Below are 72089 nucleotides of genomic sequence, written 5' to 3'. Positions count from 1 at the left end.
GTTCTTTGCTGTCATCTGTTACAAGTACCGAACTGATTGTGTTAGTAGAAATTGAAAGAAATAGGTGCAAGGGCTTACCTTGTTCTGGCTTTCTCAATATTGGCGGTGATCCCAAGGTGTTTTTGAATTTGGTGAAAGCTTCTTCGCATTCTTTCGTCCAGACAAATTCGTCCGACTTCTTTAAGGTGTTAAAGAAGTGGTATGACTTTTCCACTGCTGCTGGCAAGAACCGAGAAAGAGCTGCCAGCCGACCTGTGAGTTGCTGGAATTCCTTTTTGTTTCTAGGAGATTGCATGTTAATTACGGCTGAACATTTGTCGGGGTTCGCCTCTATACCTCTGTTTGTCAGCAAGAAGCCAAGGAATTTGCCCCCCTTGACTCCGAATGCGCATTTTTCTGGATTTAGTCTCATATTGTATTTTCTGAGCTGTGCAAATACTTCGTCCAGGTCGTGTTTGTGCTGTTCTTTCGAAGTTGATTTTACCACCATGTCATCCACATATATCTCAATGTTTCTACCAATCTTATCTTTGAAGACTTTGTCCATAAGCCGCTGATATGTTGCCCCCACATTCTTTAGCCCAAAGGGCATGACCTTGTAGCAAAAATTTCCTTCGTCTGTGATAAATGCTATTTTTTCTTCGTCTTCCGGGTGCATGAGAATTTGGTTATAGCCGGAATAGGCATCCATGAAACTGAGCACTGGAAATCCCGAGGTGTCGTCTACTAATCTGTCTATGTTGGGAGGGGTAACCATCCTTAGGGCATGCTTTGTTTAAATCGGTGAAGTCCATGCACATGCGCCACTTTCCCGAGCTTTTTCGTACCATTACGACGTTTGCTAGCCATGCTGAGAATCGAAGTTCCCGGATAAACCTTGCCTCCAGGAGCTTTTTGGTCTCTGCTTCTGCCGCTTTCTTCCTTTCGTCTCCCAAGTTTCTTTTCTTTTGTCGTATAGGTCGGACATTAGGATTGACGGCCAGCTTGTGGCAAATGAAGTTAGGGTCGATACCGGGCATGTCTGCTGGCGTCCATGCAAACAGGTCGGCGTTGTTTCGCAATATTGTGATAAGGTCGGCCTTCTGTCCTGCAATGAATGCCGATCCTATGTTAGTAAATTTCTCATCATGACCTATTTTTACCTGTTCAAGGTCGTCTGTTGGTGTTGGACGGCTGTTGTCATTTCTGGGGTCTAGCTCGGCCAGCGTTGGTATGTGTTCCGAGTTATAGACAGTGTGAATTCGAGGTGTTTCCTCCTTCTTTACGGTTTTGAGGCTTGCGTTGTAGCATTGCCTTGCCTCCTTATGGTCGGCGTAAACCGTCCCCACCGTGTTATTCTGCAAGGGAAATTTCACACAAAGATGAACAGTTGAAACAATGGCACCAAAAGCATTTAATGATGGACGTCCTAGAATGATGTTATAAGGGCTAGGGCAATCGACCACTAGAAATTGGATATCTAGTGTTTTGGTATGTGGAGGTTCTCCAATTGTTGTTCTCAGCCAAATGTACCCGGATACCGATACATTTTCCCCAGAGAACCCTACCAATTCTCCGGGCGACGGTTGTAGTGCGTTGTCGCTGAAATGCATCTTTTTGAAGGTGGAGTAGAATAAGACGTCGGCGCTACTCCCTGGGTCAAGCAAGACCTTTTTTACTGTTAGTTCCCCCATGTGAATTGAGAAGACAACTGGGTCATCAAGGTTCGGATAGGTTGTCTTAAGGTCGGCCGTGCTGAAGTCGATGCGTGAGGTCGGACTTGATGCTTGTCGTTCCAGGCGAGATCCTTCCATTGTCATCATTGCTCGGTAACTTCTTTTCCTTGCCGAGGTGGTGGTCCCACCTCCAGCAAAGCCTCCTGAGATGTAGTTAATGATCCCCTTGGATGGGGGTGTTTCGACCTGTTTATGTCTGCTATCCCTTTCTGCTTCTCTTTCTGTATCTCGCTGCTTTCTTGACGAGATATATTTGTCTAAGAGCCCTTGCCTGGCTAATCTCTCCAGTAGGTCTTTTGCCACGATGCACTCGTCTGTGGTATGGCCGAACTTTTGGTGAAAAGCACAGTGTTTGCTTTTATCCACGTACTTCTGATCTTGGTATGATCCTGCTCGGACTGGTGGTTTGATCAACTTGTTGTGCAGGATCTCTTTGATTATATCCTCCCTTTTTGTGTTGAATTTTGTGTACGTGTCGAATTTTGGCGCTAGTTTGAATGGTTTTCTAGAGTCTTTGCTTATGGGCCGATGAGGCCTCTCTTCTTCCTTCTTCATCGGCTTTTCGCTCCTCCGTGCCTCCCTGAGTTCTTCGATTTTGATCTGGCCCGGGGCTTTTTCTCGAAATTCCTCTAGTGTCTTTGGTTTTGCCACTGCGATTGCTTCCTGGAATTTCCCGAGGCGAAGGCCGCTTTTGATGGCATGCAATTGCACTTCAGGGTTAAGGTCGGGGATCTGCATTGCTGCTTCTGTGAACCGCATCATGTATTCCTTCAAACTTTCGTGTTGTCCTTGTTTGATCGTGCTGAGGTAGTCTGAGTCCCGCACATAAATTTTAGAAGCTGCAAAATGATTAATAAATAATTTGGCAAATTCATCAAAGCTTGTTATTGAACCTGCAGGGAGGTTAGAAAACCATAATAGGGCGGCCCCGTCTAAGAAAGTAGGAAAAGACCGGCACAAGATGGGATCGGAGTCGCTATTAAGAAACATCATTGATTCAAATTTCGTGACATGGATTTTAGGATCTCCGATCCCCTTGTACGGCGTTAGGGTCATTGGAAGTGTAAAACTTTTGGGCATTTTAAAACTCATTATTTCTTCTAAAAAAGGATTCGTTCGTCGTCGTGCCATTTTGGGGATAGTTTCCCCTGTCTTCACGTTAGATTCTGACTGACGTTCTTCATGCTGATCTGTGTGTATTTTCTTATTGGCCTTCTATTCGTCATTTTTCTGCATCTCTGCCAATTGCTCGGCCATCCGCTGGTTTTCCGCAAGCAGGGCGGCGTTCGCAGCTAGGAGGTCGGCATTGGTCGGATTGGTAGAAAGCGTCACTGAGTGGTCCGTCATGGCTTGGTCCCTGAAGAAAAAGTAGAAAGCAGGGTGTTACGTCGTTAGCCTCAGAAACTTAAAGAGCGAGGTGGGGTTCGAGCCCCACGGTGGGCGCCAAATGTTCGTGCAAGGATGCGCGGCTCCGTGCTATACGTCGGCTTCCGTTGGTCGATGAAAGAGACTTTGTTCTGCCGCGGAGAAACGCCAAGCTTGAGCGCGAACCGGGCGGAGAACCTGCAAAAAGGACTCCAACGATCAAGTTAGTGGAGAGTAGTTATAAAACAGAGTATAAGCGTAGGAAGTGTGTACGAGTGTATTCAAGTGTTGCCTTGGCTATTTGAGTTGGTGACTGCCGTTTTATAGAGTTGTAGATTGATTTTATTTAATGGTTTGTTAGAGTGGATTTCGGCTTTAATCGAGATCCTTGGGATTGTTATCACATCGTGATTATCTGATGCTTACTTGTTTAACGTGGCTGACGTGGCCGAGATATAGGGTGGCAGTTCCGAGTTATAAGGTACGGTACATATATATATATATATATATATATATTGAAAGATTAATTGAAATATGTACATTTTTTTTATAAATTAAAAATATAAAATACACACAAATATTTCAATTATATTTAGTTCATAGATTTATTATGATCTCGACTTATCAAGCTGTCATGAGCTAGCTAACTCACTTCTAACTCATGAGTTCTTATTATTAAAACTAATTAAATAGAATTAAACGATAAATATTAATATTTTCAATTAATATGGGAAAAATTTATAACGACCTATAAAAATGTTATTGTATAATGATAGACAAATTAAAATCTCCTAGATTCTATAAATTAAAAACTTAGTTTCAAAATTTTAGAAATTAAAATTGGACCATTTTTGCAAATTTAAATATAATTGTTATTGATATATATAAGGTCATATTTGTCATTCCATGGCAACCAATAATATGTCATGCAATTCACTTTTATATATATATATATTTATTTATTTATTTATTTATTTATATATTCCCTTCCTTTTTTCCCCATTTCATTTTCATTCTCCGTTTCTTGCAAAGCATCATTGCTCATAATCTGTGTGGGTTTGATTCAGCCAAATCAAATCATGCATTCATTTTGCTCGCATCATTCCCCAACCACTTTGATTTTCGAAAAATGTTACAATATAATTTGTAATTAATAAATAAGAGAAAATTTCACTCTCTTTTCTTGAGAAATATTAAAATGATATTTCTCTTCTCATTATTTGTAAAATGTACATTTTTCTCTTTTATAACTTTTAAAAAATTTTTTCTTTAATCTATTTTAAATTTTTTGTGTTAACTTTACCTATTTTTCAAGAAAAAACAAATTATTTTTTTACAAAAATACCATTTAATAAAAAATTTATTTTTTGATTAAATTTTATTTACTAAAATACCCTTTAATAAATTATTTTCTACTGATTAAATTATATTTTTACCAAACTATTCTTTTAAAAATTTTTTAATGATTAAAATATTTTTTTAAGTTACCTTTCAATAATTTTTTAATTATTAAATTATAATTTTGCCAAAATTTTCATTAACAATTATTTTGTAATTTACTATTAATTTTTTTTATTTCATTGTATATTATTTTAACGTTAAATTAAAAAAAATCTTACTACTGTTAATATGTATAAAAATTAATATTAATAAATAATTTATTTTCATAGAACTATTAAAAATTATTAACAACTTCATCAAAACTTAAAAATAAATCGAGCTGGATAAATTCAAATTTAAAAAATTAACATCTCATTCCTTCACATCTTTACAAATCAAGTTCCTTAATAATTAAAAAATTTTTTCAAGGGTATCTTAGAAAAAAATAATTTAATCATTAAAAAAAATTTTAAAAAATATTTTGAAAAAAAATACAATTTAATCAATAGAAATATAATTTGTTAAAGCATTTTATCACAAAAAATAAAATTTTTGTTAAAGAGTATTTTGTAAAAATAATTTTTTTTTTGAAAAATGGATAGTTAATACAAAAAAATTTAAATGGATTAAAGAGGAGGTTTTTTAAAAGTTATAAAGGAAGAGAGTGTACATTTTACAAATAGAGGAGAGGAAAGTGTCATTTTAGCATCTTTCAGAAGAGGAGAGTGAATTTTTTTTTTCTATTTTTTAACTCAACGGTTAAGGATTAATTCGACTTAAGTAGATGAGTAATTTGACCTCTCAATTACTATATGTTGATTTATATATTTTTAAATAAAATAATTAGCCTTTTTCTATATCTAATCGAATGAGGTTTGAATTCTCGGTATTTAGTTAAAGAAGAATAAGTTTCTCCTACTCAGCTACACTTTCGAAGGATTTTTTAATTTAAATTAAATAAATATAAAATTTACAGAAATACATAAAATATAGAATAATTACTTAAATATACAATGCACTCTGGATATTATCACGTCGAAAAATAGGTATTGAGCACTTGAGATGCATTCAAAAGCTGATTAGGGTCTTAGTACCCGAGATACAGTCAAATGCGAAAACTGGGTCATAGCACCCGAGATATAGTAAGAGGCCAATTAAAGTTACAGTACCTGAGATATGTGTATTATGGTTTAAATGTCTCTGCACCTTAGATATCCTACAGAAAAACTCTATATATATTCTCCCATCCTTAGCCATATCCTCACACTTCATTCTTTTTCTCTTCTCTCTCTTTTTATCCTTCAACTTTGTTCGCATAGATAATAATCAGTTCTTTTTTGTTGTAATTTATCCCATGAGATAGTAAGAAACAGTGATGAAAGAGTGATTTTTGAGTCTAATTCAACTGTGATGTTACGCACTAACCGTGTTGATACCCTTCATGCGCTAAAGATGGTCATATTGAGTAACATGGGAAAATAGGTTCTAAGAAGGTTGGGCGGGTTGCATATAGATTTTTGCATGTGCTTCTGAGCTGTAGATTTACTGACAGGTTATTCTGCCTTGAAGGGGATCAACATGTAAAAGAAATGTTTGACATACATGTAAGGCTAATGCCACAATATGTGATGGAGTGGTATGCTTTGCGGTTCGTGACATGGTTGGTGGTGGTGAGTCATCCTCTTCGAATCCTTAAGTAGTTCCGCTGGATGCAAGACCAATCAACTTCGCCCAGCCTCGTGATAGTGACAAAGAAGACGACAACTAGGGCGATTCAGACTATGTTGCCGAATCTGGGTCGTCGAACGAGACTTCTTCCTCTTGCGAGTATGTGCCAGATACTCCCACCAGCGGTGGTGTTCAATTTCTCCTGCCTCCTCCTTTGTCCATTCCTCAATTGTCAGAAGTTTTAAGTCATTATCACACTTTAAATTTGGACACAATGCAACTGGATGATCCTTTTAATACCGGTTAAGTGGAGGGTTACAAGACCGATGGTTAGTTGGAATTCCGGGATGGTCATAAGTTCAGGAACCGTGATGCTGTTCTAATAGCGGTGAAGAACTACAGTATTCGAAGGAATGCAGAGTACAGAGTTCTAGAGTCAGATAGGCTTATATACCATTGTCGTTACAAGCAATTCACCAACAGTTGTCTATGGAATCTGCGTGTGGCACTACCTCAGAATTTGAACTACTGATGAATCCACATTTGATGATAAATTTTGGTTAGAATTGAGTGGATTTCATCATATAAATCTAAATTTATTCCCTTAAAAAGCATGCTTTTGTATTTTCTCCCTAAATTGTGCCTAATTGTGAAAACATGTTCTTTTGTGCTTAATTTAATCAATTTTATTCTATTTGTATCCCATTCGATGCTTTGATATTTTTTATAAGTGATTTCAGGTGTAATAGGAATGGATTGATAAGAATGGAATAGAAGCATGCAAGAGGGAGGAAACATGAAAAAATAAAGGAAAAAAGTATTTCAAAGTGTGCGTACGCACAAACTGAGAATTGGCTAGTGTACATACGCACAAGTACCAGCACGTGACTACATTAAAAAGTCACGTGACTCGCGAATTAAAGACTTTGGAGGCCCAAATCTGATGACCTAGAGCTCATATGGAAGGGGCAAACTAGAAGGAACCATAGGAGATCATTAGAGTAGAATTAGATAGTTTTAGGAAGCTTTAGGTTTAGTTTTCTCTTAGTTTTTTTTTCTCTCAACTTTCTTAAGTTTTTTATTAGGGTTTATATTACAAGTGCAATTTTTTATAAGTGGTTTCAGGTGTAATAGGAATGGATTGATAAGAATGGAATAGAAGCATGCAAGAGGGAGGAAACATGAAGAAATAAAGGAAAAAAGTATTTCAAAGTGTGCGTACGCACAAACTGAGAATTGGCTAGTGTACATACGCACAAGTACCAGCACGTGACTACATTAAAAAGTCACGTGACTCGCGAATTAAAGACTTTGGAGGCCCAAATCTGATGACCTAGAGCTCATATGGAAGGGGCAAACTAGAAGGAACAATAGGAGATCATTAGAGTAGAATTAGATAGTTTTAGGAAGCTTTAGGTTTAGTTTTCTCTTAGTTTTTTTTTCTCTCAACTTTCTTAAGTTTTTTATTAGGGTTTATATTACAAGTGCAATTTTCATTTTGATCTTGGATTCTAATTTACCTCCATTGTAAGTATCTCTTGATTTTCTTTTAATTACTATACTTGAGCTACATTTTCTTATAGTTAAAGATTTTGTTAATATGTACATATTTTTGCATTTTTGACTTCTAGCTGATGAACTAGATGGTTGTTGGTTATTATATGTTTGTTTGAGTTATTAGTGTTGATTTTGATTATTAGTGGTTCATAGTTTTTATCATTTCTCCAATTTTACCATGTTTTGTGACTATGCCCACCAAGTGTTTGTGGAAACTGGAAATGTCAATCTTGATTATGAAGTAAATTTCCACCTCTTGGCTTGGGGTAAATGAGCATATGGGATACTATAATTGTAATATCCGACATTTAGTGAAAATTCTTGGGTTGTTAGTTGTCCTTATTTCCACTAACGCTAGTTTTTTACTAAGTTAATTAGTAAGTTAGCTATGATTTGTGGATTAAGAATAATTATGCTCACTTGACTTACTCTTCGATGTTAAGGGTTGATTAGGTGAAATTAATCCATTATAATTATCATAGTTGTGGTTATGATAAGGAAGGGATTCCCTAACTCATCCCAACCCAAGGTTCTATTTTTGTTTTGAACCACAATCCAATCATTTTGAGCTTTACTTGTTCTTGCTATATTGATAGTTCTTTTACTCCTTTATTAGTTTATTAATTGTAATTTTGATTGTTCTTTTATTCCTTTAATTGTTTGTTTCATCATTGAAACCCCTTGATTTTCACAACCAAATTTATGCACTTGTGGTCACTAGTTCTTAGAGAAGATGACCCAGGATTCTACTTCCAGTTAAATTGGTTTGAATTGTAACACTTTTATTCTAAACTTCGATCACGGGTCGCTTTGTCAATTGGGACTATACATGCAATGCTAAATTCCACTTCCCTTGAGGGAGATATTTTCTAACCGACGATCCGGCTCGCACCAACTACTAGTATATTTTATTTGTTAGTTTTGATGAAATTAAAGGCTATTATGTTAAAAAATATCTCGGGTGATGACTTGGATGTTGTGACCCAATTTTTGCATTTGACCATATCTCGGGTGCTGAGACCCTAATCAATTTTTGAACGCATCTCGAGTGCTCAATACTCGTTTTTCAACGTGAAATGTATCCTGGGTGTATTCAGGATACGTCAGACTTTCGTTATATCATAGCTCAGAATCTCAGTATTCGAAATACGTCAATAATTAAATTCCTTTAGAATACTCAAAATATGGTACATCATGTATTTAAGTAATTATTCTATATTTATTTAATTTAAATAAAAAAATTTCACTTTCGAGTTGTTTGTTATTTTACTTTGATGAATTTAATTTAACTTTTAATGTTAATACAAATAGTAAAGATTGTTCGGAATTATAACGATCATGATGATCATTTCAAGAAATACACAATTTTTAGTTCACACGATAACATTGATCAAGACTAACTATTTTGAAGCATAAAATTTGTAGAATTAAATATCTGTCGTAGCCCAACTAATGAACTCAATATATTTTGATGACATATATTAAAATGAAAAAAATATTCATCAATTTAGATTGTTTTAGTGGTTAATTTATCAATTTACTTAAATAAGTTATAAAATTTTAATCTCGTCTTGTATATATAATAATTCATTGACTAGTAACAAATCTTTAAATAGAATTTTAATTCATAACTAAATAGTCTTTAGTACGTTGAGTTAGAAAATGTTGTAGAAAAAAAAATCTTAAACACCGAATATAGTCATTCACTTTAAACATGGTAGAACAATAAAGCTAGTAATCGTCACTCATTCAAATAACCACATGATGTCCTAACAATTTAAGAGATAAGCCTCAATGTAGTCTCTGAAGTTGCACTCGAGCCTCAAAGTAGTCCCTGAACTTGAAGTTCCTCAGAGTCATCCCCGAACTTGCACTCCGGGACTCAAAGTTATCCTTCCGGCAATTTCTGGACACGTGGCGCAACCAGAAAGCTTAGCTGGCAGCGTTGGTGACAGGTGGGACTCACAACGGCTGGCTGATGTGGCAGAGTAAACTCTTCCGACTCAATTTGGTCCCTCAGGTGAAGTTAAAACCCTAATCCCCAAATTTGAAGGCCATATTGTTCACTCTTCTCTCTTCTCGTCGGTGCTGTGTTCTTCTTTTCTCCCTCTCTGAAGCCCGTCGGTTATGGCTAGCACGAGCAATGCAGCTGGGAGCACGAACAACCCACGATCATTTGGAAGCATCATGAGGAGAATGAACAGAAACAGAGAAGCTCGTTTGCCAGAATGGTGTGCTTGCGGGTCGAGACCGGTGCTACGGTAGTCAGGGACGGATTCTAATCCAGAGAGAGCATTCCTAGTTTGCCCAAACTACAATGTAAGTATTATTGTTGTTGATTGCTGTATTTATGGATATAAATTTTGCTGATTGAATTTTCTTTGATGTGCAGACAGTGGGTAAGAAATGGTGTAGATTGTTTTTATGGGTTGATAAAGTTTTGGAAGATGCCATGCCATGTGATGATAGAACAAGACATTCAGTTGATGATGAAGAATGGAAGATGAAGAATGGAAGATGAAGATGACTTGAAAATTTGGTAAATTAGAAGGTGAAATTAGGGTTCTAAAAATGGGAAAAATTTTGATGTTTGTGTTCATGCTGCTGATTGTAATTGTTGTTCTTGTATTAAAGTTGGATAGACAGCAGGGTCAACTGTATCTAGCAAAAAACAAATGACATGCATGTTATATGCATTCCTTGTTCATGTACTTGTTCCTATCCTTTTGTTTGAAAGAAATGGAAATTAAAGTGTTTGATTATATGCATACTTCTGTTCCTGGACTTCTTTTCAATGAAATAGAAATGGACAGCACTTGAACTACTCTTAAGTTTGTAACAGAGGATAATATATAAACAAAAGGTTGAGAAAACTCAATTGAATAAAATCATAATTCATAATTCATATTGGTAATGTTTGATTCAAAAAAGGCATTATAGAGCCAAAACACCAAGTATATCAAAGTTGTTGACATATTGACCTGATAAAATTCAAATACTAAAATCCCAAACACTGGGACAATATTTTAGGCATTGTAAACAACATCAGCAAAATAGATACAAAAAAAACAGCCTGCTTTCCCTAAATATAATCATCCTAATCTTCATTTTTTGTGTCTGGGTGCCTTGAATCCAGGGTTGGGCACAAACTTCATGAAATTTGCAAGCCTTGTAGCAGTTCTCTGTGTTGCACCTTGCATAGGGTTAAGTGGGGAATTCCTTGATGTATGACTACTTCCTGGTGGGGTAGCAGCAGGTGGGGTGGTTATTGATGGATTGCTACTTCCTGAAGCTGGTTTTTCACAACGCTTGGCTAACTTTCTTTTTAGAGGGAGCTTTGGCGGCCTAACAGGTGAGGGTAGAACCTATCAGCCAAAAAATATAACATAGTTAGTAAACTAGGTAAGGATGTGAGTATGATAAATTTAAAATCATATAAGCTCGTGAACCTGTTGAGAGTCATCAGTTGCTTCCAAGGGTGGTTGACTTTGGTCAAGATTGATTTCGGTTGGGGCTTCTGGGACAGGGGCAGCAGAGTTGGCCTGACCTTCACCACCATTAGCAGCAGTGGGTTGTGCAGCGGCAGCCTCTGCAGCAGCAGCTTCTACAGCTACAGCAGCCTCTTCGGCAGCAGCTCTCTTTGGACAATTCCTTCTGGTGTGTTCTGCTTCGCCACAACAACGACATCGACCTTTTTTATATATTCTTTTCATCTTCGTCTTCAACTTCTTACTCCCACTTGGCTCCTCATCTGCATCTTTTCTTCTTTTTTTCTTAAGTGGTCCGGGCTTGTTTCTAAATTTTGGTGCTTGTGGTCTGTTATATGGTGACTTTTTTCATAGTGCTTGACCTGGAATTGGATTGATATGGAAGGCATATGTGTTATTATATGCTTCCATGGTCAACCACTGATGACAATAGTCCTCCGGTCTCTTACCAGCCCTTGCCAGTGCAACACACGCATGCACACATAGCATCCCTAAACAGCATTCACACAACAACGAAGACAACAATAGTAAGCCTACAACAAAGGTTGATAATGATAATAAGACTAAGACAATGAATTTAAAAAACATTACCACTCAATTGCCAGAAACCACATGTGCAGAGCCTCTTTCCCAAGTCCACAACCATGTTGGTCGGCCAGCCATGTACTTCGAACTTCTCATAATCTGCGTCACCAGACCACATCGGGACCCAATTTTTTTATTCCTTCTGTATCTTTTCTAACCTGCTGCGCTGTATAGGAGGTAGAACTCCAGTGTTCGAATTCAGCTTCACCTTGTTCCTAGCTATTGACCTCATTGCATACATTCTGACTTCTTCCAAGAGTGTGATAATAGGCTTGTTTCTTGTGATAGTCTCGGACGAAGAATACATCCAGTGTATCTGTATCAATATCCGGCAACTCATAAATCCCTCCACCATTGTAAGACATACTCCCATCAGCCTCTGTGATAAACGACCCTCCATGGTGAAATATAATGGTAATTAACGGATCATCCATCTGCCAATTTAAAAAAAATTCATTCATCACACCCATTGTTTGAAATCAGACATCACTACTAGTAATAGATTGGAAATGTGAAAGTATAGAATAATCAATTATTGTCCACTAATAAGAAATGAATAAACATTATTTTTCTCATTTCGGTAATGAATGAGAAAATTCTTCTCATTTATCCATGATTCACCATCGCTAAGTAAAGTAATTAGTGCACATGAAAAAACAACGTAAATGAGAATGCCTTTCCAATTCAAAATGGATTGAGCTAATTCTATCATCATGGTAGCATACAGGGGAAAAGTAGCAAATATGAAAGCAGCGAAAAAAATCCATGGTACTCTTCACCCGATGGAGAAAAGTACCAATTTTAGAATTAATAAATTCCACTATGAATAATTGAATATTGAACTATCAAAACTCAGAAGCATAACTAATATATACAAATGGATCTGCTCATGCTTTTACAATAAAAGACATATTACAAGATGTGTATTAGAAAGTAAAAAGAATAATGAAATTCTCAAACGTACACAAGCCTTCCGACAAATACTTCTAACCTCTATCTATATACCCTACTGTTATTCAATGGACAACCACCAATATGATTCGCAATGTTCTCAGGTCTCTACAATCAAGTGATGAAACCCATTCAGCAAATTGCTTCAAACAATCATTAGTATAAACAATATTATCAATAACGGTTCTTTGGAAATTAAAAGCCTTTCCTGGCTTTGTTATCAAGAAATTAGATCCATCATGATCACACATTCAGAAGAAATAAACCACCAAAACTGTAGACAAAAGGCATCTTATTCTTAAGCATGGAATAAATGAACTAGATCACAGAATATGGTGTTAATTAATGTAACAATCAAACATTAGCAGCTACTCCTACTTGCAAGAATATAATCATAAACAAATTCTAGCTGGAAAAATACACTGGAATCCACCAGAATGTGGATCACACAAATCAAGTAAAATAATGAAAGCATGATCATAACTTTATGGTGTGTGTGATGTACCCTCTACCCCACATGAAAGAAATATGTGCCTTAAATCAAACTGGCAAATAAATCACAAGGACAGGCACCAAACTTCACTCTCCGTGTAGTTCCCCACAAAACCCAAGACCAATACCCTTATTTTTTCTTTTGCAACTGAGAAAAATATATATATACAACTACAACTTACTACCAACAAAAAAAGACACATAGAAATAAAGAAAATCTGCCAAATTTGGAGCTAAAGTAATCACTAACTAGAGAGGTTAAAAAATAATAAAATAATATACAACACTGTAGGTGGAGATGAAACAAGAAAAACTATTTTCATCATCACTCTCACTCTCTCCTTTTTACCTTTATTTCACCTTTACAATTTTTTTGGCCAAACCACTATGAAAGCCAGTAGTGATCAAACCCTAGCACAGAGAACAGAACAGAGGCGTTCATACCCACCAATTACAATCGAAAAAAACGGCCTGAACTTTTGTGAATATTAGGTTAACAACAACATCAAAAAACAGAGGAACCACTTTTTTTTTCATTTTTGGCTTACCTCTTTCAGAGAAACCAGGCTTCCCAACTTTGTGTATGAAGGAGTGGAAAACAGCGATGCTCCAGAGCCAACGTCTTCCACTGAAATCGGTGCGGTTAATGGAGGAGCACATGCGCCATTGGAGATTGAGGGAGGGAGAAGAAGAAACATCACTCTGTGTTGTGTTTGTTTCGTGTTTAGAGTGGAGGGAGATAATACATTATTGAAACGTTGAGGGAGGGACGTAATCAGCGTAAAACGACGTCGTTTCATGTCATTTTGGCGCCACAGCCAAAACGACGTCGTTTCTGTGAGTCCCACGTGTCAACGACGCTGCCAGCTAAGCTTTCCGGTTGCGCCAGCTGTATAGAAATTGCCGGAAAGACAACTTTGAGTCCTGGAGTGCAAGTTCGGGGATGACTCTGAGAAACTTTTAAGTTCAGGGATTACTTTGAAGTTCGAGTGCAACTTCAGGAACTACATTGAGGCTTATCTCAATAATTTAAACATACAAAGTTAAGCAAGTCACATCTTACTATCTAAAGAAATATCAAATACAAAATGTCTTTCAAATGTCATGTTAATCGGTGAACATTGCCAATTAGGAAGAAAACATGACATTTGTGAAGTTCACTTTTACATTGGCCAATGGCCACAACCACCTTTTGACCCTTTGTCAAAAGCTAACCCACTTTTCACATTAAAAAAAATCCAGTGGGAAGGGTCCTCTATATTAATTAATTATAGCATAGCCAATAACTTCAGTGAGTTATATCCATGGTTCATGGCTTCTAAGCTTCCTTCAATCATGCAATAATATAATAATGTACTTCATTTCCGGCTTTAATTTGTTTAATTTTGGACCCTTCACCCGCATATATCTATTTCTCCTATATCATTTATTGAATGCACAGTATGATTTAGGTTTTCAAATATTGGGATTTAGATGAGGTGGGGTCCATAGCTAGAGCAGTAGTGTTGAAAATATTAAATTTATATTAATATTGTATAGTGTTAATAATATGAATGACTTCATGTATTAAGAGCTTGTTATGTATATTATCTGAGAGAAGTGTTTGATTATTCTCTTGTCGTCCAAATGAAAGGAATTTTAGCCCTTTAAGCTACTTATGTTTCCGAATTCGATGAATGAATGATATTTATTAAGTAATTTTTCACTCGACTATAATACATGTCTACTAAAATCAACTATTAAAATTAGTTATTAATATAAAATATATGTTAAAATATAAAAATATATTAAAAATAAATTAAATTATATATATTTATATACAAATATATTAATAATTTATTTTAATATACGAATAATATTTTTATTTTTCACTGCATAAAACGTTTCCAATATTAATTTTAAGTTTAATTTTATTTTTGATTCCATAGAATGATATATTAATTATAAGATCAGGAGTTATAAATATTAATGTAAAATTAAAAATAAAATTTGTTATTTTAATGTTTAGTTTTAATTTAATTAAAATTTATATTATTTTTAATTATTTTATCAAATAAAATAGTTATACAAATAATAAAATTTAGTTACTTTTTTACCAAAATAATATCGTCTTTTTAAGATAAAATCAGTTTTATTTTATCTATTAATTCTAATACAAATTTTAATTCTAAATCAATTTATTTTTTAAAAATATCAAAAATAATAGGGTTAAGTATGATTTTGGTTCCTAACGTAAAGGCTGAAAATTTATTTTGTCCTGGCCTTTTTTCACTATAAAATAGTCTCGAAAATTTCAATTTGTTTTAAAATCGTCATTTGGACGAAAATACCCTTTCCCTTCTTCCCCAAAATCAACCAAAAACAAAAGCAGAACCTGAAGCGGAAGAACAGCAGAAGCAACAACAATGAAACAACAACCAGACAAAGAAGAAGAACAATAACAATGGATCATGTATACAGTTAACCATTAACAGAAATTCAATAACATAATCTAATTCTATCAAATCTAAGCTAATTCAACAACAACAACAACAAATCAGCAGCAACTTTCAGCAATTCAATAACCTAAACTAATTCTATCATAACCACCTAAAATCAACTAACAGAAAATCAAAATCCAGCTAAACTAATCCAAAATCAAATCAAGGAACTAACACTAATCAAAAATAGAAATTAAAAGCAAAATAGTAACCTGGATTATGAAAATAGAAAATAGAAAATAGAAAAGAGGGGACAGGGAGGTAGTGGTGGAGCGCCGGCGGTCTGGGCATGACGGGAAGGGATTGGACGGAGGGAACAACAGCGGTGGCTCTGGTTCCTTCTGCGACAGGGATTGAGAGAGAGAAACGGGCAATGGTAGCTCTGGTTCCTTCTGCGACAAAGATTGAGGGAGGCAGGGGCTCCACGTTGCTGTGCGGTGGTGAAGCAGGGGAGGCTCGCCGGCGATGAGCTCTGGTTCGAGGAGGTCCGAGATAGGGAAGGAGAGAAGGAGGGGAGAAGGTCACGATTGCTCTAGGGTAAGCGCGAAGGGGAGAGGAGCAGCAGCGACGGCGAGGATCAACGACGGTGGCCCTTCCCCTTTCCTTTCCCTTTCCCCCTCTTCTGAACCAACTCCCCCACCCCCTAAAGCGTGCGTGATTCTCTGTCCCCTTATTCAATATTTTGCGTTTTTGTTTTTTTTAGTTAGAGATATTTTTAAAATAAAGATAAAAAATTTGGTAAAAATGATGATTTATGTTAAAATAACTACATTAAAATTGCTATAAAATTTTAGTAACATATACTAAGAAAAGTCTAAAAAGAAAATGCAAGTCAAGCGAATGAGAATAAATTTAAATAAAAATTCTTAAACCATTTCTTTTCATGGAACAGATAAGTTTTCCTTTTTTTTTTTTTTCATATAATGAATTTCTCCCTTTTGAATTAGGTTGATCTTGCACTCAAAAACTATAGCACACTCTGGAATTTTTTTTTTTTTGGGATCTACATTCAGTCAACTTTAGTTTTCTCATTTTCTTTTATTTATCTTGTATGTCGTCTTAAAAAAAATTAATTCCCTAATTGAATCACATAAATAAATAGGAAAATTTCTGCCTCTTGATAATTCTTTTTTATATATATTTTCTATCTTCCCAAAAATGGGACAGTAAAAATAAAATATCAAGACAAAAAATTCGTCTCTATTTGATTTTCTAATACCTCACTTTGTATTTATATTTAAATTAAAGAAAATTTCACTTTTTTCTTTTAAAATATACTAAAATAATCCTCTTCTCTTTTCTATTTGTAAAATATATATTTTTTCTTATAATTTTAAAAAAAATAATTTATTTTAATTTTTTATGTTAATTAAAGTTAATTTTATCCAATTTTTTAAGATAAAATAAATTATTTTTTACAAAAATATTTTTTAACAAAAAATTTATTTTTTTATTAAATTTTATTTATCAAAATATTTTTTAATAAATTATATTTTTAATTATATTATATTTTTACTAAAATATTTTTTTTAAAATTTAATAATTAAATTATTTTTTTAAAATACCGTTCAATAATTTTTTAATTATTAAATTGTGATTCGTTAATAATTATAATTATATTTTTATTACTCTCTCTCTCTCTCTGGATTTCAAAATTTGGTTGCAATTCAGTTTTGTTGGAAAATCTCATTTTTCTATTTTTTTTTTAATCCAAATAGTCTGTGTCTCACTCAAAGCAACTTTATTCATATCCAATAAATATATGATCTTTCCATTAAAATAATACTATCTCCTACTTAAATAGAAGTCTAAAAACAAATTTTAAAAAATATTATATATACACTAAAAATCAGTTATCAAATTAATTATTATATATTTATATATAAATATATATTATTTAAATTTATTTTTAATATATATTATATATTTTATATTACTAGTTAATTTGGTAGCATAATTGAAAAAATTGTTATCCTTTAACCAAATGTAAAATGCTTGATTCTAATTGTCTTAGATAGAGAAACTTTAAAACAATAAACAAAAAATTAGTTAAAGGAAAAAAATCTTCTAATAATAATTTCTTTAATTAATATGCCTTACCGCCGTTGCACTATTACTCATATGAGTTTCAATAAAACAAAATTTTATGGTATGGATAATGGTTCCGTTTGCATATAAACAACCCACATGAAACACGACCACGATGTCTATTTATGAACGTTAATTAATTAATTAGAAACGGAAATATACGACCTATACTATATACATGTATGATACATTTGAATTATTATTATTATCTTTTTAATTATTATGGCAAGCATACCCTTTCTCTTCCAACCTTGGTTTTCTTCGTGCATCAATAATTTCTCACCGAAGAAGCACAAGTTTCTTCATCATCACCATTGTTGTGTTGCATCATCATCATCATCATCATCATCATCATCATCATCATCTTCTAGCTCAGGGAACTTGGGTTGCAAGAATAAGAGAAGTTCCTCCTTTTCCCATAGAAGCAATTCTCAAGTTCCTCTTCTTGAGTTACCTGGGGTATATTATATTATATATATGTCATGTATGGTTAGTGTTAATTAACTAATTGTGTTTATTTGTTCTAGGCTTCATTGTTTGATCAGTATATGGAGGATAAGGGTCGAGTAATCAAATCTATATTTCCAGAAAAATCAACAAGCCGCCAGCTTAATGAGGTACTTTAATTATTTAGTTTAAAAAAAATATATTTAGAATCACCTTTCTCGGTTAATAATTAGTCAATATTTTCTTCTTCTTTTTTTAAACTTTTTTCTATTGTTTTTCTTCAATAAAACATAAGAAATTTATATTTTATACTAAGAAAAAGTATACCAAGTAGTTTATTAAAAGAGTAATGCTAGATAATTAATTTTTTTCAGTTAATATTAGTTAATTTTTTTAAAATTATTTTATTTATTTTAAATTTTATATTTTAAATTATAATATAAGTCCTTAATCTTACCTTTTAGATTGTAAATTCTAAATTTTAAAATTATTTTTTTTATATTTTTTATTAAAAATAGTACCAAATATATTCTCGGTCAATTTAATAGTCTCTTGTTTTTTTTAAACATCCACTTCATCTTATTTTGTAATTAGGGTTAAGTTAAGAATATAAATGATATAAACTTGTATGTAATTATCAATATTAAAAAATTTAATAAATTTGACTTAATTATTATCTAACAATTTTTAACTATAACTTTTATATAAAAACAACTGGATGCATGACGATAGTATTCACCACCATGATTAATATCATTCATCCCGAAATGTTTGGTTAACTTTTTGTCTGATAGGAATTGTGGAGAGTTAACTTGTCTCCCATACAAGTGTTGTTCTTAACATGCCACCCAGTAATAGACATTTCTGCGAGGTGCATATCTAATGGTGAAGATTATCCGCATGAGATTCCTCGCCATGTCACAAAACTTCTTGAGGTTAATATTGTAAGTATACCCATGAAAACTTCGAGCCAAAACTCACCCTTACTCATTCCATTTCATACCTAATTAAATAATTTTAGCTTTTTCATTTTTTCCTACCAAATCTTAAAAATTAAAACATAAATCAGTTTTTCCTCAAAATTAATAGTACTAATACATACTCTAAATTAGTCTCCAAGAATTTTGATTAAAATAAATTAATTAGTTGTCAACAAAAATACTAATTGATTTTGATCTTTTGAAATATTAAACAAATTGATCTCCAATAAAATAACAAACAAATTGGTGTCTTATTTCTTTTTATAATTTCAAACAATTTAATCTATATATACTATATTACTTATTTAAAAAAATACTATTTTTTTTAAACATAATGGAGAATAATTTTGCTTTTATTTTAGTAGAGAGTAATTCGTCTAATATATTTTGGAAAATCAGGAATAAGTTTGTCATTCTTTGGGGTTAAAAACTAATTTAGCTAAAATTTATTAATCATCAATGATGAAATCGTATTATTATGGTTTAATTATTCTGTTGATCCTTATAGTTTATCAAATTTATAATTAAGTCATTATATATATTTTTTTTCAATTGGATCTCTGTCTATGCTTTTAATTTTATAATTAGATCTTTCCTAATATAAAAAAAATATCAAAATTAATTGAATATTTTTCATAAATTAAATATATTTATAATTAATAAAATCTAATTAAATTTTTAACTACTTATATTTTAGGAGAAATATTTTGTTAATTTTAACTTTTTTGACATAAAAATTACCTAATTATAAAATTAAAAACAGTATAAAATGTTAAAAATTAAAATTAAAAAAATATATAAGAATTTAATTAAAAATTTGGTAAAATTATGAAGACTAACAGATTAATTAAACCTCGTATTAAATTGATGTGGTTCCTTTTTGTTTGTAGAAAAGGTGGGAACTTGAAGGTCTTCATAGTGATTACATGCCATGTGATTTGAATCTAAATGGAAAAGGAACACTGTACCTTGAAAACCAAGGAACTCATAGCTTTGTGAAGAAACAGCTACACATTAATTTAGCACTTGTTTTCCCTCCACTACTTGCTTGGGTTCCTCAACATGTTTTGCACAACATTTTACAATCGGTTAGAATCTCTCCAAATCTTCACATTCTTCATTCTTTAAATTTTTGTACTCTCAGTCTCACATGAATTATCTTATTAAAAAGAAAAAGAAAAAGAAAAACTTATATTATAACTTATAAGTCAGATACTCAATTTTTGAAAAACTGAATTCTCCTGTGGGATATATATGTGCCAGAATTCATCTTGTTAAGATTTTACTAGTCGTGCTTGAAAATTTAATTAATCTTACGGTCTTTACAATTAAAAAATTTGTAATTAAGTGTTATATTATATAAAACTTTTAACTAAGTCTTTGTATTTTTGAAATATTTTTAAAATATTTATTTTTGTATTTGATATTAGATAAATTATAAAATATTTTAGAGGTGAATATTTTCAAATTTATTGAGTTTTTTTAGAAGATAACTACTATTAAGAATTTAACTAAAAAATATTTATTTAGTGTAAAATCCTAATTATAAATTTTTATACTATAGTGACTTAATAGAAATCTAGTAAAATTATAAAAAAAACTGGCAGAGTAATTAAAAAAATACATATACATGATTGTATATATAGTGTAAACTTTTTGTAAGAATTTTATTGACTCTATGTCATCTCCTTCTAAATACACACATTATTATAAAAATATAAAATTTATATTAAAAATATATAAAATAATATTATAACTAATTTTTTGTATGCTTAAATATTTTTATTTGCGAATTTATTTATGTGCTGACTACTATATAAACAGATAATCAGAAATTACGTGGAGGATATCAATAAGGGATTTGCTGTCAGATTATTAGCAGATTATAATTCATTCAAGAGAAGCATCACAAAGAAGTACAATAATGCAGTTTAATTAATTGCTCGTATCCCCATTAATATTGTCATTAATTTCACGAGGACGAGAAGTTGATACTATCATATAAATAGATATTTGATCAATTCCCTATTCAAAAGATTCGATCAAATGGTTCTTTAAAAAATATTATCAATAAAATAGATTTTGAATGATTTAAAATATCACAAAAAAATTATATATATATATATATATATATATATATATATATTTTTTATAAATAATAAAAAATTTTATATTTAACAAATGATTTATTGATTAAATTTAAATTTTTGTGACATTTAAATAAATATTTAAAAGATGCACAAAAAATTCATAGCAAAATTTTATTTTTAGATTTTTTATTTTTAAAAAATTATGATAATTCATAATAATTTTTTTAAAAAAAATTACTTCACCAAAAATTACTAAATTTAAAAATAAAAAGATCATATTTTATAATTATGATTGCAAAAATTTGTATCAAAATTTAATCTTTAAAATTATTTTTTAGAATATATATTTAATATTTATTTCTTTTTTTGCGTTTTTAAATCTTTCGTAAGTTTATTTGTTATTAACATTTTTTAAGGTTCGTTTCATGAGTGATACAAATTTTCGAGTATCATTTTGATAGTTTACTCTATTGATATTCTATATTCTATTATTTATATAAGTGTCTTTTTTATTTTTAAATAGACAATTTAATGTTAGTAAAAAAATTAAAAAAAATGTGAAAACAATGGAATAAATCCATACGAGATTGTTAAAATGAAATTGTTTAACTAATATGTGTACTAAAGGGCAGTGACAAATCCAAAAAATTTATGTTGGAGGGTGTTTTACTTAAATTTTTGTTTCATTGTTAACAACAAATAAATCAACAATTTTCGAGTTTTGTTTCACAATCTTAATTTAAGGAGCGGAAACGACTCATTTTGTGGATGTCTCAAAGTCTCAATTGTAGTTTCGAAAATAAAATTAAAGATGAAAAGAAAACATGCAAGGTGCCAGAGGCAAAGTAAAATGCAGAAATTAAAACAAACAGGAAATTAAAAGGAAGATGAAGGAAGAAACATGAACGTAAAAGAGAAAAAGACGTAAAAGTAGATGAATTTTATTAATAAAAACTGAGAAAAAAGCAAAGTACAAGTGTTTGAGTTCAGAGGAATTACTTAAGATTCCCAATTTTACTCTGTGATGCCAAGGAGCTGAGACCGTTTTTTGGGTTTCTAAGTGTTTTCTAAAAAGAACTGAACTGATTACAATGTTTTCCTAAAGCTCTATTTATAGACTAGCCTAATATTAGCTAACAGTTACCATTTGTACACCACTTGCAGAAAATTTGAATTTCTTGTAACTGTTCTCGCACTTCTTGCTTGATGTTAATTTCAAAATTTAAATAAATAACCAACTATCAAATGATCTAATTTAATTTAAAATAGATATAAATATTATATATAGGAACATTACCAAATAACTAATTATTTCTTTTTTATAATTTTCTTATAAAAATTATATTTTTTCTAACATAATGCCCCCCAAAATTTTTTACTTGAAGATATGCAATGATTGAAAGTGAGAAAATTTAGTTGTTTATTGATATTTTTCTTATTTTTTATATTGAGAGTCAATTGACATTTTAGACACATCTGCTTGACAGATTAAATGCCTATTAGTAATAGACTTAACAGAATTTCTAAGTCTATAAAATTTTTTACATTAATAGTTGAACTGTCAATGGGGTATATTCTTTTGTATGAAATTTTTAAGTGTGTCAAATGATATCTGTTCTAATTTCGGCACATTAAATGTGTATCAATTGACCTTTGTTTTGACTTTTAATATTTCAATTAAGAGTTTTTTGACACACACTTTCATTGTTTTAATTGACACAATTTTCCCAACTTCAGAAGTAACAAAATCTTAACTTCATAAAGTCGTTTCTTTCATAAGTTAAACTTCAGGTGTCAATTAAATTTGATAAAATTTCTAATCCTATAAAATCTCCACACTAACATTCTAATAGTTTTGACTCCAAGCGCTAAGAGACTCAACAAAATTTCTAAGTCAATTAGGCTTTTGTATTTATGAAGTACATACCCAAATGTCAATGAGAGATTATTTTTGTCCAAGATTTTAAACTTGATGCATTTTTTTAAATAAAACCATTCATATCTATTTTACACATCTCAATACTTTCAAGATTAAATACCTTGGTGTCAACTGTCAGTGGCTTGACTTTAGGATTATACATCCTGAACTCCACATGCATCTCATCATAGTAACATGTACTATTATCAGCAGGAACTTCTTCCACTCCTCCATCTTCGTTCCAGAAAATCAACTTTTGATATAGAGTGGATGGAATAGCACCCATTCTATAATCCAGTCACGTCCCAAAAGCAAGTTAAAACCAGCTTTAGAAAGAACAACAACAAATAGAGTTGACTTATTGACAGAACCAACCTCAATTGACAGTAGAACCACACCTCTAACAGAAGAAGTCCTTCCATTAAAATCTGTTACCCCAATGCTACTTTTAATCAGCTCTTTTTCAGTCTTTCCAAGCCTTCCCATCATTCTTTCAGGCATGAGATTGACAGCAGCTCCTCCGTCAACTAAAATCTTATTAACTATCCTTCCATCAACACGAGCCTTGATATGCAGTGGACGCAAGTGTTCCTTATCATTTTCAGTAGGCTTCTCAAATAATCCTCCACCACACATATTGTCATCTAGCAATAAGCATTCGCTTCCAGGGAAGACATCATAACAATCATCTTCTAATGACTCTACTTCCTGGACTTGACTATACTCCTCAGGCAGTATTGACACCACAGCTATAGGTTGCTTAACACCAAATATTGCTTCTAAGCTGTCATCAAAACCAGTGTCAAAATTATCAGTAATTAAATCTTCATCCTTTTCTCCCTTGTTTTCAACCATTACCCTCTTTCCAGCAAGATTCTTCTTGATATTTTTATTGCATTTAGGGTGATTAGAAGAATTGCCTGTTTCTACAGACTTGGCCATGGTTGGCAAAGGAGGAAAATCTACTCCATGTCCCTTGTATGGATCTAAAGGAACATACTCAGGTATATTCTTTTTCTACTCAAAAGTTGTAAAAGGAGAATATTTTGGAATATTTTGACAATTTGGGTCAAGGAGAATAATTAGGAACCTGCTGAATGTTAGAATTATAACAAGAATAAATTGGCTTTGAGGGAACAAGCACATTTTTTGGAATATATATACTACCTCCGTCTTGTGCATGATTCATATTCCATAACTGAGACTCATAGTACCTGGGCTTAAAAGGTCTAGGCTTCACCCATTTGTTTTTTCCTCTTGCAAAAGCAGTAGGTTGATTTTGCACATTTTTCACATTCTGGATCCATTTATTGTTTGAAATTTTGGTGGGAGGAACTCTTGTCTTTTGAGAAAATCCATCAGAAATCATGACCACAGTCTTCATCTTCTGGTTGACGGGTTGTACTCCAGTGTTGTTGACGCACTTGTTCAAAGGAGTTTGGCCGTCCAACTTTTGTTTTTCCTCGGCTATCTTCCGCTTTAGCTCATTAGTTTCATTTTCTTTTTCAGCAATCTTCTTTCTCAACTCAGCCTTTTCTTTCTCTTCAACTTTGTACTTTTCACACTCTTTTGCAGCTTCCTTGTCAAAAACAGCATTGCACTTTGGGCACATGGCGATGGTGCTATCAGATTCTTTAATTCTCAACAAAAAATCTAACAAATCCTCACCAGGGATGAGGATAAATTGACTTCTTGTCTTGCTCAAAGATCCTCAGGTCTTTATTTTCATCTTTAGCACTAACCATTGTGGTATCAACTTCTACCATGTTGACTGACAAGTTGAATGGCTCAACATAATTTGAGTCAGCAGTAAATGGTTCAGTATCCACCTTCATAGTAGTTTTATCTTCAAACTTCAACCTTCCCTCCTCAATTGCTTTTTGTATCAAATTTCTGAAACGGACGCAATTATTAGTGGTATGTGAGAACACCTGATGAAACTTACAAAATTTTTTATTCTTTATTTCATCAGCTGAAGGCATCTTTTTTCCTTCTGATAAAATAAGCTGCTTATCTTTTAATAAAACTTCAAACATTTGATCTGCCTTAGAAATATCAAAAGAATAAGTGATCTTATTTTCAGTTTTGGAATATGAAGAAACCTTTTCTTTTCCTTTAACAGGCTTCAAAGATTTGCATACATAAGGAGGACTCCCACGTAATTCAGCAATATAAACCTCTTTCTCATCTGAATCACTACTATCGGAAAAACAATTCACATATGCAACCTTTTTAGAACCTTTTTTGAAATTTTCTTTTTCTTTTTTAATTTGTTCTATTTGTCTTACTCTTTCAGCTAACTGGGAAAGATCTAAAGTATGTTGATTGACAAGTTTCTCCCTAACTCCAAATTCTAAGCCATTAGTAGCCATTTTGACAACTTCAGTTTCCGGAATCGGAGTAAAACACTTATTTCTCATGTTTCTAAATCGCGCCAAATAAGTATCAATGGATTCTCCTTCTGCACGTTTGACAGAGAATAAATCCGTAAGACTAACTTTCAATTCACCTCGGAAAAACTGATCATGAAAATTTCTTTCTCACTGCACCCAAGAATGAATAGAATTCGGTCTCAAGTTGGAGAACCATGTAAATGCATTTTTTGTTAAAGAAGAAGGAAAGTATCTCATCTTGAGATATTCATTAGAAGCTGCTTCCCCAATTTCAACAGTATATCGAGCAATATGCTCTACTGTAGACTCATTTTCTTCTCCAGAAAATTTTGTAAGGAATTTTGAAATTTTCCAACCCCTTGGGAGCTCTGCTTGTTGGACACATTCAGGAAAAGCAGACACAAAATATGGCCTATTTAAGCAACCAACATTAAATCCCAAACGGTTTAAAACTTGTTCAACATTTCTTGCTAGATTATAATGCCCCCCTAAGTTGTTTTGCCTAAGGCTTTCTAACATATCATCAGCATTTTGACCATGTCTAGGCATATGGACATCATAATTAGGAATTGTTCCACCATTTTGATTGACATTATCAAATCTTAAACCCTGGTTATCATTTTCTTCTAAATTTACCACAGTAGCAATCCTATTAACTTGCCTATTTAATTGTTCAATTCTAGTGTTTGTGTTTTCTAAAAGAGGATTTAAAACTGTCACCATTTGATGAGTTAACATGTTTACTAGATCATGGTGACTTTCATCCATCTGTTGCCTAATATTTGCTAAAGATCCCACAATTTGACTAGGTTGATTAACAGGCATTGCTCTTGACATGTCAGGAAATACAGGTCTAAAATTTTCTACCCTAGTGACAGTGGATGTAGTAGAATTAGATGCACTGTTATTTCCTGTATTAATAGAATGTGAAAAATTTTGTTGTGATACGTGTGAACCTGACGCCCCAGAAACAGGTACATTTGACATGCCATATGGATTTTGATAAATAGAATTTTGAAAAGTTGAGTAGAGAGGCATAGGCAATCCTTGTGTCACCATGGAGGGGACATACCCCGGTGGCAAGCCATATGGCGGCCACCCCACGGTATTTATGTAAGTTGCATTTAACCCTGTATGGGCATGGCCAACGCCATCATGCCTCACTGACATCAAGGTAGGCTCTGCGTTTGAAACCACAGGAGAATTTTCGGATTTATTTCCTCTAATCTCATCACTAGAAGTAGAAGAAGATGCTGCAGAAGTATTTGACATGTCAACTGACGCTGATTTCCTTGGCTCTGGACGCACGAACTTACCACTGCGCAACCACATGCAAATTCAAAAACTCTTGATTTTTCTTTTGACAAACTACAATCTATTGACAATGTCCCACCGGGCGTGCCAATTTGTTTTACTCAAATTTTTGTTCCATTGTTAACAACAAATAAATCAACAATTTTCGAATTTTGTTTCACAATCTTAATTTAAGGAGCGAAAACGACTCCTTTTGTGGATGTCTCAAAGTCTCAATTGTAGTTTCGAAAGTAAAATTAAAGATGAAAAGAAAACATGCAAGGTGCCGGAGGCAAAGTAAAATGCAGAAATTAAAACAAATAGGAAATTAAAAGGAAGATGAAGGAAGAAACATGAACGTAAAAGAGAAAAAGACGTAAAAGTAGAGGAATTTTATTAATAAAAACTGAGAAAAAAGCAAAGTACAAGAGTTTGAGTTTAGAGGAATTACTTAAGATTCCCAATTTTACTCTGTGATGCCAAGGGGCTGAGAGCGTTTTTTGGGTTTCTAAGTGTTTTTCAAGAAGAACTGAACTGATTACAATGTTTTCCTAAAGCTCTATTTATAGACTAGCCTAATATCAGCTAACAGTTACCATTTGTACACCACTTGCAGAAAATTTGAATTTCTTGTAACTGTTCCCGCACTTCTTGTTTGATGTTAATTTCAAAATTTAAATAAATAACCAACTATCAAATGATCTAATTTAATTTAAAATAGATATAAATATTATATATAGGAACATTACCAAATAACTAATTATTTCTTTTTTATAATTTTCTTATAAAAATTATATTTTGTCTAACAGAGGGACAAAAATAATACACATTATTATCAAAAGATATATTAATTTAAATTTAAAAACATAAAAATGCACATTAATTATTTGAATACAAAAAAAATCAAAAATTATATTAGTCGCTAAATTTCTTCGCTTCAAATCTAATAGAGTGACTTCAGATTCTAGGGGTAATTTTTTTTTGAAATATTTTTCATTACTATTTCTAAAAATAAAAAAATATATATTCTAAATTAGTAAATTAATCAATTCACTTTAAAAATTTATATGTAACATAATTACATATAATAGAATAGAACGAAAGATAAACAAATAAATAATAAAGATCACTAAATTAAGAATAAAATAAAATATACAAATTCATGAAGAGAATAAAAAAATAGATTAATATCTAAACTATTGTTTGAATTAAAATTTGTAATTGAAAATATGAAAAAGAGAAACAATGAAATTGAAAGGTACATAGAATCATAGAGAGCTATATAAAACAAAATAGAAAATTTAAAATTTACCTTCTGATGAAAAGAAGTTGACCACTAGATAAGGAATAGAAAAAGAATGTTGAAAATATGAAACTAAAATGAGAGTTTAAAAGAATAAATGAGTGACGACTGAAATTTGAGAATGGAAGAAGACTAAATTTAATTAGGTTAACTAATAGTCAATATAATATAAAGATAAAATGAGTTTGTAGCTTTAATAATTGGGCTTAGTTTATTTGTAGCAGGATCATTTAAAATTTAAAATAGGAGCATATTATATATGTATATTTTTTTTTTGTTTAAAAAAATAAAATGGGAGTGGGGCAAGTGCTCCATTACCAGTAGGTCCGTTTCTGCTAAGGGGCAAGTTAATATTACTAATATAAAAATAATTATAAAAAATATAAAAATTTTAGTTTCTAATACAAATTAGGTGTGTTTGCGATGCGATTTGAATCGATTTTGAGTGAAAAATTCATTTGATTCGAGCATTAATTTTGCTTACAGTACGGTTTGGATTGGATGATTTTTTTTAAAGAATCTAATCTAATCTGATCCAATTTCAAGCAATTTGAATTTGTGATTTTGTAAATTAAAAAATTTAAATATACATAATAAGTCCCAATATCAAATTTTAAATAATCAATAATATTATAACAAGTTTTAACAATATCTTAAAAAACCAACAATAACATAACAATAGAAATAAAATTATAAATTAGTTAAAATAATTAAATAAATCTCATTTTGAATTCATAAAATGTCTATTAAATAATAATAATAATAATAATAATAATAATAATAATAATAATAATAATAATAATAATAATAATAATAATAATAATAATAATAATAATAATAATAATAATAATACATGAATAGCAAAAAAAATTATAATAAATTGAATATATTATAAGTAAAATTTTAAATATAATAATAAAATAATAATACTACTGTTCTTGCTGAGATTGGCCGGTATATAACTCGTCCGCCGGTGAATACTTGTAAGCTTTCTGTCAAGATGAGGTATACGTCGGCAATGAGAGAACAAGGGAATGGATACCTGCAAAAGACACTCTGACGCTCAAGTCAGTAAGTGTATAAGAGGTATAAGAATAATTCTATGAATATAGAATGTTAGACGTGAAATCGAACTTATCACGTGTGTGTCCTTATAATAATTATATGAATATAGAATGTAAGACATGAAATAGAATTTATCATGTGTTTTGTTTATAATAATTCTATGAATATAGAATGTAAGACATGAAATATAACTTATCATGCATTGTCTGTTGAGATATAGAAATTGGTGCCGTTTATAGGCATAGAGTTATAACTCATAATGCACAATAAAGACCGAGTTATAAGGTGACGGATCACAGCCCCAAGCTTTGTCTGCCAATCATATGATCCAGGCTAAACTTATAAAATAAAATGAGTTATAACTCTGTTAAAAGATAAGTGAATAATGATATGGTGAGCCCCAAGCTTAGTCGGGTTATTATGTCGGCACTTATTCAAAAAATAATTGAGTGATAAGAGTCATTCAATCAAGATAGTTGTGTGGGGAATACTTTTCCGCTTAATAACAATTTTAGCATTTGATTGTATGTGAACTGAAAAGTTCAAAAATAGATATCCATTGACGGAATTGATTGTATGATCCAAGGATATAATGGCTTATTGTCTTTGGAATTTTTCCGGCCCACAACAACTTATTGAAGAATTTCTCGCTCAAAGTAATTAGTTATTGAATATTTACAATTTATAGTGAAGGTCATATGACATGAATAAGATAAATTGAGAAAATGAATATGTACAAAGTCGCAACATATATTGAATAATATATATTGTAAAAATCAAAGTAGAAAAATATACCTTGAAAGTTGATAATTGTAGAGAAGAAGACGACATATATGAATGTCATACATATCAAATGTGAATATTTGAATTTCGTTATCTAGGACATGCTTTAATTTGATAATAAAGCAATAAAATACCAGTCATTGAATAATACATTTAATATAATATTTTTAGCAGTTACAGTATGACGAGAGATATTCCTCATACAATAATAGTGAATTTTAAATGTTTGCACGTATTTTTACTTAACTTTTTGTATTAAATCAATAGTAACATAAAATTTAATAGCATAAAGTGAATAGTATAATAGTTATATACAATTGATTTTTTATAGAATCCAATTTTAAGATTTGAACTCATCATTACTGTCATTTAATTGTATAAATAAAATCATCAAGTAATAAGAATATAATACATGATGAAATAAAAATTCAATTGACATGGTTGTTATATGTCATTATTGTATAGAACAGATATTGAGGTTTGCATATAACTAATAAATTAGTAAACATTAGTTATACAAAATATAAATACAAAAATATGTGTGAATAAAATATATAATTTTACTTGTGTAAATAGAGAACTTTGAAAAAGTAAGAAAAATTGATAAGCAAGTTTGTGTTCGGATTGATTGAAAACCGAGTTTGTTCTCGGATTGATTGAAAGCCGAGTTTGTTCTCGAATTAGGTCATTGTCGATTATGATATGTGAAATATTATGATACGTAAAAGTAAAGCAATTCGAATGTATAAAGTACATACTTTATAAAAAGTTACGATAGATTAAAATTTAATAAGAGGTATTAAATAAAATCTTAAACAAGATTGTTGAGATTAGTTCAAAATTTGAATGTAAATCAAGTTTTATGAATTTGAGGGGAGTAGGAATTATTTTACTCGTCCCCACAGACTGCGCCAATTGTTCTTGCTGACATTGTCTGGTATATAACTCGTCCGCCGGTGAATACTTGTAAGCTCTCCGTCAAGATGAGGTATACGTTGGCAATGAGAGAACAAGGGTGTGGGTACCTGCAAAAGACATTCCGACGCTCAAAGTTAGTAAGTATTTAAGAGGTATAAGAATAATTCTATAAATATAGAATATTAGACGTGAAATAGAACTTATCACGTATATGTCCTTATAATAATTATATGAATATAGAATGTAAGACATGAAATAGAATTTATCATGTGTTTTGTTTATAATAATTCTATGAATATAGAATGTAAGACATGAAATATAACTTATCATGCATTGTCTGTTGAGATATAGAAATTAGTGCCTTTTATAGGCATAGAGTTGATGAATGATATTCATGTTATGACTGGTCATTAAGATGGAAATGATGGTCATTAAGTCGGTAATGAAGGTGTCGGGTACAAGCAAATAATGAATATAGTTAACGCCGAATTATAACTCATAATGTACAATAAAGACCAAGTTATAAGGTGCGGATCAACTACTATAGCACATTATGTGATTTAAATTAGATTGAATTGATTGAGAGAAGGATCGCTTTAGAGAAGTAGATCTAAAGATCCGATCTAATCTATGTGGTCGTTTGCGAAAATTTGAATCCGTCAAATCTAAATTAATACGATTTTAATAAGTTTTCGATTTAAATTGGATTGAATAAACGGTTTAATTTAAATTGATTTAGATTTAAATATCTCTAATACAAATATTGTGTATTTATTAAAATAATAACTTTAAATTTTTTTACTAATAATAACCTTAACTTATGCATTAAAAACACGAATTAACTAAATCCAAATGAAAAATATGAATGTGTAAATTTAAAAAAATAAATGATTTCTAAATGTTTTAAATTTAAATTTTTTTAGTCAAAATATAAAATTTAGATAGAATATATACCAATCTAATTCGATATAAATCTTAATATATTATATCAATTTTTTAGTTTTAAATCGATTCAAATCGTACTAAAAATTTAGATTTTACTCAAAGATCGTAACAAAAAAAAAAGTAACAACAGATAAAATACAAACATAAAATTTGTAGGTGAGAAGAAAAAGAGTATACTATTTAAACCATGGTTCTGAAAACCGGACCGGACCGGCCGGTTCAACCGGAAAAATCGGGAACCGGTCACCTAGTCGGTCCGAATAACGTAAAAAACCGACTAGCAAAAAACCGGTTGAAAAATCGGTCGAACCGGCGGTTAACCGATGAACCGGAAGAACCGTTCGGTTTTTTAGCGATTTTTAGTTTGAAAACTAATATGCTAAACGACGTCGTTTTGGCTTAAAAAAAAAAAAGAAAAAAAGAGAAAACGCGTAAATGGAAGGAAGCCCTAATAGCAATCAGTTTCCACTTTCCACTCTCCAGAGCTCGAAATCACCAGCACCCAGCCAAGCTCGAAATCACCCAAGCTCGAAATCACCAGCACCCAGCCACCCACAGCCATCAGTGAAGCCCACCGCCATCGCCATCGCCACCGCATCCCGCAGCCAGCCATCCACAGCAGCGACGATGTTGACCACCGCAACCACCACCGCGTCCTGCTTCTCGCCGAGCCCGCCTCCTCTGTCGTCCTCGCCGAGCGTCGCCTTCTGAGGTTCTGTGTTTGATTTTGTTTGCGATTTTGCCTTCATTAGTGAATTTGTTTTTGATTGCTTCATGATTTTTGTTTGCTGCTTCTGATTTTTGTTTGCTGCTTCATGAATTTGATTTTCTTTGATTTTTTTGATTTATTTGCTGAGGTTATTTGTTCATCAGTGAATTGGGTTTTGATTGCTTCATGATTTTTGTTTGCTGCTTCTGATTTTTGTTTGCTGCTTCATGAGTTTGATTTTCTTTGAATGTTTTTGATTTATTTGCTGAGGTTATTTGTTCATCAGTGAATTGGGTTATTTGATGCTATAAATATCATATAAATGCTAATTCTGTATGATTCACAATTATATTATAATTATTGATAATTTTAGGATTAATGAGTTGTGCACTTGTGCTCTCGAATTTATTGAAATAGGTTGAACATACAAAATGAATGAGGGGTTCTGTAATGAGTTGCAGGTATTGGTGGCTCTTCAAGCGGCGCTGACCGTTATTGGTAACTTCACAATGTGCATTGCTGCTTACAGGATATACAAATCGTCCAGCGAAGGCTCCAAGAATTTTTGAATGAAAAAGTATGTGTATATATACTTTGAATGGATGTCCTACTCTTCTCTTGTGTTGATTCTGATTGCTAAACTATATCTTCCATGAACATGCTGATCATTTACCAAAATATGTTGTTAGACAACTATAGAATAGTCCCATAGGCAAAGGCATAGGGTTCACATGATTACTTGAACTCTTTTCATTACATTGAAAAATAAAGCTTTTCAAAGCTACAAGTTTGTTCAGTTTAAGAATCAAAACACAGTACCTTATTACTTGTGAAAGTATTTTAGTAAAGATTTTTCCAAGGTATTAGTTAAGAATTGTAAATAGAAAATACTCAATAATAATCATTACATTTGAAAATTTCAACATATATTTTACATCTCTAAGATCAGCTTTGTGTGTGTTTAGATAAACTACAACTTACTAGGGTAGTGGCTGGGGTAAGCTTTTGTAGAACTCATTCGAAATAAACTTTATTGGAGAAATGTAAAGCATGTGTTATATATTGAAGCAAATGGCATTTGCATGCAGCCTTCCACGAGATCAAGTAAGCAGAGAAGTCCCCTCCAAAATGGTTTGAAGATGTGGTCCATTTCTTTCATAATTCACATGTCATTTTTCTTTTCAAGTAAAGAAAAGCCATCCCATCTTGTCTACCCTCTAAAAAATCCATGCCACCCCATAAAGATAATGAAAGCATTCATAATGGCTCATCAGTCACAAGTCAAAGTGTCAAACTTTGATCATCCACATGGACCTAAACTTTGATGTTTGAAGTTGTTTGTGAACCTCTAATATTAAGTAATGAATAATTTATTATGTGAAATTTTAAATTTTGTTAAGTTAGAAATTATTGAATTTATATATTTAAAATTATTTTTAAGTTTTTTAATAATTTTATTTAATATTTAATTAAACCGGTTGAACCCCGGTCGAACCAGTGAACCATTGAACCAGTGACCTCACCGGTTTATTGACCGGTCCGGTTCTCGCAACCTTGATTTAAACTATAGTTCAATAGATTTTTTTTCGTTTAAAACCCAAAATATTCCCACGACTTATGCATGTATCGCTCATGTTAACTTCTTACATGTCCATGATTTTGGGTTGCACTTAAATAGTGGTGCTTTCGCGTGTTATAGGATTAGAATCCTAAAGTCTATGATACTTCTAACTATACAACGATCTATTTAATTTTTTTAGCACATAATTGTTGATCGGGAAAATATTTTTGATAGAGGTGAATTGTTCAAATCGGTAAAACAGTCGAAAACATAAGCAATTTTTGAAAAGACACATGCGCAAGTATTAGATGGAAGTTCTCGACACGATTCGATTTCAAGGCTTTCGATAAGTCGAGCAAGTCAAATCGAACAAAAGGTACTCAAGTCAGATAATTGAGATAAGTTATTCGAATAAAGTGATTCGAGTAATTATGGAAGTGGAGAAGTTAGTGGCTTCTATCACACGAGAAAATCCTGGGAAACATTTAAGCGGGAATGGTTACTAAGGGGAGCACATTCAAAGTTGTAATTTTGTAATTAATTGTAATTAATTGTCAGTTATCAAAAGTAGATTATAAATACCAAGAAGTCTTAGGGAATAGAGGTTGGAACTTCGTTTTTTAGAAATACACTCAAGCACACTCACTTCCCCAAAGAATTTCTGAGTCTGCATTCGAGTTTAATTTCTGTAAGGTTCCTTCCATGTTTTTAATCTTCCATTTACATTTTTTGTAAACTCTATTTTTCAAGCAAATTTATCTTTTAAGCAATCTTTAATTTCTATGTCCAATTTACATTTCAGTACCTTTATTTTTCACGTTAAAGTCATTTGACTCAGTTGAAGGAATTTTATTACTTTGTTTTGATTTCAACACAATCTCTTCAATTTCAATCAATATTTCTTTTCGAAAACTTTAACTTTTCATCTTTTATTTTGAATTACATATTTTAATTTATCTTTATTCCCAAATCACATCTAATCGAAGACATTTTGATGCACTTTTAGAAAATTGGTACTTACAAAGAGGAGTAGATTTCGCTTTCAAACTACTAGATATCGAACTACCATCGATTTACTAAAAATCGACAAACAATAAGTCATGGTAATCTCATGTTTTACATTATATTTTAAAATTTGGCGAGAAATTACGATTTATATAAAAGGTGGGAGAATAAAATTGTAGTGAATTAAATTTTAGTACAATCTGATAGATTTGTCACTCATTTAGATTAAATAAGTAAATTGAATTCAACATAAAGTTCGCATTGTTTCATAGCAAACAAAATCAAGGGCCAAATTGTCCCCCTCTGTCGAAAATCATCTTCAAGAAAATTGAATCTTTGCTCTATAATTGCCGGCCTTACATGCAATATCCTTAATATAACAAGTATGCTGATCGGTTACGGAGTACTCCCAAGTCCCAAGAATGCTGACTGATCAGTTATAATTTTGGGCATCTCGAAAAATTATTGGAAAATGGTCACGTATGTCAATTGAGAAAAGTGGAATATAATATTCATGATACGAAAAATTAGTCAAGTTATTATTTGTCATGTAATGACAGTTGAAATGACGAAAATAACTTTAATTATAGAAGTAAAATATCATAAATAGATAATTTTAAAATAAGGACGTGGTTCAGCGATCAAGGACGATTATATATTCGTTTAATTTCTTTTGAGACCATTTACTATTTAATTGTTGTTTACTTCTTTTTTTAACTGTTGTTTACTTAGCCACTATATTTATTTAGATTTTAATAAATAAAACCTTGAAAGTGGATTGACATGACTTAGAACATATTTGACAATTAAAAATAGAGTAATTGACTTTATTAAACCAAAGATGAAAAGAAGTAACGCAATTCATCTAAAGCAGAAATCCACACGTGAATCATCCAGGAGAGCAATTCTATATAAATCGAAATAGCTTTGGCAGATTTACGTTCCTTCATAAATCGAAACACCCTTGGTTGAATTAAGCATGACCAAGGTAAATCTAAGAGGGCTGTTTCGATTTATGTGGAGATGCACAATGTTGAATGTAAATCTATAGCAACCGTTTCAATTTATATAGCACCTATTTTAGTAAATCTAGTGGGACCAATTCGATTTATGCGTTAGTGGGGCACCTAGTAAATCTATGCCCACTGATTCGATTTATGCATGTTTTGCACCCACTCTAATTCGAAACACAGCCTATAGATTTACTACCAGCTTCACTATAAATATAGTTCGAAAAGGTCACTTTCGAACCATATGCCCCACCACCCTTCCCCACCAAATCCCTTCCAAAAAAAAATGCTCAACACTTCAAAAAAATTAATGTGATGGGAGATAATCCGGACCGACTTTATCGCCTAGACGGAGTTTCCCACATTGCTGGTGTCGTCAATGAAGAGGTTAGTATGTCCTAGTTTTTTTTTAAATTATTGTTTAATCATTCACGTTTATTTTTTCAAAAGCAGTATTATAGAAATAGTAGTTGGTACGAATAGGTAAGAAAAATGTTAGTAGTGAAGATTATGAAACAACTGGGTTAATTTATTTTTTAACAAATAGCCTTAAACTAGATAGAATGGGTAAATTAGTGGCTTAATAATGTAAAGAGGTGTAGCCGAGAAAGTTAAAATTTAAAATAGTGGTAGAATAAGAAGGACCAATCTGAGTGATGTAGACTATGAAGAAGTTGACCGCATTTTTTTAAAGAGAATAGTATTAAAGTAGACTTTGAAGTAGATGTGGGCCGTCATTTAGATATTATTAAGATTAGTGATTGAATATCGAAAGCGTGAGTTGGGCTGGCTGGTTAAATTTGTTTTTTATAAGTATAAGAATTAACTTTATTATGCCCAATATCATGAATTAATGAAATGATTTTGTGTGCGTCCCAGTTGCGTGATTTGACTCCGTTCATGTGATTATTAGGATTACTTTATTGTTATGTAGATATTTTTCATATAGTGCTGACGGAGAAATTGTTATGTTGTTTATGTAGCCTCATCAATGTATCGGTAGCATGAGGTGACAGCAGGGTATGCGATTGGATGACAGGATCGTTCCGTACTTGCAGATGGCTGGTTTATACCATCTTGCGAGGCTAAACGAGACCTGGTTTAGATTGGATGAGCCGTTGATCAGTGCATTTGTGGAGAGGTGGCGTCCGAAGACGCACACGTTTCATATGCCATTCAGGGAGTGCACGATTACACTGCAAGACGTAGCGTACCAGTTAGGGTTGCCGATAGATGGACAGTACGTTAGTGGATGCTTGACAGAGTTCGAGCGGTACATCCAAGGCGGTCGCCCAGCTTGGGTTTGCTTCCAAGAGCTTCTAGGTGTATTGCCTCCTGCGGGCTGCATCAATAAGTTTACAGTGAGATGCAGCTAGATGCAGGAGACCTTTGGTGAGATACCTGACGGGGCTGACGATGCCACTATCCAGCGGTATGCTAGAGCCTATATCATGATGCTTTTGGGTACCCAGCTATTTGAGGACAAGTCTGGGACTCGCCTACACATCAGATGGCTCCCGTATGTAGCCAGGCTTGAGGACATGGGGGGTACAGTTGGGGATCAGCTGCTTTGTCATGGTTATACAGGTGCATGTGCCGCGTGGCAAACAGAAACGTTGTCAAGTTAGCCGGTCCGTTGCAGCTGCTTCAGTCATAGATCTTCTGGCGATTTCCTGGCTTCAGACCAGCTGGATATGATATCGTCCGCTGGCCATTGGCGTCGAGGTGATGTTATATTAATGTTCTATGTTTTTGTTTTAAATTTCGTGGTAATTTTCTATTAATACCGTTGCATGTGCTTTCAGGTGGTCCGGTTACAACCCGACCGCGAGTGAGAGGGGACCTCGGGCTGCTCATTGGAGGCTCAGGATAGATCTCCTTCAGGCTGGTGATGTGAGTATTTTTCTAAATCTAAGTAGTTAACATATAATGTCAGCTTCTTAACAATGTACTGTTAACTAATAGCTGCTACGTATATTACTTTGCACAGTTTTCTTAGATGCCGTATAGCACTCCAGAAGTAGTCTAGGTTGTTCACCCGGAGATACTTGAGCCTCGTCATATGGCGTTGTGGAGGAGCGTGACATCGCTGATTTATCTTGCTGTCATAGAGTGGCACCAGGTAGATCAAGTGCTACCTCAGTTTGGTGGAGTTCAGCCTCTCCCACGGTCAGCACTGAACATTGATTTCTTGATGGCGAAGGATGGCAGAGGCGGTGACCGTTGGTTCCCGTATACCTTGCAGTTCTGGCACCTCCATTGGGACAGCCGCGTAGATCATGTCCTTCGGTTTGACGTTGTTCCGAATCCAGGCCCGTCACATGACTTTCTTGATTGGTGGGCCAGCATGGTTGGAGATTCTTGTCACCTGAGCTACTACTTGGTGATCCCAGGGCAGTTCCTATACCTGCCGAGGCACTTCAGCGAGGCCCAGGACGAGTTCCAGACATGGATAGGGTGGATGATGTTCCAGATAGACGTAGAGTAGAGCAGAGAGCTCGTGTTGGTACACGTCGGAATGGCTGTGAGTGGCAGTGGCTCGATCAGGCTATGGAGGCGGGCGAGGGGAGGGGACGTGTACATGCACGACGTGGTAGGGGTGGACAATGTAGGCCTGCAGGTAGAGGGAGAGGTGGACAGGATGACGACGACGGTGGTGATCACGGAGGAGGGGATGGCAGGGGAGATGCGGGTGGCATGCCCGGTGGAGTTGGTGGATAGAAGCACGGCACTAGAGGTAGCGGCTCACATGGTGGGGACTGGTATGGCTCAGGTGCGGGAGAGAATACTGGCGAGGGTCCTAGCGGGGGCGCCGGAGGGGCATTCGGCGATTACTTTGTTGGTGTCCCCAATGATGACCATCCTGTCCATGAGAGCCAGACATGGGTTAGCCCTGGTCGTTTGTTGTCGGACAAGCTCACTAGTGATGGGCTTGATGCGGAGTTCGGATCCTCACATTTTTTGGAGGAGATTAGTGTTATCATGCAGGAGGACGAGGCAGCACGTTAGAGACATTCTGCCACCGGACCCCAGTCACACCTTGTCGTTGATCTGAATGCTTCTCCGTCTGGCATGCCACACGAGCCTTTTGCCTTGGGTGGTACTCCTCCTTCAGCTCACCTAGCAGGCCCGCAGATTGTGACTAGGCCTTCTGGGCCACCTCCACAGACTGAGGGCGGATCTTCCAGACCACCCACACTGGTTGTACAGGAGGAGGAGGCAGCTGGCGACGGTGCGGATGAGGATGAGCTGCCACTCACCGATAGACCTCGTAGAGTCCAACGGGCACGATGCTGCTTCACAGGGTCGCATCTATTTGGATGAGTTATTGTTACATGTATGTGCTGCATGAGAGCATGATTTCCTAGATGTATCGTTGCACGTGTTACTTATGTTTTACTATGTTTAACTTGTGATATGTTTATGCATAACCGATGTATCCGTTGTTGAAGCAGAACAAATCGAGCGTTCAAAAAGGATAAAAAGTAACTTAAGCAACACATCTGGAAATTAATACAATAGTTTCCAACATAGATACTATATATAACGATGACGACATTACCCAATTACATTGGAAATACATAAAAGGATACAACTAAGAGTTGGTGGTACGTAAACCCAATAACACTGAACATGACAACACATAACCTAAATGCTGACATACTCTTATGCTAAATAACTAAGTAAGGCCTAGGCTGAGTCTCTTGGTGCCGATCCGAACCCACCTTGTGGACATCGCCTACATGTGTGTCCTGCTTCTCGACACAACCCGCATGTCTTCAGTCTGTTTGGGTCAGCCTCATCCATGCTAGTCCGGATCCTAGTGCTTCGGGGGCGTCCTTCAGCGGCACGCCTCATGGAGGGGTCTGGGATGACTGTCGGTCCATCGTATGGTGGCCAAAAACCCTCTGGTATTGGTGGGGTAAATCCCATCCAATACACGTTGAATACCAACCTCAGGCTATATACCTCATGTACATAGGGGTGCCATGTCAGACGTGAATACGCACAACAGGCCAAGGCATGAGGACATGGATAATGAAGTGCTTGGAAATAACCGCAATCACATGTCTGTGCCTGTAGTGACACTCTATAACTACCAAGTGAAAATGATCCAGTAGGGGTGATCTCCGCCACTGTGAACTCGGAGTTCTCCCTGTCATACAAAGTCACTGTAAAACACCGAGACGCCTTTAGATTGGCCTCTATAGCCTTAACCAGCTGCTGGCTAAATTGTTGTCCGGTACCCAGCTGTGCCTCTGCCTCTCTTCCCTTGCGCACAAAAAGCTCCGCCAACCGTCCGTACGAGGACTTCACCAGAGAACACACTGGAAGGTTCCTAACCCCCTTAAGAATCGAGTTCACACACTCAGAGATATTTGTCGTCATATGCCCGAATCTCCTTCCCTCATCCCGATGCTGTGTCCATAGTGTATAGTCAATCCTGTTAGCCCAATCACACATGGCCGGATCTTCAGAACGGAGGATATCAAACTAATAATTGAATTCCACCTCGGTCTTGGCATAAGCTGCGTTCACCAGAAGCCTCCGTGCATCCTTGCCCTTAAAGGTGAGGGCAAAGTTGGCAGCCACGTGTCAAATACAGAATGCACGGTAGGCAGCGGGTGGTAGCCAACCGCCCTCAGGTGCCTCTAATGCAGCCTTTATGCCATTGTGCCGATCTGATATCACTAAGATGCCTGGCTGCAGAGTGACGTGCTGGCGGAGGTAGGAGAGGAAAAATGCCCATGACTCAGCATTCTCACCCTCCACAAGTGCGAATGCAATAGGTAGGATGTTGGAATTCCCGTCCTGAGCAATCGCAACGAGCAATGTCCCCCCATATTTTCCGTACAAGTGGGTACCATCGATGCTAACCAACGGCTTGCAATGCCGGAAAGCCTCAATACATGGTGGGAATGTCCAAAAAAGATGGTGGAAGTACGCATGGGCATCATCCACTTGCCCTCCCACACGCACAGGACTCGTCCTCATAACTACAACACTTTCTGGCATCGTCACTTGTACACCTAGAACCCATCATGGCAGCTCACTGTATGACTCATCCCAGTCTCCGTAGATTTGTGCCACTGCCTTCTTCTTCGCCATCCAAATCCTCCTATAAGTTGGTCTAAAACCGAAATGTGCCTCTGTCGCATTCAGGAGGACCTTGATACACACGGCAGCATCAGCTCTAACCATCGGCATTATGAATGCTAAGATCACATGATAGTCGAGACTCCTGTGGTCACTCGATATCGAGGTGGCTAGAGAAGTATGAGGGCTATTGTACCGTTTCACCTCCCAAATCCCTTTGTGCTGCCGAAGACTTATCCGAATACACCATGCGCACCCATTGCCGAACTCCTTACACTTCCCATAATACTTGCGATAATCGGACTGAACCACCTTGTACTGAACCCCGCGTCGGATGTTGTAGGTCTTCACACTTAACACGGCCTCCTCTTTGTCCTGAAACTGTTGACTGACCTGAAACTTTGTTACCCCCCCCCCCCCGCCTTGCTGTGTGCCTCTAGCACTGAATCCAACATGTTCGGAATGATCCGCCTGTTGTCTCATAGCATCCAAGTCCAACGTAGAAAAGTGAGGGGGTACTGCAGCGTCCCTGAACTAGACCCTCCCGCACCCCCCAACTGGATTGCTCCCTACTATATCTTCACCACTCTCATCAGCAATCATGTCCGGCTCCACATCGTCATCCTCATCATCATCCCGTAATACATCATCTACACCATCCGGTGCAAACCCATGCAACGAAACCGGTGCCGTATCAACAATACCAACTGCTCTGTCACCACTGCGATTTAGATCCACTGCGAAGGATGAGGATGCAACCAACATTGCCTCAGGCGCAATCACAGGCATCGATGACGAGGCACCACTTGGCCTCAAAGTAGAACATGCGGCCGTTGCAACGGCTTGGGGGTTCCGGTTCGAACCGCCTGCGCTGGAAACCACATCCACAAGCTTGGCCAACAACTCAGGCATCCTCACCTCGGAAAACTGCTGGCGACAATGAAATAGAACTTCCAAATCCTCATCACTACCTATTACTAACAAATCGTACTTCACATCATCCCGCAAAACTGAGATCGGGATTCTATAAAACAACTTTTCAACCCGTTTCACGCCTTGTAACCCCAACTTCTGGATTATAGAATTCAAGAACTCATTGAAACTAGTTGAAGGTTTTAGAAAAATTATTAAGGGGATCCTTATCAGTGAACTTAATTTCTGACCGTATTTTTTTTTCTTTATCGACCCTCTATAGTGCACTAATACTACAAAGCTCTCTTCATTAGCCATTGTGGTTTTTACTCTCATTCTCAACTGACCTTGGTTTTATATTTATAGGCGTTCTGATCCTATTAAATCTAATCAGTCCCATTCGAATTACACCATCACACCTTTTGTACATAAATCGAATTGGCTCCATGAGATTTACTAGGATAGGTGCTATATATATATAAATCGAAATAGATGTTGTAGATTTATATGAAAACTTTGTGTACGTTCACATAAATCGAAAGACCCCTATTAGATTTACTTTGATAATGAATAATTCGACCACACCTCTTTTGATTTACATAGGAACCTAAATCTAACAATGCTGTTTCAATTTGTATAGAAATGCTGCTTGGGTGATTCACGTGTGGATTTCTGTTTTGGATGAATTACGATACGTTCTTTTCGATTCGGTTTAATAGTGTTATTTACCCTTAAAAATATTTGAGAATAATAGTTTAAAAATAAAGAGTCATATTTTTTATTTTTTATTTTTAATTATTACTAAAATAAATAAATAATCTTAGATATAATAAATATATAATTATAGATATTATATATATAAAATTATAAATATTAAGTTAAATAATATAACTTTACGTTATTGTCTTAATATTACTCTTAATAATCAGTAGAATTGATCTTAACGAATTATAAGTTATGTCTTGAAAAATAATTTATTATTTATACAAAACATTCATTTAAAATAAACAGAATGCTAAACCAAAAATCGTGATTACAGAAAAAGAGAAAAAAATGACATCAATACAAAAATAACATACAAATTTTAACCGTAGATTGACATATTATTTTAAAAAAGAAAATAAACTTAAAAATATGTAATTGTTCACTTCAAAATTTTTATTTGGTTATAATATTATTTTTGTATAAAGTATGTACAGTTTTTTTATTATTGAATTTTTACATTATATCTTGTACACAAATAAAATTGAAAAGATTGAAAAAAAAATTATGAACGGACAAAAATTACCTAAGCATTGTGTGTAAAATACCTTTTAACATTTTGTTACTTATATTTGAGCTTTAATATAGGACAATGATTTAAAGATGAAAATAAAAAAAACTAATTAAAATGGTTTATATTTTAGTTCTTTATACAAATTTTAGTACTTACTAAGACCAAAAATTAATTTCTAGATAAAATATGGAAAATAAACTTAAAATAATGCATTAATATTGACTATTGGTGCATAATTTTTGTCTTTAGTGATAACAACTTTTCACAATTTGTAAAATGCATAAAGAACTAATAAAAAAATTTTTGCCATCTACTACTATTATTTGTTACGGGAAATTTAATAATACCTCAATTTTAATTTTAAACCAGATATAATTTAAATTTTAAAAATATATCTGTCAAAAGAATAAAATTTGATAGTCTAAATTAAAACCATTGAATTAGATTTAAAAAAAAATTCATATTCATTTTAAATATAACTTTTCAATATGAAGTGAGCATATGTTTGATTTCAAAAAAAAAAATTTCTTCCGCTCAATTGTTTATTTCTTCAAATTTTATTTATACAATTTTTAAAATTACCTCAATCAAATGTAGCTTCATAAATATGTCAATTTAATAATTCATTAACTAAGGGACAACTATGGTATTTTGAGGGTTACCTGAAACATTGATTTTGGTCTGGACGTGAAGTCTAATGTCTTTGTGAGGCAGCGTCTGACTTGTTCTTATGGCGAAGCACCATAGTTTTTCGTGAGGAGGTGGGGTGGTACCTACAAAAAATTCCAATATTTAAGTTAGCAAGGACTTTTTGCAAGTTTTTAGTAGGTTAGAACGTAAATATACTTGAGGGTATCATTATATTTATAATAGAGCCAATAACCACCTTTTTTGGAGTAGTTCCACCACCTTTTTAGGTGGATGACTGTTCCCTTCATTTTTGAGAGATATGTTAGGATCTATCTTTTAATGGAGATAGAGATAGTAGGAGAGATTGGGAGAGGTCGTTACTTATTTGGATAAGTAAGACTGGTTTCTTATGTCGTGTCCGACATCTTTAAAGAGGTAGGGTATGTGGTAGGGGCCACCCTTTTCGTGTGAATCTATCTTTTATTCTTATTGGGCATGACTTTATGTTTTGAGTCAAGGTATGAATACATGGAATCTTAGAGTTACAAGGAATATTTTCTTTTTGATCATTGATGATATTCCGCCTAATAACTCTTATTATTTTTTGTTCTTATGTGAAAGTGAACTCCGAGGTATAGCTCGTTCTACTGATGCTTGAACTGGCTTTCCTTGGAGTAAAGACTATGGAACGTTGTCTTCTTGTGGGGAGGCGGCGTTGGATACCTGCAAAGGGACTCCAACGCTCAAGTAAGTATGAGTATGAGAGAGTTCAGAGTAGAAACTAGAATGAATTGTATACATCTTTATTTGCAGGTTACTCTTATATAAAGAAAATTGTTGTTGTGCGGTTTGTTATTCGTATCAGGTTTGTTATTGGTATCTTTATTGCTAGTTTGACGGAGTCTATGCTGGTTGTTATCCGAACTTGTTGGGATAGTGATAGTTTGAGTGGAGCAGTTGTTAGGGAGGTTATCTCTGCCAGTTATACCAGGTTCCGAGATTGTTGCTATTGTGGGCCAGGGTTTGAGTAACGGATCATAGCCCCAAGCTTGACCTGTTTTTCAAGGCCGAGCTATAACAGGTCGAGCTTATTATACAGCTCGGGACCGAGTATAATGGCATCCCCCAAGGTCGACTTGTTTGCTCACGGGGTTTTTGAAAAATTAGTCAAGGTTGAAATTTTGGGCGGTAAATTAATTGTAAGGGAGAGAGATTTTCGGGAGACGTGCATTTTTAATGCTGTATTGAGAATGGAGACGGTCGTGGATCAGGATCGTTGATATGGGAATTGGTATTTGCAATCAATGGTTGAAATTTGTTTGGGGATTTTGGTTTTTTATCTGGGGACATGGCTAGTTAGTTGGTGAGTTTTCTGGACTCTTGGTTTACTGTTCTTGTTCTACTTCTTTTCTGCGGCATTTGGAAATGAGCAAAAAAGGTTAGTGGTTTCTGCTTTCTGCTTTTGTTTCTCTTCTTCTGGTTTCGTTGTATCTTTGCTGATGGATAAGGGGAAGGTTGTAGTGGTTGACAAGAGGGTTAAGGGTAAGAAAAAGAAAGAGGTGGCTGATGATACTGATAAGATTGTAGAAGAGATATTTGTTTGGGATCCTGTGAATCCGTACGGGTGGGTTGCTGATTCGGTGAAGGGTTGGGTTTCCAGTTTTGATGATGACCTTAGTGTGTCTCAATTGGGTTTGCCGTCGTCTCGGGTTAGGGAGGGTAGTGGGATAAACCTTAGGTTTTCGCCATGCAATGCTAGTGATCGGGTTTTCCATCGAGGTGAGGGGTTTGAATACTTCTATATGTACAGTGTTGTTTTCATGGAGTTAGGGGTTAGGTTTCCGTTTTCTGAGTTTGAATGTGGCATTTTGATGCAATTGAAATGTACCCCATCACAATTGCATCCCAATTCTTGGGCGTTTGTTAGGGCTTTTGAAATTTTGATAGATGTTCTTCGCGCTGTTTCAATGCAAGGGTGTGAAGAGGGGGTGTTAGATGAATCTTGACAGTGCCCCTGGGCGTGCTATTTTCAGCTTATACCGTTCGTCGTTTAAGGGTTTTAAATCTATGTTTTTGAAAATTGGTGTAGTTGAGAGTGATTTTCTGTGGTATGTTGATCATTGTTTGCTTGAGAGATTCCCCGTATTCTGGGTTCCAAGGCCTAGGCAAATTCTAGGTATGGATATAATGGAGTATAGGAATGAAATTGTTGTTGAATTCTTAGTAAATCATATATCATCGTCTTCTCTGCTTTCTGTTGTGGATATTCTTGAACTTGAGTCTGATAAAGATGCTTTGTCTGAATATATAGGTAAATAATTCTGGTCTCTTTCATTTTTTTGTATGAATGTGTTGCTCCTTGGTTTTTTTACTGTCTTTGACTTTTTGTAGTGGAGAAAGCTCCCAAGGTGACGTCTAGTTGTTTACGGGCCTTTTTTCGGTCAAAGAATGTTGAGAGGCAAGGTTCGAGCAGTCAGGTTGCTGCCGAGGTGGGTGCCGAGGTGAATCAGGGTTCCCCAGTTAAGAAGGTTAGCTATAAAAGGAAGAAAATGGAGAGGAAAGAGAAAGACATTGATGGGGCCGAGGATAAGCTCGGTGGAAAGGGCATTGATTTGGAACAGGTTAAAACATTTACTGAAAATCAGAGGGCTTTACATGGTTATAGGGGAAGTGAAGATTTGACATCTGTCTGGGGTGAACATTTTTCCTGCCCTGTTGTTACTGATGAGCATGCTCAAAGTCCTTCTGATGTGAAGCTTATCCATGAAGTTGGTGATGTTGGTGTTGCTCAGTACTTGCAGGTAATCTTTATTATTTCTGTATTTTAGCTTCCCTTTGTGTTGTTTGCTTGATTGGGGTTGTTTCTATGTTATTCAAGTTCTGGGAGTTCGTTTGATATGCATAGGTTGGACTCAGGAGCTTAAACATGCTCGGGACGCCTTTGATAAAGCTTCCATGACTCAGCTGATGCAGGAGAATGTGGAGAAGTCGAGCAAGTTGCGTGATGCTCTTGACTTGGTCAATTCGTTGTAAGAGAGGTTGACGACCTGTGAGAAAGTTGAGAAAGAATTGAAGGAGAAGAATACTTCCCTTGAAGCTAGACTTGTGGTGCTTGGTGTAGAGAAAAAACAGGCTGAGACTGAGAAGGAGGATCATGGTTTGGAAATGTTTTCGGCTAGATTTGAGAGGGCTGTTGATCAAGCGAGGCTTCTGGCGCCTGTTGCTGATTTGTCAAAGATAGACCCTTGTAAAGTTGTTGTTGGTGATGAGTTGGTGGAGGATGAGGATGGTGTTGAGGGTGAGGGTGAAAACCCTGATGTTTAAGTTTGTAATAAGCTTTGTTTGTGTATGTAGGTTTTTTGAACTTGTTTGACTCATAGCCGCTCAGCTTTTTGTTATAAACTGCTGGCCTTTAGCCAAAAAAATATGATAATATTAAGGTTTTGACTTTGTTCATATTTCATGTTTGAATTGTTTGAAAAATATTTTGGCATATTAGTATTTGTTTGTTTGTGAGAATCGAATGATTAGGAGATGAAGTAGGGTACAAGTGTTTGTTTTTTGTACCTCTAAACAGTTTGCGTTTTGGATTTGTGTATAAGACTGTGGAACGAGATATGTACTATTAGTGCTATTTGCAGACGTTTGACTGTGTTTATTTGGCAGTATATGCTTTTGGTTTGAAAAAGTTTGATAAGGTTAGAACTGGGTTTGATAAACGTATGGAATCTTTGATTTGTTTTTCGTCAGATGTGCTTGAATGCGTCGGAAAGTTAGTATTGTGTGTTTAAATTTAGTCACCCGAGTGGAGTGTGAGATATGATATAGATAGTTGTTTTTAGTTTGCATAAAATTGATTGAAAAGAATACAGGGTGGTGTGCCTCATTAAAACTTCTCCAGCAAAACCCTCCTCAGGGATAAAATCTGGTAGTAGGAAAAAGAGTGCATCACCATGTCCGATTTATAGACTAGCTGAAATACATTTTCAGATAGGATATGTTCCAAGCGTTTGGTAGGGTAGTTCCATCGAGCTTTTGTATTTTGTATGCTCTCTTGCCGATGACTTTTTGTATTCTGAATGGTCCCTCCCAATTTGCACTTAGTTTTCCATGTCCTTGTGGCTTTCATATATCTTCAACTTTTCTGAGTACTAGGTCTCCTTCTGAGAATTTCCTTGTTTTGAGTTTCTTGTTATATTTCCGAGCTATAACTCATTTTGCCGCTAATTGTTGTAGTGCTGATTTGTCTCAATCTTCCTCTACGAGGTCGACCTCGGCTCTTCTGTTTTCAATATTATCGCTTTCATTGATATTTGTTGTTCTGGGATTTTGTAGAGATACCTCAATTGGTATCATGGCATCGCATCCGTATACTAGCCTGAAAGGTGTTTCCTTTGTTGATGATTGTTCAGTTGTGTTATAGCTCCATAGTACTTCAGGAATAAGCTCGGCCCATTCTCCTTTTGAGTTGTCGAGCTTCTTTTTAAGGCCCTACAAAATGATCTTATTGGCGGCTTCAGCTAAGCCGTTAGTTTGTGGATGTTCGACATAAGAGAACTGTTGAACTATTTTGAAATTTTGTAAGAAATTTGTGAACTTTTGATCTATAAATTCTCTACCATTATTGGTAATAATGAATTGAGGAATACCAAAGCGGCATAGTATGTTTTTCCATACAAAAGAAATCATTTTTCGGAAGTGATTTTTGCCAATGGTGTAGCCTCTATCCATTTTGTAAAGTAATCTATGGCGACAATTAAAAATTTAACCTGGCCTGGAGCGGGTGGAAATAGTCCGAGGATATCTAGCCCCCATTTGTTGAATGGCCAGCATATCTCGAATTGTATGTAACTGCTCGGCTGGGTTATGAATGATTGGTGCATGACGTTGGCAGTGGTCACAATGTTTAACTTTATTCATGCAGTCTTGTTGTATCGTCGGCCAATAGTAACCAGCTCGGAGGATTTTGGCAGCTAGACTCCAGCCGCCGATGTGTGTTCCACAGACTCCTTCATGAACTTCATCTATTTCCAGTTTGGCTTCTGCCGTGTTTAGACATCTTAGGAGAGGTCTTGTGAATCCTCTTTTGTATAATTCGGTTCCGAGCATTGTGTAAAAACTCGCTCTTCGTTTGAACTTTCGTCGATTTTGGATGTTGCTAGGGATGTGACCTGTTTGCGAGTAAGTTATGAAGGGTGATCTCCAGTCATCTTCCTACGAAATACTCGAGATTGATGTTAGCATAACACTAGGCTCTTCGAGTGTTAGTTGGGATAAGATAGGTGGTGCAGTTTGACTTCTTGTTGTTGCTAATTTTGAGAGAATATCTACTCTATCATTTTGTTCCCGAGGTATGTGGGATATATTAAATTTTTGAAAATTACTGACGAGGTTATTGACTATGATATTGTATTTTTCTAATAACGGGTCTTTTACCTGGAAATTACCTGTTACCTGTTACACCACAAGGATGGAGTCACATTTGACGTTTAAATGTGTTATTCCCATTGTGTGAGCCAGTCGAAGTCCTGCTATTAGAGCTTCGTACTCTGCTTGGTTATTGCTTGCATGAAAAGTAAATTACAGGGATTGCTCTAATTGTGTTCCGTGTTTGTCTTCGAGGAGTATTCCTGCTCCGGAAACTTTGCTGTTTGACGCTCCATCAACATATAGTGTCCATATGTTATCTTTAGGATCCTGCTCTTCTGCAGTGAGTTCTGCAATAAAGTCGGCTAGTGCTTGTGATTTGATGGCTCCTCTGGATTGGTATTGGATATCATATTCTGACAGCTCGATCGACCATTTGATTAATCTTCCTGCTAGCTCGGGCTTCGTCAGTATTTGGGTAACGAACTTTGGTGTTTTGAAGAGAATTGCTGACGAAGTATACTGGGTGTTGCTATTTTTCTGTTTCTGTTACCAAGATAGAACTGATAGCCTGGTTAGTAATAGATAAATATAGATAGAGTGGTTTACCAGCTTCTGGAGTTTGGAGGATTGGAGGAGCTGAAAGTATGGCCTTGAGTTCGGTGAAAGCTGTTTTGCATTCCTCGGTCCAGTGAAATTCTTCTTGTTTCTGTAGATTTTTAAAAAAATGATGTGATCGGTGGGCTATGCGAGGCAGGAACCTGGCCAAGGCTGCAAGTCGGCCAGTTAGTTGTTGGACCTCTTTGACCGTCTTTGGGCTTTGCATGTTTAGGATTGCCTGGCATTTTTCGGGGTTTGCTTCAATACCTCGGCAAGTGAGCATGAAGCCGAGGAATTTCCACTCTGTACTCCAAAAGCACATTTTTCAGGGTTAAGCTTCATATTGTACTTTCGGAGTTGTTGGAATATCTCTGTTAGGTCTTTAACGTGGTCTACCGTATGTGTTGATTTTGCCACCATATCATCGATATAGACTTCTATGTTTCGTCTGATTTGATTTATGAAAATTTTGTCCATAAGTCGTTGGTAGGTAGCACCTGCATTTTTGAGTCCAAATGGCATAACCTTATAACAGAAATTTCCATTGTCAGTAATAAAAGCAGTTTTATATTGGTCAGTCTCGTGCATAAGGATTTGATTATAGCCAGAATAGGCATCCATGAAACTTAAACATTGAAAACTAGAGGAACTATCAACAAGTTTATCAATGCATGGGAGGGGGTATGCATCCTTTGGACAGGATTTGTTAAGGTCTGTATAGTCCACACACATCCTCCACTTACCATTGTTCTTTTTTACCATTACCACGTTGGCTAACCAAGTAGAGGATCTGAGTTCTTTGATGAAGCCAGCGTTAAGTAGCTTTTGAGTTTCTTCCAGAGAGGCTGCTCTCTTGTCAGTGCCGAGGTGTCGTTTCTTTTGAGCTATAGGTCGGACTGTCGGGTTGATGGCTAACTTGTGGCAGATGACGTTGGGATCTATTCCTGGCATATCTACTGGGGTCCATGCGAACAGGTCAGTGTTGTGTCTTAGTAGTTCGGTTAATTGATCATGTTCTTCCTTTTTTAGTGCGTTGCCGAGGTATGTATACTTAGCTTCGTCATTTGTTAATTGAATTTTAGTGAGGTCGTCTATTGGCATCGGCCTTTCTTGATGGTTAGTTCTGGGATCCAGGTCGGCCAGGGCAAGTAGTTGATCTGAGTTATAAACTGCTTGGACGTATTGCTGTTCGGGTTGTCTTGGCTGTTCATTTTTCAGGCTGGCGTTATAGCACTGTCTGGCCTCTTTCTGATCTCCGTGGATAGTAATGACTTTGTTATCCTGCAAAAGGAACTTAACACATAAATGCACAGTAGAAACAATAGCATTGAATGCATTCAAAGATGGTCTGCCCAAAATAATGTTATAAGGGTTTTTGCAATCCACGACAAGATACTGTATATCTACTGTCTTGCTGTTAGGATATTCTCCAAAAGTGGTTTGTAACCAAATATAACCTCGATGGAGACACGCTCACCTGAGAAATCTACCAGTTCTCCGGAAGATGGTTGGAGGTTCTTGTCGCTCAATTTCATCTTTTGGAACGTTGAATAGAACAGCACGTCCGCGCTGCTTCCTGGATCCATCAAGATTTTCTTTACTAGTGGTTCTCCGACCTGTGCTGTGATGACAACTAGGTCATCCAGGTTTCTATCATTTGCCTTTTAGTCCTTCGGGACGAATGAAATTTCTGGCTTGTCCTTGTTGATAGGTTGGGATGAAGTTGATTCTGTCATCGTCATCATTGCTCGATATGTCCTATTTCTTGCCGAGTTCGTACATCCGCCACCTACAAAACCACCAGAAATGCAGTTTATTATCCTACGTGGTGGATTGATATCACTATCTACCTTTTTTCCCTTTATCTCGGGAATTGTCAGTTGCTTTGGGTTGTTGGCCAAGGTCTTCTGTGTTTCGCCTTCGTCCTCGGCTGTCGATATATTTGTCTAGCAGTCCCTGGCGGGCCAGCTTCTCAAGGACATCTTTTGCTATTACGCAGTCGTCTGTGGTGTGGCCATACTTTTGGTGGAAAGCACAATACTTTGATCTGTCCACATGTCGCTGGTCCTGATATGTACCAGCTCTGTTTGGGGGTTTGATGAGTTTTCAGTGTAGTATATCTTTTATAATGTCCTCTCTTTTTGCGTTAAAGGGGGTATAGCTGTCGAACTTAGGAGTTAATCTGAACGACCTCTGGTCTGTCCTGCTAGTCGGGTGTCTGTTTTGTCTTTCTTCTTCCCTATTTGGAGTAGGTTTTTCTGCTCTTCGTAGTGCTCGAAATTCTTCAATTTTGATCTGAGTTTTCGCTTTTTCTCGGAACTCGGCTAGGGTCTTTGGTTTTGCTATCCCTATGGATTCTTGGAATTTCCCTGGTCAGAGGCCACTTTTTAGGGCGTGGAGGTGCACTTCAGGGTTTAGGTTGGGTATTTTGTTGGTTGCTTCAGCGAATCTAGTCATGTAGTCTTTTAGGCTTTCGTTCGACCCTTGCTTGATGGTGCTCAGGTAATCAGAATTGTGAACATATATTTTGGATGCAGTGAAATGATTGACAAACTGGTCAACCAGCTCATCAAAGCTTGAGATGGAACCCTCGGGTAGGTTGGAGAACCAGATTAAGGCGGCTCCGTCCAGGAAGGTTGGGAAGGTTCGGCATAGGATTGGGTCAGACTCCTTATTCATGAACATCATGGCATGGAACTTGGTGACGTAGACATTTAGGTCTCCTATTCCTTGGTAGGGTTTTAGGGTTGAAGGTAAGGTGAAGTTTTTGGGCATTTCAAAGTTCATAACTTCTTTTGTGAAGGGGTTGGTTCTTTTCGTGGTTGTTTTTGAGGTTTTTGGGATGGCGTGTTTAGTTTCCGATGTGTGTTCATCATTGTCGTTCTTGTTTTCAGTGTTCTCCTTTGCTACGGTCATGCTCCATCTGTCGCAGGAGCTCGGCCATTCTTTAATTTTCGTCCCTGAGGGCTTCATTGATTGCCAAAATTTCGGCATGATTGATATCGGAATGAGCGTGACTGTGCTCGTCCGCCATGTCTCGTGTCCTGCAAAAAGAAATGAAAAAATATGCAGAGTAAATAGTTGAGGGGTTAGAAAAATTTCGGCCCCACGATGGGCGCCAAATGTTCCTGTGTGAAAGTGAACTCCGAGGTATAGATCGTTCTACTGATGCTTGAACTGGCTTTCCTTGGAGTAAAGACTATGGAACCTCGTCTTCTTGTGGGGAGGCGGCATTGGATACCTGCAAAGGGACTCCAACGCTCAAGTAAGTATGAGTGTGAGAGAGTTCAGAGTAGAAACTAGAATGAATTGTATACCTCTTTATTTGCAGGTTACTCTTATATAAAGAGAATTGTTGTTGTGCAGTTTGTTACTCGTATTAGGTTTGTTATTGGTATCTTTGTTGCTAGTTTGACGGAGTCTATGCTGGATGTTATCCGAACTTGTTGGGATAGTGATAGTTTGAGTAGAGCGGTTGTTAGGGAGGTTATCTCTACCAGTTATACCAGGTTCCGAGATTGTTGCTATTGTGGGCCCGGATCATTTTTGTTCCTGCGTGAGTAGCCGGCTCTAAGGTATAGTTTGTCCTACTCAGTGCTTGAACTTGCTTTTTCTTGGACGGGATGAAGTGTACGTCGATTTTTCTAAAAACAGTGCCAATGGACACTTACAAAGCTACTCCAACGTTCAAGTTAAGAAAGGTATAATATGATGGAGATGATATTCAGAGTGAATAGCGTACGGTCAAAATCATACATACATAATGTATAATAAATAAATAAATACAAATTTCATATTTATCGAGACCCATTCAATTTAACGATAGGCTCACCTAATTTTTCTTTCCCTAAAAAAATTAATTTAACTGTACTTTGTATAATTCAATTCTTATATTTTGTTTTTTGAAATATAGTATATTTTTTATTTTTTAATAAAAAATCATCCTATTACAAGTTCATTTGACAATGATCTTTTCCTTCAATTAGCATGATTTTTTTATTGAGAAATACTAGAAAATTACCAGAATTTATTATTTTTAGGGCAAAATACCAAAATAAAACATTTGAACTCCAAAATAACAGAAATACAACTTTTGCAGTTTGAATACAAAAATACAACTTTTCACCAAACTATATAAACCATTGATGAATTCCCACGGTTTCTAAATACATGTAAACTGTGGTAGGGGTTCAACGGTTTTTGTATGAAGGATTTTGTGAAAAAACTGTGGTAGGGGTTCTACGGTTTCTGTGTATATAGCAATGTGCATAAACCGTAGAAGGGTTCCAGCGGTTTATACTGGAGAAGTCTTCAACTATGAGTGTGTTTGGGGTTCATGTTGGGAAAGAGATAAGCCCGTTTGAATGTCTTTAACGTCCCATTTTATATGTTTGACAACTTTTTGAAACTCTGAACCCAGAAGCGCTTTCACCTGTGAACGTACGTTCATGTGAAGCAAAAAATTCAAGTTTCTGCATTCACGTTGGGGAAGGTTAATTACCGTTGAGAAATTTGGTGAAAAATTTATTCCATTTCTACCAACTCTACCTTTTATTTTCTTCTATAAAAAGAATGCAAGTAACCATATAACTTTCACAGTAGTTCTTTGTGTATGTTCTTGGTTCCAAATTTTTTTTTCATCAAAATTTTCCAAATTTATTTCAATCATTGCAAATATAAATATTTTATTTTTTTTTTAATATTTTTAGTACTCTCTTTCATATTTTGATTTTTATATTTTTTATTGTATTTTTTTATTTATATGATAAATATTTTTTATATTATATTTTTAGTATTTTGATGTTATTTTTTTAGTGTTCTGATGTCATATTTTTATTGTATTTTTTTATTCATATGACAACTATTGTTGATATAAATTTTTATTTTTATTAATTTTTATGATATTTTTATTATTTTTTGTTTATATAAATTCTTTTTCTGTATCCTTTATTGTACTATATTTATGTTGTGTATAAAATTTTTTATTTTTTTATTTGGTTTTATTTATATGAATTTTATTTACTTATTATAATTTTTTTCATATGATATATGTTATTGGTTGTAATTATTATATACTATATTTGTATGAAATTTTTTTTCGTTTTTTATTTTCGTTTTTATTGTACTTTTCAATGTACTTTATTTTCGTTTTTAATATATACTAAGTATAAGTAACAAAAGAGTTATAAATAATAAAAATTTATAATCTAAAATGATACTAAATTAAAGAGTACTAACAATACTAAAAAAATTATAGAACATTTTCTTTTTGTTTGACATTATAAAATGTATAGTACTTTCTTTCATATTTTTATTTTTTATTGTATTTATTTTATTTATATGATAAATATTTTTTAGGACAATGTACTGGAATAAAATAAATTAGAGAAAACTTTACCTGAATGCAACAATTGGAACTTCCTTACGTGCATGTCCTTTTTTATTATTATGTAATCTGTGGGAGCTAATCACGGTTTCCTATTTACATGTAAACCGTGTCAGCCTGCAATGGTTTATGAAGGAGAAGCTTTGAAGGTAAACCGTGGTAGGTCACCACGGTTTAGGAAGGAAACAATATGACCAAAAAACCCTATAGCCAGCCATAGTCTATGAAGGGTTTTTTAAACTCATAAATCCTTGTAGGCAGCCACGGTTTAGGAGGAGAAGAATTCTATATATATATGAGCGAGATTAAAGTTGCTGAAGAGATCATTATCACTTAATGGCAAGTGAGGAAGAGAGTTTTCTTGTCTTAGTGCATTGCTCTGGAAAAATTAAAAGAAGTAAAAAATATGGTGTGAAGTTCGCTGACAGAGAATCATTGAGTGTATTCATCAGTTCATCAAGCACTTTGTCAGATGTAAAGAACAGCATCTTGCAGAAGTTTGGGGTATTTGGGAGCAAGTGGGTGAAGTAGCTATTCTACAAGATTCCCATCGCAGTTGTCTCGACCGGTGTTAAGTATGATACGTTTGTACTAGCGGCTGATGAAGATATTAAGGTTCTGTTTCATTGTGTTAGGAGTTTTTCGGAGGTCAGAATACATGAGCTGTATGCGAAGTTGGAGGTTGGTGTCAATAGTTCGGGGACATCAGCTCCAGTTCATAGCTCGACTGCCGCAGGCGGTGCGTCTAGTTCGATGCCTGCGACAAGACCATCTGCTCCGCAGGTCGCATCCCCTTCCTTCGCGGATGATTTAGATCGAACGGAGGTAGTGGGTTCTGTACCGTTGGAGAATCCTGGGGTCTGGCAGTAGGCATTTGAGGTGGATACCGGTGGTGGCATGATACATGATGTTCAAGCCTTTGGAGAATCTGATCGAGTAGAGAATGCAATGCGGAACGATGACTCTGACTAGGAGCCTGTAGATATCATTGGGGACAGTGATGATGACACAGGTGCCAATCCACATGAACAGCATGGGCCTTCAAGTTCTGGCACACAGCAGTATCCTCCACACTTCTCCACTCTAAACTTGGAGGCTCTGGGTCAACAGGCGGACGGAGGTGCTACAATTGGGGGTTCTTCTACAGAATTTTAGATTGGGCAATTATTCCAGAATAAAAATGAAGCTGTTCTGAGTGTGAAGGACTATAGCATCCATCGAGGTGTTGAGTACAGAGTCTTGGAATCGGATCATTTGAAGTATCATGGAAAATGCAAGGAGTTCGGCAAGGGTTGTAGTTGGTTGATTCGCATATCGCTTCGTGCACGAAAGGGTACTTGGGAGGTTAGGAGGTACAATGGTCCGCACACTTGCTTGGCCACCTCTATTTCCAGTGATCACCATCAGCTTGATTACCACATTATCTGTGCGAGGATTTTTCCGTTGGTTAGGGCGGATGCTGTAGTTACGGTAAAGGTCTTGCAACAAGCAACAGAAGCCGATTACGGGTTCAGGCCTAGTTACAGGAAGGTTTGGATGGTAAAACAGAAGGCAGTAGCACAAATATATGGAGACTAGGAAGAGTCGTACGCTGAGTTGCCACGTTGAATGCTAGGGGTACAGTCGACCATGGCCGGGACAGTCATTGTGTTGAAAACATCTCCTGTTCGACTTAGGGATCAGATCAATGAGTCAATGGTGTACTTTCATCATCTTTTCTGGACATTTTCACCCTGCATCGAGGCCTTCCGACATTGCAAGCCCCTCGTGAGTATTGACGGATAGCGAAGGATGGGAAATCGAACATCCTCCCGATAGCCTTCGCCCTTGTGGAGGGAGAAAATGCAGATTCATGGTCCTTCTTCTTGTCCAACCTACGATCGCATGTGACGCCACAGGAGGGTATCCTTGTTATATCTGACAGGCATAATGGCATAAAGGCTGCACTTGAGGCCCCCGAAAATGGTTGGCTGCCTCCACGTGCTTTTCGAGCGTACTGTATTCGTCATGTGGCAGCGAATTTCAGCCTTAGCTTCAAAGGTAAAGATGCAAGGAGGATGCTGGTGAATGCTGCTTATACAAAAACTGAAGCAGAGTTTTATTACTGGTTTGACATCATGCGCACTGAGAATCCGGCCATGTGTGACTGGGCCAACCGGATGGAGTATGACAAGTGGATCCAACATGACGATAGCAGTAGACGGTTTGAGCACATGACAACCAACATTAGTGAATGTGTGAATTCCGTGTTAAAGGGAACTTGCAACCTCTCGGTCACTTCGTTGGTTAAGTCAACTTATGGGAGGCTTGCTGAGCTATTCGTGGTCCACAGATAGACGGCGGAGGCACAACTGGGATCTGGGCATGAATTTTGTCAGGCGTTGGTGAAGGCTATTGATCAGAACATAAGAGACTCCATGTGCTTCACCGTCACATTATACGACAGGCACCAATCGGAGTACACGGTGGCTGAGACCACACCGACCGGAAACTTCTCGCTAGGTAGCTATCGAGTTTTCCTTAAGGATCACACATGCGATTGTGGCCACTTTCAGGCGCTCCATTATGCATGTTGTCACGCCATTGCATGTTGCTCACACTCGCGCCTGAATTGGGCGTCATATGTTCACGAGGTGTATCGTATGACTGAGGTGTTCAACGTGTACAAGCAAGGTTTTTTTCCGCCTATCCCAAAAGACCTATGGCCCCCATATGCTGGACCGACAATCATTCCTGATCCTAACATGAGGCATGCTAGGGAAGGACGTCCGAAGGCAACCAGGATCCGTGGGAGCATGGATCAGTCTGTTGAGAACCACCCGAAGCGCTGTGCGCTCGGCCGTCAGCTTGGTCATACGCGCAGGAACTGTGACCAGTGAAGACATACTACTGCTGGGGATGGCTAGATGTTATGATGTTTATGGTCTTGTTGTTGTCGTCTATGTTGTTCTAGGAATGCTTAATTTGAGTAATGTTAGGTCTTGAATCAATGAATGTCGTTCGTTTGTTCATTGTATTAAGTTCGCCATTTTAAGTACTTTAATTTTAGATGTTTAAGTGAAACACGTTGGTATGCTTATGAATGAGCGTAATAGTTGTGACAAATGAGTTCATAACCATAGTTCCTAAAACATATATAACACACAAATGTTTAATACCATATAACAACAGTCTAAGACATAAAACCATAAAGATGCCGCTAAAAACATAATGAAACATAGTTCCCACCATATGTAAAAACAACACATAACTAATCAGAATGTCTGCGATATCCCTAAAGAACTCTGACTGACTAACAGGATCATAGATGTCCATGCCGACGGCCGCGGTAGTAAAGTCAGCGAATCCCTGTGGTCCGACACCACCGAACATCTGAGAGCTACCCCCTACATCATAGGTGGGCTGATCCATCCCTGTGTCCAAACCCCCAACATCCACACCAATAGCCTGGTGAGCACCATCATCCCCAGCAGATGAACCCCTACCTCGAGCCTGTCCACGACCATCCCACCCACCTTGTCGCCTGGCTCTACGTCGAGGAACACGATGATCCACAACACCTCCATCATCAGCACCACCTAGGTCCTCATCCAAACGGTCGTCGAGCCATCGTCACTCTTGATCGGTGGCACGTGTGCCTATACGTCAACGCCGGTCCACTCGCCTGTTGTCCGGTCTGTCGGGAACCTGCACCCTGGGAGGTGCCTGCGACGATCCTCTGTGACAAGCCTCCTCGGTCAACACAATCGGTCTAGGATCATGAAATGCAACATCTGGAGACAGGAATCTGTGGGCCACACGGCACCATCAGTCCAAGTACTCAGCTGATTGACCTGGATCAGCTACTCGATCGACCGGTATGACTGAATCAACCCTGTTCTCCCAATGCAAATGCCATTCCTGATAATATCTGGGGAACCATCAATCTCCACCCCTCCCATCCTTCGCATGGAGCCAATCTATGTTCAGAGCCAACTGAGGGAGATGCTGAACCCGCCGAACTGCGGAACCACCCTATCCACCTGATTCCATTCAATCGCAGCAAAATATATCAGCCTAGTGACCTCCGTCCATAGCCTACGGTGCTCGTCCACAAGTATCTCTGGATGAACAACAACAGCAACCTCGGGAGAAGAATAAGGATCCCACACAAACTCTCTCGGAGAAGGTAATGTTACGTTAGACCATCATAGTAAACATGAACGACTACTTCTAAGAGCAATAACTAAACGACTCACATCGCGGTCACGCAATCTATCCAAAGAAAGGCGTGCAGACACCACTCTTTGATCCACTGCATCGTTTCTCGGTAGATATGTTGCCCACCTACAAGTTTCAATAAAGCATGTCATAAGGGATGACAACACATTAAATTGAACAAGTTATGGACCGAAAAAAATAAACCGTACCTGAATACAAGTGGAAACCCGAACACATCAAAACCACTGGGTCTGAGCATGGGAAACCTCTAGAAAATCCAAGACTGTAGAAGCTGTAGTGGCCCGGCCAAGTTAACCACGTTTTTGTTTGTCGCACGACAAAGACATCTATACAACCAGGCCAGTACAACCGAGCCCCAGCTATATCGGCCCAAGTCGTCCATCGATGCCAAATAAGGCAACCACCGAAGGTAAACCCGGTTTGCGTTCTTGTCCGCAAACAGCTGAGAGGACAACAACATCATAATATAGGCACGCGCGTATATGCGCACGGTCTCTTCACTCGCATCTGCTGGGAGAAGTCGAAACCTCTCATGGAACCTTGTGTAGCACACCGTCATCTGCTTGATTTTATTATGCGGCAGTAACTTGCCAAACAACTCGCGAAACCACACCCATGCGGGTCTTCCGTTCTCTATCAGATTCTCAAAGTCAGTCAGGCACCCACTAACGGCCTCCCTATCGATGGGCAAACCCACCTGATATGCCACATCTTGCAAAGTGATGGTGTACTCCCCAAACGGCATGTGAAAGGTGTGTGTCTCAGGACGCCACCTCTCAACGAATGCGCTAAGTAGAAGCTCATCAACCCAGAACCACTGACTATTCAGCCTAGCCAAGTGATACAAGCCCGCGGTCTCCAGATACGGTATGATCTGGTCATGTAAAGGTATATTCTATTGTCTTCGGACACTGTTAATAACCCTAGTAGGCTGCAAAATGTGGATAAGAAAATCCTCAACCTACGACCAATACTAATAACAGCAAATATAATTTAAAAACATTATTATACAACCACATTACTTTTCTATTTTCTCTAATAAAAGTGATAAAAATAAATAACCAATAACAATAATAATAACATCCACGACAATAGTTACTAAGAAGGATAATAATAAAATTAATATGAATAATAATAACAACAATAACAATAATAACAATACCAACAGAAATAATAACACTAACAACTACAATAATAATAATACTAACAACTCCCAATAATAATAATAATAATAATAATAATAATAATAATAATAATAATAATACTAACAACTCACAACAACAACAACAATAATAATAATAATAATAACAATAATAACAATAACAATAACAATAATAGTAATAATAAAGTTGTATAACTAACCTCTTGGTCGATGTATCCAGCCACGTGCGCAATGCCATTTAATCGGTACATGCGAGCTTCGTCGTTCATGGCTCCACCACCCAAAAGGTTCAAAACTCTCAACGCCTCCCCAGATTTTCTCTCAACCACCAAGCTTCCAAAATATTTGCTTTGCCACAAACTATCCGTGATGACTTACAGCGGATCTCTAATTTATATACTTCATGCATAAACCGTGGTAGCCAACCAGGTTTTATGCCCACAAACTTTCTTCATAAACCGTGGCTACCAACGACGGTTTCTAGCAAATTGTTTCCTTCCTAAACCATGGTGACCTACCATGGTTTACTTTCAAAGCTTTTCCTTCGTAAACCGTTGTAAGCTGGCATGGTTTACATGTAAATAGGAAACCGTGGTTACCTCCCACGGATTACATAACAATAACAATAAAAAAGGACATACACATAAGCTTTCTCTCATTTATTTTATTCCAGTACATTGCCCTATTTTTTATATTATTTTTTTTAGTGTTCTACTTTTTCATGTATATTATTATTTCTTATTGGTTTTTAGTTCATATGAAAATCGTGGAACCCTTTCTACGGTTTATGCCTATTTTCCATTCTCACAGAAATCGTAGGTTTCTGGCAAAATGCTTCCTCAACGTAAACCGTTGAAACCCACCAGCAGATTCTGTATATTTAGAAACCGTGAAACTCCTTTAGCGGTTTACATCATTTTATAAAAAATTGCATTTTTCGTATCTAAATTATAAAAGTTGTATTTTGGTAATTTTAATATTTAAATATTTTATTTTTAGTAATTTGTCCGAATTTAAAACCATATGCATATTAGTTCTAGTGTTAGAGATTTGTGTACTTGGTGAGGCTCATAGTTGCATAATATAACCAATTTGATATCAACATCTGATATGCATTTCCAGGAGTTATAGCCAAAATTTAATAATTGTTGAAAGACAATTTTGTTTTCAGCCTAATCTTTAAAGGGGACTTTATGTGTTTTTGCCAATACACAATATTTAAAATAAATTCCAGATTCAATGAAGTTGTCATTGACACAAAGTAGCACTAAATCGTTATTCTCATTTCTATTATATGCTTAGTTTTTTTGAATAGAAAAATACTTAGTTTGACAAGCATTTTTTTTTGCCTATTCTATCATCTGGACAAAAAATATATCAACCATTTCTTTTGGAATCTGATTATGTGATGAATTGGATTAGTTTCTTCTACTGAATTTGATGAAACTTTTAATCACTTGAGAGATAGAAGAAACTAGAAAGTGTAAAGTGTAAAGTGCAGTTATTTTAGTGATAAAATCAAAAGAGTAGAGATGAATTGACACATGAAAGCAATGATTGAGAGGGTGTTACACTATTTTCATGCCATTTCACTACAAAACATGTTAAATTATCACAAGCAACAATTTTACAGATGAATACCCCATTTTTCTTTCTGAGTCCTGAATTGAATTCAGTACTCCAGATTCTACAATGTGCAAAAGATAAATAAAGCAGTCATATTAAGTCACAACAAACCAATGGAACCAATGTGATAGTGATGAGTGTCCATATCTGTCATTTGGAGTCTCACATCGGAGTAATTAACTAGTGTACTGACATAACAGTTAATATAAAAGACAGAGCATGCTACTTTTACAAATCACGCAGCCACGTAGTGTGCACAGAGCGAACTATTCTTTCGCCTTTTACTAAAGAATACCGTGTGCACGCTGCATTTAGTGAACTTTTTCTTTTTAATATTGTATTACTAGAAGTGAAATCCTTCATCATGAACCAAACTATGTGTTGAGCACAACTATGGCCATTTACAAAACGTCAGTGACGTTTTGTGTTTCTTCAATTAAAATAATATTTTTTATTACAAAACGTCAGCGACGTTTTGTTCTTTCATGATTAAAAAATTTTTTTTATCGCAAAACGTCAACGACGTTTTGTGTTACTACCACAACCGTGTAGAACACCAAAATGATCAAATATTTTTGTATTTCACATTAAAATTATTCATATATAAAAATTTTAGCCGCATTTAGTGGCATACGCTAATTTTTGAAAGAGCTCTTCTTAGTTGGAGTGGCTCTGCAATCTAGTTTTAAATTTTGGAACAATAATATATATTCTGTGTGATTATTAATTAGTAGGTAAAATTAAAATGTAAGATGATAGACTTGGTATATATATTACCTATAAATAATATTACCTATAAATAATATGAAAGTGTGATATTCATTCTACAACTAACATCAAACTCATGAATTAGTAGGTGATAATCTAACTATTTTGTATGAGTCTAATTTAATACCCAATAAAAAATTTATATATTATTTGATTGCTTTTCATAAATTCATTGAAATAACATGAGTTTTTTCTACCTAGTAAATATGAAAATTGAAAGTGAGTAATAATAAAATAGCATGAATATAATTTTTATAAATTATATATAATAAAAAAGCAACCAAAAATTTAACTAAGGTAAAAAAGAGAAAAAAATGTTAAAATTACATATTCATCTATTAACTAATATATTCAATATATTTTTTTATATGAATGATTAATTTAATAATTAATATTAGTATATAAATAATATAATTGAAGAAGCAAATAATTTTTTTTTCAAATATCAAAATGTTTAGAATACTAACTTACACATAACTTATGTAATTTAGCAATTTATCAATATAGTGTGTGAAAATAAATCCAATTTACTAGCAAATAAACTAAGCTTAATAAGTTTAAATTTAACCCATGTAATAATAAATTTTCCAACTCAATTTACCTAATTATTCATGAGTCAATTTGACTTACTTCTAACTTTATTTTTTTGTGATTTTTTCTAATTTTATTTATGAGTGTACAATCTACTTAAAAAAAAAAAATTTGCCTGATATTTTTTCTATGTTCAGGCCTTATACAAAAAAGATTGTTTATGCTCATTTTACCTTCTAACAGAGGAACACTTACCACGGTTTCTATGCAAATAACTTTTGAACGTAAACCGTGAAATTCACCCACGGTTTATATATATATTTAGAATTCGTGGGACCCTTCCCGCGATTTGCATAAATTTCTAAAAAATTGCATTTTGGTATCCAAATTGTAAAAGTTGTATTTCGGTAATATTAAAACTCAAATATTATATTTTGATAAATTACCCTTATTTTTAGTTATCAGTTAGCCATCAATATTTAAAAATATGAAATAAAATATATTGTTAAATTATTAAACTAAAAAAATTGAATTAATAACTAAATGATAACTAAAAATAAATTCTAATGACTTCCTAATATTTTTTTATTTTATTCGTTGATTGTTGAAAATTATTTTCTTCAATTATTTGAAAAAAAAAAATATATGTCTAGGCCTATTTTCAAGAAAGCATCCATAGAAATTAGAAAGCTATCAAGGGCTAACAAATTTCCAGCTCCGCGGAACATGAAAAATGGCTTCGCTAAAAGTTAAGAAACACACCTTTACAAACCAAGCTTTCGGGGCATATGGATAGAGGAGACAATGTATAGGTTTAAATACTCGCCAACTACTTACCCGGTCTGAAGCTTACGATGAGCTCCTAGCTATGAAGCATGGATACTTTGTTGAGTTGCCGTGTCTGCGTGTTGGACACATTTCGGACACGACATTCATCGACATTCGTCCGACACGCATGTCTGCTGTGTCTAACCGTCTCTTAATAAAAAATTCTTCTCCGAACACACCTGGACACACCTAAATATTATCACGTGTCAGCGTGTCCAGTCTTATTCTTAACTTATATTCTTAAAATAAATTTAGATATAGCATATATTATTATTTATTAAAACAAAAAAATATTTTAAATACTTGATATAATTAAAATAAGACATTAAAAATAATAAAAGAATTTAATTTATATTTTAATATCAATAAAATATCAAAATATCATTACGATTTATCTAAAAAATATTTTATATTTTATATGTATGCGTGTCCCCGTGTCATATAAGATTTTAATATCGCGTGTCCCTGTGTCATATAAGATTTTAAAATTCGTGTGTCGACGTGTTCTGTGTCGTGTCCGTGTATCATAGGCTCCTAGTCTTCATGTACATTAAAAGCAAATTACCAAAATCTTGACCAATTCACATTATTTATATTAAATCTCAATGAGTAGAGATGAATGAAATATCATATTCCGTCCCGTAGATTGACATATGCGAACCGCTTCCAAAACTATTATTATAAACATAAAATTGAACAGATAAAATAACCTCCAGTCCCTCAAGATGTTATCACCGCTAGTGACCGAACCTCTACTACTTTTTCTTTCCCCTCTCCAAAGTCCAAACTCTTCTTTTATAAGGATAAAATAACTTTTTAAATTTTTAGCATACAAAATTATTTTAATTTCAATTTAGTTATAATATATATCTATAGATTTGATTTCCAAGTCAAATAATTTCAACTCCAATCATTCCATACATGCCCATAGAGATTTGATTTATAACCTACGTCCAAAGAATTTATTCTTAATAATGAGGAAACACATGAGGTTTAAGCAACTCACTACACCACCCACTCAAATTAGATGGTAATAATATACCCTACATAGAAAGAAAACATAAGGCGAACAGAACATTCAGTGATCAAAATCAATTGACTCGCCATACTAATGATAGCAAAAAGGAACAGAGAAGAAAAGAGACACTCCAAAATGGGTAGGTGAAGATGGTATGACCAGGTCTCTATATGGCTTCCAGAGCCTGCAGGATATCATCCTTCAAATCTTCAAAGTCTTCGACTCCAAAGCTGAACCGAACCAAGTTGTCATGAATCCCATACTTAGCCCTTTCAGATTGAGGAAGATCCCTGTTTGCAAGATACATTATACGGACCAAAATCCAAACATAAATCATAATTGCGGCAATAAATCAAATAGTAGGACCACTAAAGATGCTTGCACCAAAGGGGTCACATCCATGTAGGACCCAACCCCCCATTATGGGTAGTAGTTTTATATCATGCTCATGACAAGGAATTAGAGCAAATACCAGTAAGACATGATTGCAGGTTGATCCACAATGCTCTCACAGCCACCGAAGGATGGAGCTATATATGGAATTTTCAGCGAATCGACAAACTTTATGGTGGTCATTAGGTCCCCATCAATCTGCATAATTTCACAAAACCATCCGAAATGAGCAAATAATAATGTTAAAAACAGTGTATTAAAGACAAAAATGATTGCTAGTAGCAACCACATACTGGAATTAAAAACCCACCTCAAAACTGACAACACCACCAAAGCCAGTCATCTGCCTTTTAGCAAGCTCATGTTCGGGATGACTTGGCAAGCCTGGATAGTAGACACACTTCACCTGCCCATTGTATGATGAGAGATTAGAGTTTAAAGCCAGTTCACACAAGATCACAGGCTCGGTACTTTTATCATTTATCCATCATACTACAAAGTACAAACATGTACATTACCATTATAGTATATATATAGGAGAAAATGTCATCATGAACAACATACAGAAAAAATAAATGTAACTTTGACGGATAGGGGAAAAAAAGTTTGATAGTATAGTTCAACCATGGATGTGCTTAAAATCTCAAGCACAGACTAATTTAGAAAATCTAAATACTTGTTTGCCAAAAGCAGATTATAAATACAAGCAAGTTGCAGGTAACAGGTACCTTGGGATGTGCCTCTAAAATTTTGGCCATCCTCAACCCTGTTGAATTCTGCTGCTGTACACGAAGATGCAGCGTTTTCATGCCTCTAATGATTAGGTATGCAGCATTCTGTACATTGAAAACATGTTGCATTAAGATTACAACACAATCTAGTAATATAACCTTCCACACAGACAAAATTGCATAACAAACCAGCAGAGAGTTAAGAAAGAGGTTTGTAGTAGTAGAATGACTCACTGGATTAAGAGTACCACCCAAAACATGATGCAAATTACGAATTTGTGAAACCAACTTATCGGGACCACTTATGCAACCACCAAGGACCTAAATCAACACACCAAGATATTCTTCAATGCTCCACTATGAATAAATAAACTATGGATTGTATAATCTGCAACTTCCTTTAAGTGTTTTTTGTAAGAAAAAGGAAGGAGGAATGGAGAGAAAAGATGGTGGGAGGGAAGGGGCTTCAAACAACATTTTAAATATAAGGCTGACTTACATCATTATGTCCAGCAATGTACTTAGTTGCAGAGTGCACCACAAGATCAGCTCCAAGGGCAAGGGCCTTCTGGTTCAACGGTGTGGCAAATGTACCATCAATGCAGACCAGAGCGCCTTTTTTGTGGCAGAGCTCTGAAACCAGCTTAATATCAACACATCTGAGGAATGGATTTGTAGGAGACTCAGTGAAGAACAATGAAACCTGCACATTCATATAATACCTTCTAAACTCAATACTGCTTATCAATTACAAAGAAATCTCTTAAACGGAAACTAAATACTCTCTTCACCACTCACATTGTGCTGTTCCAATGCAGATTCCAAGGCACCAACATCAGCAGGATCAATTATGGTGGCCTGCTCAATCAGAAACCAATGATAGTTTCATTCTCAATCCACATTTCAAAGTCAGAACTCTATGCATTTCCCCTCACAGAAAAAGTTCGGGAAAAGAATATAGTGTGAATTACGAAGGAAGCACAGAACTTTGCATAAAGGGAAGTGAAACACTAATTTCCCCCTCAAGTTGTTCAACAAATCTTTAGCAATTTTCAATAACAAGAAACCATTTCCAATACAAACAGAAGACAATAAAACAACCAAATAAACTAATCACTTACAGAAATTCCCATCTTTGGAAGGATGGTTTCAATGAAAATCCTAGTCTTCCTGTAGCAATCTGTGGTGGTCACCAGATGTCCACCAGCCGGCACCAGTGCCATCAGCAGGACTGTGCTGGCACACATGCCTGATGCCATGATCAAAGTTGATTCAGCACCTTCCAGTGCACTGGTTGAAAGAAGGCATCAAGAAACCCCATTAGATCCTCGTCACAATTAAAAAACCAGATGATAGGAATGGAGTGAAATTCTTATACTACTTGAGAAACAGAAACCTCTTGTTCTGTGACATCTATCATGTTAAGCACCAGCCCTTGCTCTAACAAAATTCTACGGTATAGTTGATGTGTTTCACATTCAACATTCAATGTTAACAAAATTACGAAAACAAGAATCTCTGTCAACAAAAATCAAATACAAACCTTATCTTCTCCTCCAAAACCACGGTAGTTGGGTTTCCATAGCGTCCATATTCAAAACTAACTTGGCGTTTTTCCTAAAAGACAAATGAAATGACCACCAATCATATATACAGAAATATAGCATAAATTGATTCAATCACGAAATATACAACTCTACAGACATACATATAAGATTATAAGGTATGAATAACAAAATCTGAAAATCCACACGATAATTTTGCATCATTTACAAACTTCCCATGTTCATAGATCAGATAAAACCAAACTTCATTTAATGCTTCAAAAGAAAGATTTAGTACCTTGAAATCAATGAGATCAGCGGTTTTCTTAAAGAAGTATGCAGAAGTGTTCACTACAGGGGTCGTAATAGCATCAGTCACAATGCCCCGACCTAACCTTTCAGCTGGAAAACAAAAAAATAATAAATGAAACACCTTTTGTTAATTAAAATAATTAGCTTTTGGTTCCCTAGTTGTTCTCTTAACTAAAATAACAACATTAATTAAGAATATCAAATCATTAATTAATTCATTAATCTTGGATTCTTGGGGGGAAAAAAGAAAAGAAGGATAAGGTACCGGCATGAATGGTTTTGCTTGCATCTGTTAACGAAGAATAAGAAAAAGTGTCAACGGAACCCTTAAACTGTACAGTCCCGTTTCCATCTTCCTCCTCCTCGGCGGCGGCAACGACGACAACGTCCTCGTCGCCGGCGACCTCGGCGGGGGAGAGGGAGATCGGGGTGGCGGAGGCAGCGGCATCAATGACGGAGGCCGCCGGTGACGCCGGAGCTCCGGCGGTGGAGGAGGAGGAGGGAGAGTTGTTGGACCACGACGCAGCGACGATCTGAGCGACGCCGATGTTGCTGCAGTTGCGGCGGGCCTTGGTGCTGAGCTGGCGCTGGAAATTTGGCGGGAAGCGGAAGATGAGTGAAGGGGAAAGCGAGAGGGAGAGAGACCGAAACGACGCCGTTTCGAGGCGGCATCGTGAGCGAAGGTTCTCGAACCTCGGCGGAGGAGCAGAGAAATCGGGATCCGAACGGCACTCGAACGGGGAAGAAGAGAAAACCTTGCTGCAACTCGAAACGGCCATTTTCGATGTCGTTTAGGGTTTCTTCTCTTTTCTTTTTCTTTTTTCTTTTTTTTTCCCCTCTTCCCCTCTCTTCTTCTCTTCTCAGTTCACTCTTGGGTATGAGAATTTGAGGGGAGGAACGAAATTTAAAATGAACGAATGAATTATGAATGAATGGGTTATGGCCTTATGGGTTTGGTGGGGTTGCAAAATGGATTTTTCCTTTTATTACTATCACACACGCAACTGACGCAAGTGGGGGTTTTCCATTTTTGTTAAAATATTAGTTTTGTTTGCTTCTGCGAGTTTTAAACGCTGGCTTTTTCTGTCGTTTCGGTGTTAACTGTTTGTTTAATTTTTTGGTTACCATGTGTGGTTTCACAGGGGGCGCGGCGGAGGTGACAGCTATTTCCACTAGTACAATTTTGACCACGCGGGTTTAAAAAGAAATTTTGACAAGGATCTATTTGCAAATTTACCTGCCAGTTTTTATCCAACATCCAATAATCAATTTCGTTCATTTTTTTTTATTTTAGCCCAGAGTAAATATTTAATTCCATACGAGGGTATTACAAAACGGTTTCCTTATACAATTAAGTATTTTTGTCGATTAAATATAATTAAATTAGTCCAAACTCAATAAAAATTATTTCAGTGAGCATAAATTACATATTTTTTTATTTTTTATTTTTACGTATTTTTTTTATCGTTATTTTTTATTAGTGCTACTGATGCTAAAGAAAAAAATAATGATAATGATGACGACGACAATAATGATGATAAGAAAGAGAAAGAAAGAAAAATTTTAAATTATGCATAATTTATTAGAAATAGTACTAAAATTTTTTACAGAAAAGCTCTGCATACAAGCCCTGATGACTTGTATGGTTTACAAGTTCATTAACAAATAAAACCCCAAAACGCGCTCCAAGGGTTACGTTGTATACACGCGCTATATAGAGATCCCGCGTATATCTAACTACCAAATTTAAAAGATTTGTTTCCTTCTTCGTTTTCGTTATTTGCAGATTTGCTCGTTCTTCTTCTCGCGAAGCTTCCCCTGGTTTCTTCGATCGTTCTTTTCCCCTCCTTTCTCACTCGTTTCTTCTTCGTCATTTACGTTAGTTCCTCTCTTTGTAACTCCAGCTTCGTTTTCTATTTGATTTTTTATTTTCTGAAATCAAAGCTGAATCCAAGCGAAGTGGATTATGAATTTGAATCTAACGAAGTTCCTGAGGTTTGATTTACATAGGATTACTATGAATTTTGTTGCAGTAATTTGTATAGCATTGTGTAGGTGAATAATTCGTGAACATTGACTGTCAAAATAATGCATGAAGATAAATTTGTGGATTGAATATAATGTATTAGTTTTGATTAATTATCTGGAATTTATAGCAGACGATCAGGTGTAGATCAAAACTTTTTTGGGTGTATTTTTGCAGGAAGTGTGGGTGTATTTACAGTTTACTGCTTTTTCTGTTATTTTAACTGAGTTGTTGTTGTTCGGGTGTATTATATCAGACATGATTGTGTGTGTTTTTAGTTTTTGACATGGTGTATTCTGCAGCCTGTGTATTTTCAGTTTATGGCTTTTATTGTCATTTTAGTTGAGTTGTTGCGATTCGGGTGTATTATATCAGACATGATTGGGTGTATTTTTAGTTTTTGACATGGTGTATTCTGCAGCCTCTCTCTGTTGTTGATGACCAGTTTGTTCCGAAGGTTGGAATGACCTTTACCACCCTTGAAGATGCTGGAAAATTTTACAGGAACTACGCCAAGGCTGTAGGTTTTTCTACAAGAGTTCGGGGCATAAATAGGAAGGGAAACAAGATTAAGAATCAATTGATTACATGTAGCAGAGAGAGAAAATGGAAATCTAAAATATCTCCGACCGAGAAGACTAATCCGACAGCCGATTTAAACTGTCCTGCAAGAATTTATATACACACATTGAAGGATGTCGGTGCTTGGATCATTTCAAAGGTTGTGTTGGATCATTCACACCCCTGCTGTCCAAGTAAAGCAGAGATGCTCAAACAGCACAGGGAACTAAGTATGCCCATTCGTCGTACAATAGAGAATAACGAGGAGGCCGGTATCAGACCAAGCAAAACCTACCAATCATTTGTTGCGGCTGCCGGGGGTCACCGCGAGTTAAATTTTATCGAAAAGGATGTGAGGAATTACATTACCAAGGAAGTGCGGAATGTTTCCGAACAAGAAGATGCAAAGAAATTCGGGAAATATTTGTTAAGAATGAAAGAGAAGAATCAGAATTTCTTTTTTGAGCTTGAACTCGAGGAGGATAAATCGATTAAGCTGGCTTTTTGGGCTGATGCAAGAAGTAGAGCTGCCTTTGAGTATTTCGGAGACGTTATTTCATTTGACACCACCTACAATACAAACAGGTAACAAACTACCCCTGTTTATGATGCTAAATTAATGTATTTTTATGAATCCGCAGCAGAGGTGTATATTGGCTGTTTTTTTGGGTGTATACGAAGCATTTGTTGGGTGTACCTAATGATTTTTCATTCTGCACTATGGTAATTTGTTTCAGGTATAATTTGGTTTGTGGTTCTTTTGTCGGGGTGAATCACCACGGTCAGTCAACACTTCTCGGATGCTCTTTGATGAAAAACAAAGAAATTGAATCATTCAAATGGTTATTTTAATGTTGGCTTCGTTGCATGGGAGGAAACGCTCCGAAAGGGTTTCTCACCGATTAATACGC

The 72089-nt window shown here is 35.4% G+C and overlaps 5 protein-coding genes, 1 non-coding gene and 1 pseudogene across 10 annotated transcripts; 4 read left to right on the top strand and 3 right to left on the bottom strand.

Annotated features, from left to right (window-relative positions):
• Nucleotides 1-668: 668 nt before the first annotated feature.
• Nucleotides 669-1802, bottom strand: LOC148581930 (uncharacterized). The gene has a single exon (XM_088494518.1). The coding sequence runs from the start codon at nt 1800-1802 to the stop codon at nt 669-671; it is 1134 nt and encodes a 377-aa protein (XP_088350644.1).
• Nucleotides 1803-6117: 4315 nt separating this feature from the next.
• Nucleotides 6118-6660, top strand: LOC148581929 (uncharacterized; annotated as a pseudogene).
• An 11172-nt stretch (nt 6661-17832) lies between these two features.
• Nucleotides 17833-33999, top strand: LOC107646196 (uncharacterized). 4 transcript variants are annotated; one of them, XR_015880968.1, is made up of 7 exons: nt 17961-18228; nt 18297-18386; nt 19011-19160; nt 20087-20284; nt 32388-32616; nt 33075-33190; nt 33702-33999. XR_015880968.1 is itself a non-coding variant. In XM_088484330.1 (6 exons), exons 1-5 carry the CDS (start codon nt 17992-17994, stop codon nt 32613-32615), a joined length of 879 nt encoding a protein of 292 aa, XP_088340456.1. In that variant the 5' UTR covers nt 17888-17991; the 3' UTR covers nt 32616; nt 33075-33526. The 4 variants fall into 4 exon arrangements, 3 of the variants coding, with proteins under 3 accessions (XP_088340459.1, XP_088340456.1, XP_088340451.1); XM_088484330.1 differs by lacking the exon at nt 33702-33999 and having other exon boundaries at nt 17888-18204; nt 33075-33526; XM_088484325.1 differs by lacking the exon at nt 33702-33999 and having other exon boundaries at nt 33075-33526.
• A 5880-nt stretch (nt 34000-39879) lies between these two features.
• On the bottom strand, nt 39880-40653 carry LOC148581928 (uncharacterized). The gene has a single exon (XM_088494512.1). The coding sequence runs from the start codon at nt 40651-40653 to the stop codon at nt 39880-39882; it is 774 nt and encodes a 257-aa protein (XP_088350638.1).
• A 17221-nt stretch (nt 40654-57874) lies between these two features.
• On the top strand, nt 57875-58336 carry LOC107621423 (uncharacterized). The gene has a single exon (XM_016323445.1). It carries the CDS (start codon nt 57875-57877, stop codon nt 58334-58336), a length of 462 nt encoding a protein of 153 aa, XP_016178931.1.
• A 4371-nt stretch (nt 58337-62707) lies between these two features.
• Nucleotides 62708-62820, top strand: LOC148581927 (U5 spliceosomal RNA). The gene has a single exon (XR_015895866.1). It is a non-coding gene; the product is annotated as a U5 spliceosomal RNA (small nuclear RNA).
• A 2707-nt stretch (nt 62821-65527) lies between these two features.
• LOC107622851 (cystathionine gamma-synthase 1, chloroplastic) lies at nt 65528-69631 on the bottom strand. 2 transcript variants are annotated; one of them, XM_016324897.3, is made up of 11 exons: nt 68857-69631; nt 68578-68681; nt 68279-68352; nt 67857-68025; nt 67534-67593; nt 67235-67438; nt 66970-67056; nt 66733-66840; nt 66315-66410; nt 66084-66202; nt 65528-65901 (listed from the first exon to the last, which is right to left on the bottom strand). In XM_016324897.3, exons 1-11 carry the CDS (start codon nt 69368-69370, stop codon nt 65778-65780), a joined length of 1659 nt encoding a protein of 552 aa, XP_016180383.1. In that variant the 5' UTR covers nt 69371-69631; the 3' UTR covers nt 65528-65777. The 2 variants fall into 2 exon arrangements, with proteins under 2 accessions (XP_016180383.1, XP_088340442.1); XM_088484316.1 differs by having other exon boundaries at nt 66733-67056.
• Between the last annotated feature and the right edge of the window lie 2458 nt (nt 69632-72089).

The sequence above is a fragment of the Arachis ipaensis genome, chromosome B10 (assembly GCF_059453495.1).
Source record: "Arachis ipaensis isolate K30076 ecotype BB chromosome B10, ASM5945349v1, whole genome shotgun sequence".
In the NCBI taxonomy this organism is placed as follows: Eukaryota; Viridiplantae; Streptophyta; class Magnoliopsida; order Fabales; family Fabaceae; genus Arachis; species Arachis ipaensis.
Note: the sequence above shows the minus strand (reverse complement) of the source record. Positions and strands in the feature narration are given on the sequence as shown.

Coding starts and splice junctions, on each gene's coding strand:
- LOC107622851 (XM_088484316.1), bottom strand. CDS start 69,370: ATGGCCGTTTCGAGTTGCAGCAAGGTTTTCTCTTCTTCCCCGTTCGAG. Junction 68,353..68,577: donor CTGATCTCATTGATTTCAAG/GTACTAAATCTT, acceptor TTTGTCTTTTAG/GAAAAACGCCAAGTTAGTTT. Junction 67,439..67,533: donor CTGCATTGGAACAGCACAAT/GTGAGTGGTGAA, acceptor ATGAATGTGCAG/GTTTCATTGTTCTTCACTGA.
- LOC148581928 (XM_088494512.1), bottom strand. CDS start 40,653: ATGTGTGATTGGGCTAACAGGATTGACTATACACTATGGACACAGCAT.
- LOC148581930 (XM_088494518.1), bottom strand. CDS start 1,802: ATGATGACAATGGAAGGATCTCGCCTGGAACGACAAGCATCAAGTCCG.
- LOC107646196 (XM_088484325.1), top strand. CDS start 17,992: ATGGCAAGCATACCCTTTCTCTTCCAACCTTGGTTTTCTTCGTGCATC. Junction 18,229..18,296: donor CTCTTCTTGAGTTACCTGGG/GTATATTATATT, acceptor TATTTGTTCTAG/GCTTCATTGTTTGATCAGTA. Junction 20,285..32,387: donor TGCACAACATTTTACAATCG/GTTAGAATCTCT, acceptor TCCACTCTCCAG/AGCTCGAAATCACCAGCACC.
- LOC107621423 (XM_016323445.1), top strand. CDS start 57,875: ATGTGCTTCACCGTCACATTATACGACAGGCACCAATCGGAGTACACG.